The sequence below is a fragment of the Panicum hallii genome, chromosome 8, assembly GCF_002211085.1.
Source record: "Panicum hallii strain FIL2 chromosome 8, PHallii_v3.1, whole genome shotgun sequence".
Lineage (NCBI taxonomy): Eukaryota > Viridiplantae > Streptophyta > Magnoliopsida > Poales > Poaceae > Panicum > Panicum hallii.
In genome coordinates, this window is record NC_038049.1 from 38,502,964 (window position 1) to 38,563,911 (window position 60,948).

The 60,948-nt window shown below is 44.2% G+C and overlaps 6 protein-coding genes and 1 pseudogene across 8 annotated transcripts; 3 read left to right on the forward strand and 4 right to left on the reverse strand.

Annotated features, from left to right (window-relative positions):
* The first annotated feature begins 715 nt into the window (after window positions 1–715).
* On the forward strand, window positions 716–2,336 carry LOC112902922. Its single transcript, XM_025972117.1, has one exon. The coding sequence runs from the start codon at window positions 721–723 to the stop codon at window positions 2,035–2,037; it is 1,317 nt and encodes a 438-aa protein (XP_025827902.1). The 5' UTR covers window positions 716–720; the 3' UTR covers window positions 2,038–2,336.
* A 20,807-nt stretch (window positions 2,337–23,143) lies between these two features.
* On the reverse strand, window positions 23,144–25,431 carry LOC112903383 (jasmonic acid-amido synthetase JAR1-like). The gene is made up of 4 exons (XM_025972636.1): window positions 25,151–25,431; window positions 24,951–25,052; window positions 24,027–24,844; window positions 23,144–23,697 (listed from the first exon to the last, which is right to left on the reverse strand). The coding sequence occupies exons 1-4, from the start codon at window positions 25,429–25,431 to the stop codon at window positions 23,144–23,146; spliced, it is 1,755 nt and encodes a 584-aa protein (XP_025828421.1).
* Window positions 25,432–32,020: 6,589 nt separating this feature from the next.
* Window positions 32,021–33,364, reverse strand: LOC112903778 (annotated as a pseudogene).
* A 5,852-nt stretch (window positions 33,365–39,216) lies between these two features.
* LOC112903271 (UPF0481 protein At3g47200-like) lies at window positions 39,217–42,507 on the forward strand. Its single transcript, XM_025972506.1, has 2 exons — window positions 39,217–39,819; window positions 41,486–42,507. Exons 1-2 carry the CDS (start codon window positions 39,217–39,219, stop codon window positions 42,239–42,241), a joined length of 1,359 nt encoding a protein of 452 aa, XP_025828291.1. The 3' UTR covers window positions 42,242–42,507.
* A 4,174-nt stretch (window positions 42,508–46,681) lies between these two features.
* On the reverse strand, window positions 46,682–47,437 carry LOC112903779. The gene has a single exon (XM_025972986.1). The coding sequence runs from the start codon at window positions 47,435–47,437 to the stop codon at window positions 46,682–46,684; it is 756 nt and encodes a 251-aa protein (XP_025828771.1).
* A 1,752-nt stretch (window positions 47,438–49,189) lies between these two features.
* On the forward strand, window positions 49,190–51,298 carry LOC112903780 (UPF0481 protein At3g47200-like). Its single transcript, XM_025972987.1, has 2 exons — window positions 49,190–49,792; window positions 50,292–51,298. The coding sequence occupies exons 1-2, from the start codon at window positions 49,190–49,192 to the stop codon at window positions 51,048–51,050; spliced, it is 1,362 nt and encodes a 453-aa protein (XP_025828772.1). The 3' UTR covers window positions 51,051–51,298.
* Window positions 51,299–51,334: 36 nt separating this feature from the next.
* Window positions 51,335–56,365, reverse strand: LOC112903431 (heparan-alpha-glucosaminide N-acetyltransferase-like). 3 transcript variants are annotated; one of them, XM_025972700.1, is made up of 13 exons: window positions 56,066–56,365; window positions 54,376–54,513; window positions 54,174–54,255; window positions 53,972–54,048; window positions 53,702–53,814; window positions 53,470–53,581; window positions 53,236–53,352; window positions 52,932–53,020; window positions 52,786–52,855; window positions 52,535–52,613; window positions 52,179–52,241; window positions 51,683–51,826; window positions 51,335–51,577 (listed from the first exon to the last, which is right to left on the reverse strand). In XM_025972700.1, exons 1-13 carry the CDS (start codon window positions 56,270–56,272, stop codon window positions 51,351–51,353), a joined length of 1,518 nt encoding a protein of 505 aa, XP_025828485.1. In that variant the 5' UTR covers window positions 56,273–56,365; the 3' UTR covers window positions 51,335–51,350. The 3 variants fall into 3 exon arrangements, with proteins under 3 accessions (XP_025828485.1, XP_025828484.1, XP_025828486.1); XM_025972699.1 differs by having other exon boundaries at window positions 52,786–52,852; window positions 52,929–53,020; XM_025972701.1 differs by having other exon boundaries at window positions 52,150–52,241; window positions 52,786–52,852; window positions 52,929–53,020; window positions 56,066–56,361.
* Between the last annotated feature and the right edge of the window lie 4,583 nt (window positions 56,366–60,948).

Sequence of the window (60,948 nt, forward strand, 5' to 3'; positions counted from 1 at the left end):
TGAGGCTGCTAGCTGCATGTTATCTACCAACATATTGTAGAGACAGAAAAAAAAAACCTATCCACTGTAGCTTGACTGGTCCAACATGGGCTAAACAATTGCACGAGCTGAGGCAGCTCTACCAGTGAGAGTACCCCCACCCCACGCATGCACCATCTCTATGCATTTTAAGGAATCAAAGCGCAGCATTATCATGGCGAGCTGGATTTGTTTAGCAGGGCAAGATCTGCCGTCCGCTCCGACGAATCATGCGCTTCGGCTCCGGTTGGCTTTTGCTTGGCTAGCCACCATCGCACGCACGCACGCACGCACACGCCCTGCCAGGCCGGCCGACCTGATGGATCATGTGGAGTGGAGATCACAACGGCGCACCTGCTCTAAAAAATACAGCTAAATTCCACGATAAAACAAGCCCATGTGTCCAGAAGAGTCTCTCGGGAGCATCCGACCTCGCTGCATTGACGAGTATTTTACAGGCGCGTAGATCTATCTACCTGATCGAGCTGAGCAGGTACCAGCTTGCTAGTCTTTTGTATTTGTTTAAAGTTTTAAATATAGTGGACAAGCTATTCGAATTTGATAATCTCCTCACGGTCGGAAGTGCTGTGCCGTCACCGGACACCGCCAAATTCAGCAGCGTATTTTCAAATATAAAAGATGCTTTTCAAAGACAACTTGTGACACGGTCAAATTCAGCCCTCAGCTCCCTCGATTTGGTTGATGCGAGAAAATAAATACGAATCCAGTTTGATTAAATTTGGCATCCACACTGTGCGAGCGAGCACGGAGGCGTGGGTGGGGCCCACCACCGCCGCGGGCTTGTCGCGGCCGTTGCGGCAGGCGCGCGCCATCATTGCGGTGACCGCCCGATTAATCGGCGTGGTAATTTCCACGTGGCGTCGCCTCCTCCCGCTTTATATGCTCCAGAACCCACCCATTCTCGTCTTCACCGTCGTCGCTTCTTGCTCGTCTCCCCTCTCTCCATTGCTCTCCCTCTCCTGGAGAAGACTTGGCGGCATGGCCGTGCATGCGCAGTTCGGGGGCGGCCTCGCCGGGTGCCTGCCGCTCTGCGGCGGCGCCGGATTGGCCGAGGAGCAGATGCTGGCGCTCAGGGACTGCGGTGGTGCGCTCCTGCCAGCGGCCACCGCGGGCAACAAGGCGTACCGTTACAACTGCGCGGCCGGCGTTGTCTGCGGCGCGCAGAGCGAGCTGACCTGCAACGGCGGCGGGGTGGCGTTGCCGTCGCGGAAGCGCGGCAGGGAGGATGCGTTTCTTGAGCCGCACGTGTCCTCCTCCTCGGCCGCGCTGCTGCCGATCCCGGGGATGCACCAGGTGGCTGCGGCGCACCACTCGCCGGCGGCGATCGCGAGCCGGGTGGCGGAATCCGCGACGGCGTCGACGAGCGGGAGGCCGGCCGCCGGGGGCGCGGCGTCGGCGTCGGTGGCGGACGCGCTGGTGGCGGAGCTGTGCCGGCAGGGCGCGGAGGTGGACGCGCTGGTGCGCGCCGAGTGCGAGCGGCTGCGCGCGGGGCTGGAGCAGGCCCGGAAGCGCCAGCGCCAGGCGGTGGCACGCGCCGCCGCGGCGGGCGCGGTGCGGCTGCTGCGGGCGAAGGAGGCCGAGCTGGACGCCGCGCGGCGGCGCGCGGCCGAGCTCGAGGAGCGGCTGCGGCAGGCGGCCGCCGAGGGCCAGGCGTGGTGCGGCCTGGCGCGCAGCAACGAGGCCGTCGCCGCGGGGCTCCGCGCCGCGCTCGACGCGCTCCTCCTCCGCGGCGGCGACTCGTGCGACCCCGCCCCTGCCGCGGCGGCGGACGACGCGCAGTCTCACTGCGTCGTCGAGGCCGAGGACGCCGCCGCCGCGGCCGCATCGGCCCCCGCGGCGAGCGGGTGGGCGTGCAGGTCGTGCGGCGGCGGCGAGGCGTCGGTGCTGCTGCTGCCGTGCCGGCACCTGTGCCTGTGCAAGGCGTGCGAGCCCCGGGCGGAGGCCTGCCCCGTCTGCCTGGCGCCCAAGAGCGCGTCCATCCACGTCGCGGCCATCTGACCGCGCCGAGGCCGGCATCCACGGCTCCGGCGATCTCGCCAGCTAACTACATCATCAGTCTGAGTAACCTAGCCGGATTCAGTTAAACAGTGGTTACTACTAGTTAGGACAGTTCTATCCCGTTCGTTCTGCTATTTTGTACTAAAAGCTTGATGGTGACCGGCGGCATGCGGCTGCTGCTCTTTAGTTTCTCGATTAGTCCACGCTGCCGGCCGGTGCCGTTTCGACCCTTCTCGTTAGCTGAAAAATCCATTCTACTAATATATATTATGCCTGGAAAATATATAAACTTGGTTTTAGAGACTTGAGCAAAAAAGTTCTCATCATATTCGAGGCATTTTACAAGCTGAGCTATAATGGGTAGCTGAGCTATGATACGTGCTTCGCCCCATTGTTTTTCACTTTTTCTTGTTTCCTGGTTTTATTTGTTCTCTTCCGGAATGCTATCATAGCGCGGCCCCTTTGGATGGGGCCAGGCGCATGCGCGTAGCGCTGGCGGGCGGCTTGCATCGACGACGGCGACCAACCAATTATTGACGGTGGCCACCACCACCCCTGCCGCTTCGTCGCAAGAACACGTACGTACACAATGGGCTCATCGTCATGACGCGCTCGACCAGCGCCTGCCATGGACGACCCGGGAGACCTCGTCGTTAGGGTCTGTTTCCTCGCTCCGACTAAACTTTAGTCCCTATCATATTAAATATTTAATATTAATTAGAATCATTTAAATATAGATTAATTATAATACTAATTGTATAGATGGAGGCTAATTCAGAAGACAAATCCAATAAACCTAATTATTTTATTATTTTTGACAATGTTGTGCTACAGTAAATACGTACTACGTACTAATGATGAATTAATTAGATTTAATAAATTCATCTCGTGAATTAGCCTTTATTTATGCAATTGGTTTTATAATTAGTCTATACTTAATATACTTAATTGGTGTCGAATATCCGATGCCGGGGCTAAAATTTAGTCACCCGGATCCAAACTACCCTTATTTCCACCACTAGAGCGTGCTACAGCTTTATTTAGCGTCGTAATGTGTAGCTAGCTGATCCACAAAGCTAGGTTAGCTAGCATTCTGGATCCTATTGTTGTGGTCTCTCCGTTAGACCAGAGTTGCATGCTCCACTACAAAAAGGATCAGCTAGCTTTATAGCACTAGTCTTATTTGCTGGCTTCACGACAAGCAAGTGCTGTCCGAACCTAATCATCATCATATCGTCGTTGTCGTCGTCTCAGCCGGCCGGTCTTTACCTTATCAGCCCCTACGTACGTACTGCGCCTACCTAATCAAATCAAACTAGCCTAATGTGCATGGACTGGACACAAAACAAACAGAATGCCGTAGCTACCTTCGTGCTTCCCTTTTTGCTTGCTTTATTCGGCTGCATTCATCTGTAGTTCTGCGCGCACTTTCCTCCTTAGGGCGGCTCTGCTCGTGCTTGTCTTGGACGTGCCATGCCGCGTATGAGTATGACCCGATCGACCTGCGGCCCGGGAGACCCACGCCACTAGAACAGTCTCGGCTACTGTTGAGCTTAGAATTAATGAACATTTTAATCCTGAATCCAATAGTTAGAGGATGATGGGAGCTTTACTAACCAGAACTTAAAAATCACCTAAGTCACCTTTTAGTTTCGGTTGGTGACTCCAACCGGGACCAAAAGTTCTAGATATTTAATTCCAGGTGGTAACACCATACGGAACTAAATGATGGCCCTTTAGTTACGGGTGGTGGCTCCAACTCGGACTAAAAGTATCTTTAGTACCAGTTGGTGGCTGCAACCGGGACTAAAGGATACTTCACGGGTTAGTTTAAAAAGAAGTTATCCCATTCAAAATCACGTATGCTGTGTGGGTGGGATGGTAAAGAAGTTATGCGTGAGGCAACAAATCTCGGGTTCGAAGTCATGTAGAGTTTAGGATTGACTTGCGATGATTATGTTTTAACCCTGCAGACTTTTAGTGTGGATTGTTGGATCCGGAACTAAAAGCTCGATCTTTTATTCCCGAACTCGAACCGGGACTAAAGAAATTGTGCACCGGAATAAAGGGCCGCGGCGCCGGCACCACACCCTGGCCTGTCTTGTTCTTGCAATGCAATTTGCACGGCGGCGCCTACATCGTGCTGACCAACGAGGAGTATTTTTTTCTCTCTCTCTTGTTTTCCTTTTTTTTCTTTCCTTTCTTTCTTTCTACTACCCTGCTACTCACTCTGCACTCCTACGCCGGAGCAGTGTGGAATAAAAATGAATCGATCGGCGATTGGCCTAAACGGCCGGGCGACAGGGACGAGACAGGCCATGTGTTGCGCGTCCACGCATGTGTACGTACACGTAGAACTGCGGCCGGGATCGATCGATCGCGGTGCATGCATGTTCACGCGCGTACTGGCAGTACTGTGGCGTACGTGCGCACCGTACGTACTACACGCTACTCCTGGACCTGTGTGACGTAACGTACGGTACCACATGCATGCCCATCTATCGTACAGGATTCGACGTACGTACTGTACGTGCCCGGCCTGTAGGTACGGTACGTTACGTTCGTACGTACATCCCGTGAAGCACGTGTCCGTTTGCACGGTTGATGGCCTGGGACCAAAACTGATGAAAGGAACGGGTGCTCGTAGTTTAAGAGAGGGAGGGAATTAATTGGATAGATATAAAACTTTAATATATGAATATATGGTCTCCATCTAGTTTGCATAAAATTTAAACTAAGCAACCTATCTAGATGTGCAACTGGTTCATCTAATGTGAAACTCTAATCCTAAAATAAGTTTTGCAATATATAACCAACCCTAAATTGGAACTATTTTAAGAAAGTAAAGTAAAGGCACACAAATTGCAAATATGAAATGTGAAAACGTAAAGGAGGGGATAAGAGAAAGCAAACTCTTGATATGAGGATTTATCCCGTGATATTGGTAGGCACTAAGCCACCCCCTACTTCACGTTGTTGAAGCACTCACAAAGAGTATTGCTTCCCGATCACTAGATCTCTTCCGGGACTTCGTTTGACTTGCCACAAAGGCTCGACCACTAAGGTTCACGTCAAGTTCCCCGGTCACCCGGATGCCCTCTACACTACGGAGCTTCCCACGAAAGAGGGGTCTCCTCATCCTTTGTACAAAGCTGTCGTCGCCGCTCCACACAAAGTTGAAGGGATGAAAACTTGCCAGCGAGTCACAAAGACTCCAAAGAACCGGCACACCAAGATTACAGCGGTGGTTCACTCTAGAATCATGCACAAGGGAGCAACACCTTGCTCTCTCACTCTCTAGAGCTATCCTAGCAATAACACTCTCATACCATGTGCTAAAGCCTATGGATGTGATCAATATGCTCTTGGGCGGTTTGGAGAACTTCTGCAGAGTGTAATTGCTTCTCATGAACTCCAGCAGCCTCAAATAACCCGGGGTGAGGCGCTTATAAAGACCGACCCGGGGTGAGGCGCTTGTAAAGACCAAAGGGCAGCTCATAGCCGTGCATGCTTTTACCAAGAAACGTATAAAGCGTTGGTTAAATTGGTAATGGGTGTCGATTTAACCGGTCACACTGTGCTTGCCTGCTAGCCGTTGAACTCCAACTACATGCTGATATCATTGCACCGACAGATGTTGGTTTAACCGGTGCTGAAGACTTTGTCCCTTGAACGCATCTGTATATTGAAATGCTCTCAGGGTAATGAACTGACCAATCTACCGATGTCTCTGCATGTAGCGTCGGTTCAACCCGGCATATAGTGTCGGTTCAACCGGTGCTGAAAGAATTTCTGCCTAAAATTTTCTAGAGCTTCTGTGCATTTCACCAGACTAACTGAGAATTGCACCAGCGCCTACTGTCCATAGCGTCGGTTTAACCGGTGCTACTGGCTTTCTCTACACTTGGTCGTAGTTGCATTTTCCCAATGCACCGCTCAGTTCAAATATGATACCGTCGGTTTAATCTTAATACCTTGACAGCGATTTGAACACTTCATCCATAGAATCTAGAAATTCTCTCATAAAATTTATTAATCTTGTTGACTATTATTATACAATTACCAAAATTATAATTATAGTCTAATAGGATCTAGTTAGCTATGACTGAAAACTCCCCTGGTACGTACGTGCGGACGCGATCGATGTAAGCACGACGTGTCCGGCATGCACGCGGGCACGTACGCAACGCACGCGTCCGTCCCATTCGGCTCGCGCGTCCGCACACACGTACGAGCTGCGGTTGATGCGGCACGTAAGTACGGGCGTGATTGTTGTTGGATGGGCGAGCGGGGCCATCTATCGACGCCCTGGCCGGACAGGAACTGACCATCTCGCGGTGCCGTAGCCCGTACTACTAGCTGTACCTTGCGTGTGCTCAACTCCAAATGGCGCGTTACGTGCGTGCGTGCGTTGCCTACCTGCAGCTCGATCTCATCATGTCGTCCGACCCGGCACGTACGGGTAGAAGCGGGAAGAAGACGAGCGTGATGGATGATGCGTATGTCTTTATAGCTAGTCTAGCTGTCTAGGTGCATACGGCGGAGGTGCGTACTCCTCCGATCCGTCGTGCATGCGTACAAACTACGGGACGATGTACCGTCAAACCGCGGCCCCACGCGCGCAACCGACGACGACTCCAGAGTTTGTGCCGATTGATCAAGCACGTCGTCGTGCGTGCGTGCATGCATGCATGCCTTTGATTTTCTTGCGCCGGGCAACGATTAGTTTTCTGGTGGTCTGACGACGTACGCTCTTCGAACGGTTCAACTTCCAACAAACATCTGCGTGCGGCGTGCGTCCAAGCCAAGACAAGACACTACAGAGGGAGCGAGGGGGATCGATCGGTCAGGACTCGATCAAGGCGCGCCTTGAGGTGGCGTACAATGAAGCCCTAACTAACAGCTGAGCTAGCTATTCTGGCCGGCGCAAAACTAATCAAAGTTTTCAACAAAATATATGATAAGGTTAACTTTTGTGTATCTAGTAAGATGGGTGCACCTAGCATGGGGTTTCTTTTCCGCCGAGCCCCTCGCTCCCTCCGCTATGCTGGCTTGCTACACATATCTCACGTCAACAGCATGAGGTTGAACCCGATAGCATCTCAATTCGTTGAAGGCCTTGAGCCTTTTGGGTGCTATTCTTCCTTCAGATGCTGCACGGTGAGTTAGACATGCTCTGTTCCCTAATGCGCTCAATAAATAAATAGAACGACCCTTCCAACATGGTGGCCGATAGAAAAGGAGCAATACTACGGAATTATAAAAAAAAAACCGGAAAACAACAATTATCATGCATGTGCGGCACAAAGTTACTGTATAATGTCGCATTTGAGTCTATGGATGGACTACACGAGTTGTATATTCTTTTATGTATATTTGGCAAAGAAAGCATAACGAAAGCAAAATAGCATTATTTCAATACCGAAGATGTTAAAGGGTATGAAAATTCACAGTGACATCTACTATCATATGATACATGTACAAAGATATTAATACTTCTTATGTGACCTTCTTTATCCTTTTCGATCTTGTCTATAATTACGATGCACATGCCGCGCACACATGATGTATGTTGGTATAGTAATAATATTGTATTTATGTTCAACTAATGTATTCAAACAAAATGTATTCATATGAAATATAACTCTATTTTGGTTAGGACATAAGCATCAATAGGAATCTTGTCTCACAATCTAAACATAAAACCAATGGCTGTAAATGAACAATGTTTTCTAACAAATTAGTCGACTACAGGTGCCGTCCTTTTCTAGAGTTCTATTTATTGGCATCTCATTTGTGCACAAGTGGAGCATCCCTCCTCAAGGGAAAAGATCAGGACATGGATCTTTTTACACCAAAGTGTTCTGTGAGAGAGAATTGATAGGAAAGGGTAACTGCTCGATGGAACACCACCTTGACCAATGCTTAGTCAACTAGTTAATTCGAAATTGATACTTATTTAGATTATTGGATCAGCACATGAGGCCGACGGAACATGGCCGGATGTAACATTAGCTTGCATGGGCATTTTCGTCAATTCACTCATCTTCTCTCTTCTATTCATAGCATTAATTTAATGACTAGGTGTCCAGGAACAAAAAGGCATATTTGAATGATGTTCAATACAATTGTTTTGTGCTCTAAGGTAGAAATTTGAGTTGTGGCTATAATGTGATAGGTTGCTTGGTGCTTTGAACTTTGTATGATAACTCTGTTTTGCTCGGTAATAGATGTAACTATTTTGTGTTTCCATCTCTTGTCTACCTTTATATGCTTTTCTTTACCTATTTTGAGAGCATATAATGTTTTCACCAAAAATTTTAGTTTGGTCCAACAATATCACCGACGGGTGGATTCAAAGCGTGTGCAATAAGAATCGAACAACAACACTATATTGTAACCTAAATAGATTTGAATATAATGAGAATGTGAAAACACAACAAAATCCGTATCGAAGAAAACCCATCGTAGAAATAAAAATCAGCACGACCTGTATGGGACCTTGTATGGGACCTTCAACCGTAGGAACACACGGACATATTTGCTAGTTTAATAAAAGTAGAGAAAACTCATTTCTAAAAAGATTTAGCAGGACATATTGTAGTCCTGTCCTACTCTAACGGTGGACCTAAGGCCCAACGACTTCGGGAAACCACCCGGGTTCGATGGCAAAAGGCCGCCATGGAGATACTTGCATCAACAATGTTCGACAACACTAATTGAATAGTTGTAGGGTACTTCATCCAAGCTGGTAAAATTGTTGGGTCCACCAATGCTGGTACATTCATGCTTGCTTCCGCTGATCCAAACTCTTATCATCCGTGGGCCTCCCATAGCAAGCGACATGGAGCAGAATACAGAGAAATCCATGTCTGCACACGTCGCGAGTAGTCAACAGTTCCATTGAAAGCAAACTGCTGAAGGCAATGCCAACGCACATGGATCCGTACCACATCATTGTTTTGTGATCCATTGTTTCTTTAGCCTTTTCCATTTTTTTACATAGGTGCAATTTCTGGTTACCTAGTTGACAAGGATTGTCTCTAGTCATTCATTCATAGATCCCACATCACTTCACCTCCTACTGGCCAATGTGGGCCACACGGACGGGGAGAGAGAGAGAGAGAGAGAGAGAGAGAGAGAGAGAGAGAGAGAGAGTTATATGAGTATACTGTTGCATTCTGGATTGACACATCTCTAATTATTGACTAAACCGAAGTTGATGAGTACAATAAAAAAAGTGGAGTCGTACCACTCGGCAGATAAAGAAGAAACACGGGAAACCTAGCTCGACGCCCTAGCTTTGCACTATCCCATTGATTGGTGATCCTCTAACCTAATCTCTACCAACACAATGTTTGCAACACACAACTTTACCGTCCACTATAAAACTCTCTAGCTTCGCCTGCATTCACTACCGGAGAGCCACGCTTTGCCGAGTGTCCAGGACACTCGGCAAAGCCTGAAAAACACTCGGCAAAGAGCACCCGGTAAAGAATTTGTCGGCAAAGAGCTCTTTGCCGAGTGCCTTATTTCGGACACTCGGCAAAGGTCTTGCCGAGTGCCTTTTCCGCACTCGGCAAAGGCCCGTTTAAAAAATAAAAAAAACAGCCGCCGCTGCTCGCTGTCGCGCCGCCGGCGGGAGGGAGGGCCGCGCCGCCGCGACCAGGGGAGGGCCGCCGCCGCCGCGCCCAGGGGAGGCAGGGCCGCGCCACGCCGCCGCCGCGCCCAGGGAAGGGCCGCGCCGCCAGGCCCGCTCGTCGTCGCCATCGACCGCGCCCAGGGGAGGGCCGCGCCGCCAGGGGAGCTCGTCGTCGCCGTTGATGAGAGAGAGAGAGAGAGGAGGGAAGAGGGAGGAGGACGAGAGGATGTGTGGGCCGGGAGTGGGATAAGTAAAGGAGATTTTTTCGGTCCCTCCCGCAGTTGGTTCCAAAATTTCACCCGCTCCTGCCTTTTCTTTGCCGAGCGTTTTTTTGTGGCACTCGGCAAAGACATTCTTTGCCGAGTGCTTTTTTTTGGCACTCGGCAAAATAGATTTATTTTTTTCTGTTATAATCCTATATTATTTGGAACTACATATGCAATTTGGACTCATTACTCGAAGTGTTCGCTATATTTAGTAAATTTATTTCATTTAATTGAATTTCTAAGGATAATTGAAATTTAAACTGCAAGTCATTCAAAGAATGGAAACAATTGAATGGAAAAATGGTATTCATGTTATTGAGCACACGTTGACACCGTATCCACGAACACACCAGAAAATTCAAACATCTTGTTCACAAAACTTGAACACAAACTTTGCGGTCCAGTTGTTTTTAAATTGTATAAAAAATAAATATGGTTAGAAAATCATGAAACTTGTCGAGATGTCATGACATCATATGGGGAGGCTGTGATAAAAATTTGACAAGGTTTCGTGAAATTTGTAACATACGATGCTTACAAATGAAATATGTCCAAATAAGTTTCATGATTTCATATGAAGGCGGATTAGGTGTTAAGCATGTTCCTGACAAATTTTCATGAAATATTTTTAAATTTTTATCATAGTCTTTCCATATGGTATTATGACATCTCGGCAAATTTCAAAATTTTCTAACCACATTTGCTTTTTATACAATTAAAAAACAATTGGAGCACAGGTTCGTCGTCATGCTTTGTGATCAGGATGTTTGAAATTTTCTAGTCCTCTCGTGGATAAGGTGTCAAAGTAGGCTCAATAACAAGAATATCATTTTTCCATTCATTTTTTTTCCATTCTTCCCATGACTTGCAGTTCATATTTCAATTATCGCAAGAAATTCAATCAAATGAAATTAATTGACTAAATACAGGAAACAGTTCGAGTAATGAGCCAAATTTACATATGTAGTTAAAGATAATGTAACATCACAATAGAAAAAGTTTGAGAGTAAAAAAGAAAAAAAAATAAATATATTTTGCCGAGTGCCAAAGAAAAGCACTCGGCAAATAAACACCTTTGCCGAGTGTCCCAAAAAGAACACTCGGCAAATGTTTTGTTTGCCTAGTGTTTTTCTTTGCCGAGTGCCCGACACTCGGCAAAGAGTCTCTTTGCCGAGTGTTTTGTTTTGCCGAGTGTTACACTCGGCAAAGAGGCTCTTTGCCGAGTGCTCGAAATAGTGCACTCGGCAAAGACTTTTACACTCGGCAAAGCATGGCTCTCCGGTAGTGATTCGCTATCCCACTGATTCCGTATACGTAAGGGTCTCGTGCATACATATATCATCAGCTAATATGATAAGGTAATGAACACATGTATTAGTTACATTCTTTTTCCCTCTTTTCTGTTGTGTTCCTTTAAGTTCTATTAAACCAAGTATTCTCTTTTTCCCCTTTTCAGTTTTTTTTCCTTCTATTATGTTGTCTCTTGAGAATTTTTCCTTTGATAAATGTTTCATTAAAATTGTGCTAAAAAATTTTCTCAGGAAAGTGAACTTATGTGTAAAAGTTGTGTGAGAAGTTTTCCTTGGTAATATTATCATGTAAGTCATGCTAAAGCAATATTCTCTAATAAGTTTTCTTCAAAAAGTTATACATGTAAGTTGTACGTATCGTGAAAAGTTATGCTAAAAATTATTCTCTGAGTAGTTGGTTGGAAGAAGTTATGTGTAAAAAGTTTTATTTATCATGAAAGTTGTGCTGAAAAAGTATTCATTGAGATTTTGTTTGGAAAAAAATAGATGCAAAAGTTATGTGCATAGATTATAAATTTCCAAAACTACGCAGTTGCGAAGGAGGAAACTTTCCTAAAAAGTAAACTGGCGTGCGCAGATTAGAAGGCCCCCATAGCTATCTCTGGTTACTTTTATGGTCACGAGCATGCTGTTCAAGTAGGTGGATAGTCAGCTCCTATATAATACTTAACAAATAATATTTTCTTCTATATAATGTGCACTCAGGTCATTATATGGCAATGGCAGCAATGATGAAAATGTGGATTAGGAGATTCCGTGAACTCACGCTTTTACTGCTGATACCTGGCTACATGGACCATTCGATTCAATTAGTACAACAATATGAAGATGACCATGGTTTAAAGTTATTATAGTACTTCTTACTTATAGTATACAAAATAAAGGGTACTTTAATAGAAATTCGTTACCTTTACTAAAAAAGCAGCAGTTTAGTGCTTGGCACAGAAAATGTTAATCCCAATGAAACCTATCTTCAGAAATAAATATCTTTACCAGATTAATAATTCTGATTATTCCATCAAGCGGGTTGTATATTACGAGGAAACCAAGATATACTTGGTCAGCGTTTGCATGAAGGAGGAAAAAATGGTACGGTCCATGTCAATGGTGTCCTGTCTTTATTTCTTCTACGTATCTTTTACCATTAGTTTTGGGCCTAAAAATTCCATGGTTGTGCTATGATAAACCTCTACTTGGATACACGCAGCTATTTATTTCTAGAATAGTTATTCTGACAAAAGGAACTATACAATTATAGATACTTGATTAAATTTTAGTGTCTTCTTAATCAACATGTTTTCTTAATAAGAACCCTTCCGGGGAGCATGATGATAGTCTTCTAAAAAGGAAAAAAAATCAGATTAGTTGCATTATATGTCTAACTTGGAAAAGAGGTAAAACTTTGACAAATTCGAATTTGTCTTCACCAATCCAATATTATAAAACATACTGCTCACAGATTACTGAATCTTTTTATGCTATTGTGTATTTAGCTATCTGAGAAAATAAAATAATAATTAATCACGGTGTATACATTTGTAATTGGACTGGTCCACCATAAGCAAATAATTGCACGAGGTAGCCCTCCACTCTACATAAATATATTAGTCGACCTTTTCAAGGAAACATCAAGGTAGCATCATGTCATTGCTGGATTTGTTTAATAAGTCTAGATTTAGGGTTGGCAAGGCCCCATAATATGCACATGTCCTACAAAAGTTGAGTCCAACTTGTGCCTCCAAAAGCAAGCTAGATGGAACATCTGCGGTGGAGACTACAATTTCTTACTAATATAACTGAATACTATAAATAAACCCATACGTTCAGAAGAGTCTTGCAAGGGCATCTTATCCTGTTGTTATTTATTTGATTCTGCAAGCTGAATTATAAAAATATTACAGATAGATAGGTTATAGACCTATTTGATGCAATTGAGTCCTAATATATAGTTTATTTACTGATCATTAGTCAAGAGGCACCAGCTATTAGTTCAGTAAACTGTACTGCTTTGTAATGAAGATGTCTAGATAATCTAGATTATTGGGAGATGGTCACATGGAAGGTTGTAGATGTCTGGTACTCTAGTCCTTGCCTTCATCTTGTATTGATTGACTAGAAAGTTCCACAACCTCAGGACCTAGAAAGTAGACCTAGCTACTGGTCCGCCCATGAAAGCATTTTCCTAGAAGGAAGAGGCAATGCGCTAGTCTCGCCATTCCTTGTTTTCACCTCCATTTGTTGCTACAAAGAAATGTCTCATTATCGTTATTCCTGCATTTTTTTTTGCAATCTCTCATACCTTCGAAATTTGTTCTAAAAGAGCCGTTGAAGTTTCGAAAGTAAGCTGCCAGAGTCATTAACTGTTGTTTTCTCAATTATTTAATCCATATGGATGATGGGATCTCGATCTGCATAATCAAATGCATCGACGAATATGTATGTGCATGGCCATAAATTAATCATGGCCTGCAGGTGAGGTCAGTCACCTCTCTTCTTGTTGTCAGCGAACATCATCATTTGGTAGTCCATGCTCCATAATTTAGGTTGTTGTCACTCAAACATTAGTGCCAACAACTAATCCAACCAATTGCAAAATATGATATTTTCTAGAACTAAGAAAAAAATATATGCGAGTTTCTGCTGGTATGCAAATGCACTCAATTGGAAATTTTAATGGATAATGTGCAATTCAGGTTCATAGATGCATCAGCAATGATGACACCGTGGGTGTTTGGATAGTACCTATAGGAATGAACGCTTTGCTATCTGGTTAGTACATGAATGAACTAATTCACATGTTTCACGGTTGTCACCGCCAAATATTTTTTTCATATGATCATAATGTGTGGGGAGCTTTCCAGTCAAACTAAATGACAAGTATTTTAATCAGAAATATATGATGAGTTGTTAAGTGTTTACAAAGGTATTTCAACAGAGCAGCTTTCTGAATTTTTCGTTTATTGGTGGTTGAACTGGAGGAATTCATTGTATTTCAGGCAGTAGAAAAACTAACCCAGTGGCATTTTTAGATCCTTCGATCTGACTAGTTAACTCAATATATGGATTGTGTATGATGTGGAGATTTGGTTGACCTACTTTTGTGCAAAAAAGGCAAAACGGTCTATTTCCTATGGCAATGATGTGCCTCCCTTATCTTTTGATGAGTTTGTGGATTCCAAACATCTTTCCCATCTGCGTTTGGTCCTAACAATAGCATGATTGTGTCTAGCATATGATGAGACTTAGATCTTAGATTCGATATATTGTTGCTCAATTCATAAATATTACACGCTATATATATAGATGTAGCATGACTGGTCCACCATGGCATAAATAATTACATGTGATAGCTCCGGATTTAAGGAAACATCAGCGTCTGGTTGCTGCATTTCTTTAGCAAGATAAGATTTATCGGTTGCTCTGACAAATCATTTTGGTTTGGTTGGTTGGCTAGCCACATGCACATGGCCTGCCAATATTCAATCCAGCCTGTGCCACCTAGGCTGATAGATCATCTGGAGAGGAGACCACGATGCACTTACTACCTAACTAAAAAAATCACTACCGGAAAAAAGATCTTTACCAAGTATCAAATATTTTGCCGAGTGTTTTTTTCGGGCACTCGGCAAAGAGCCTCTTTGCCGAGTGTCGAAAACGACACTCAGCAAAGAGGCTCTTTGTCGAGTGCCTTTTTTAGACACTCGGCAAAGAAACTCTTTGCCGAGTGCCTTTTTTCGACACTCGGCAAAGAGTCCTTTTGCCGAGTGTTTTTTAAACACTAGGTAAAGATAACTTTCAAATCATATTTTGAAGTAGTAAATTAATTCAAATAAAAATATTTTCAACTACAAAGTTGTATAACTCATCAAGATGCACAATTTTTATTTTAGTTATTTCTTCATTTGATAAAATAAATATAAATTTGTTCACAAAATATATATATCTCTCTCGTAGTTTATGAAACTACAAGAGAGATATATAAGATTTGTGAACAATATTAGAATTATCATGTCAGCTAAAAAAATGATAAAACCACCAAAATAAACTTTGTAGATCTTGAGAAGTTATAAGATTTTACAGTTGGCAACATTTTGATTTGAAGTTATCTTGTCAACAAAAACTACATCTGAATTTAGAAAATTTAAAATTCGAATTTTGCAAATGACCTCGAATGGAAAAAACCACCAAAATTAAAGTTGTATATCTCAAAAAGTTATGAAAGTTTATAGTTGACAACTTTTTAATTTGAAATCACTGTGTCATATTAAAATACGTTTGAATTTTTCAAATTTGAAATTCAAATTTTGTAAACGATCTCGGATGAAGAAACTACCAAAATAAAAGTTGTAGATCTTGAAAAGTTATGCCACTTTGTACTTAACAACCTTTTCATTTGAATTTATTTACTATCTCAAACAAACAATTTACATTCGGTTAATTATAATATGTGGAGAATAAAAACGTAATGTTGACACATTTGATCCAATGGTGCAGTGGTAGAGGGAGTTGTTTGTGTGCAGGAGCTCGTGAGTTCGAAACTTATCATCGACAACAGTAGTTGGCTGTGCATGCCTCCCCCAATAATTTTTTTCCTATTTCTTTTTTTGGATTTTTTCTGATTTACATTTTGCCGAGTGCTTCTCTTTACCGAGTGCCCGACAAAAAGCACTTGGCAAAGATCTCTTTGCCGATAGATTTTTTGCCAACGTTCTTTGCCGAATGCAACACTCGGCAAAGTTTTTGCCGAGTGCCCCAGGCACTCGGCAAAGAAGGTAAATCCGGTAGTGAATGTTATAAGTAAATCCAAATATGTTCATAAGAGTCTCTTTTCAAGAGCATCTAACCTGTTGTTTACTTGTTGATTGAATGAGCTGAATTATAGCATAGATTATACATGTGTAGATCTATCTGATTGAGTTGAGCACGTCTTTTACTTATTCATTATATATATTAGGGAAGCTATGGGAATGAGATAATAATCTCATTGTTGGTACTGCTAGCTGTAATTATGCACCTGCAGTTCGTCGCTATATTTTGTAACTTAAAGATGCTCTGGAAACATTGTGATAAGGCCAAATTCAACTCTTGACGAGCTAGACGTAATGCCTGACAAATAATGTCACTGCAGTAAGAAACTCAGTTCACTTCCCACCACAAAACAACTAGCATATGCATATGCAATTACAAAAGAAAAAGAAATAGTAAAAATAAACAATAGGGTACCGTAGTGAGTGAAAAACATGCCAGACGATTCAGAATCAAAGCTGTAGTCTATTAAATTAGTTGATCTAGACGAAACAAGTAGAGCTTAAACGGCCTCAGCCCAGCTAGCTTCCCGTGCAAACAAGCCCTAGTAGGAGACAAGAAAGCCCAGCTAGCTTTGCCATGTTCCCCACTCGGCCTACAAAGCCCATTGTGTTCCTATGGCCCAAAAGAACAGGCACAGAAAACAAAGAAATAATCGGTTCCTCTTTCGCCGCCCGCGGGGGGTGGGGGTGGGGTGGTGGTGGGTTTGTTGCTGCGACGCCAAAGCAAGCCTTTGTTCACGGTTGTTCAGTACGGGTGATGGATTCATTAGCTGGAACGTTGACTTGTGCGAGCCCTAGTTGATATCTCTGCCTTCCGGCGTCCTTCTACAGCTGTTTCATTCTGTACCATCAGTTGTTAATGCACTTCATGCAAATGAAATGTTCAGCTAGGAAGAAATTAACCAAAGAAGCATAGCTAAATAAACTCGAACTCCTTGGAAAAAAGTTTATTTTTTGAGTTTTGGCTTATCTATAGCTCCTCAGACCTTCGATCATCCTCAATGATGTGCAGCTCCTAATTTCACCAATTTGAAAGCCCATTAGCTCATTTGTTATGCAAGACAAAGCCTGTACACGTTATATGCTTAAATTTGGGCTATTTGCAATATTTTGGAGTTCAAAGGGCCATTCTAAAAAGCTGCCATTATATGGTTCATCCCTAACTTGGGAATGGACGGAGTCAATGGCGGAATCGGAGAGAAAATTAAAAGAGGCCATACAAATATATGGAATAGTTAATTTTATCTTTAAACTTTTGGCCGAAGCTCAACTTCATCCCTAAGCTTCCAAAATGACCATTTCAGTTCTTAAACTTCTCCATCCGGTTCAATCTAGTTCTTCATCCTATATGGGATGCTTCGTCACATATAGTCAAATATGGTTCATAGAAAACTTAATATTTCTATAAATTTAATCATTATAAAAGTTTCACCTTGATAAAACTAAAATGATGTACAATTTTTAATGTTGTAAATAGCGAGCTATGAAGTTTAGCAGCAGCCTTATCTAAAAGCTATAGAAAACTATAGCGGGCTATAGTAAAAACTAAATCATTTAGTGGAATGATAAAATAATCAATAATCATATATAAAATTATAAGCATTATTGGTCTAACACCAAAAAATAAACTCTAACATGTTTCTTAACTGCCCAACGGTGCCCATGCTATGTTGTCTAGGGTCCACACTACGTTCATTTAGTTATATCAATTTTTTTTGACTGCGTCTTTGAGCGAATGACACCTCCGAAATCTATTAGCAACTTGATATTTAGCGCTGCTAAATCTCACAAAAGCCACTTTAGTGGACATTTAGCACTGCTAATCTTGTAAAGCCCCTTTAGCGGACGTAGCGGACAAATATTGCCTAGTGTAGCGGTAGTCTTCTAAAAAGCTAATAGCGGGTTATGGCGAGGCTATTTCTAACATTGACAATTTTTAAGGGAGATGCGCTAGCACAGAAACGGTTTCTGCTGGTGGCTAAATTGGCTTTGTGGTGGCAAGCTGAGTGTCCGCTAGGAACTCTCTGCCAGCACAAATACCGATTTCTGCTTGCGGTTCCTGATAGATCGATCTGTGTTGGCGGGGCACATCTATCCTGGTGGCCGCTGAAACGGTAGCACAAGTACCTTAATGCCCGCAAGCAGAATCATTATTGTCCGCGCCAGGTTTGAATTCTCAATTGTTTCTGCAAGTTTTCAAATTTAAATTTTCCACCAACTTTCAAATTTAAATTTCACGCCAATTTTGAAAAATATATTTCGGCCTTTGCAAATACATTGTTGTATTTATTTTATTATTTAGATAATTAATTAATTAATATTATATAATAATACATACATATATATAGAAAATTAATATTATATATTTGATGATATAATTAATTATTACACAACTGATATGATGCATTCATGTTTCGCATTATAATGTAGCATGAACATATATACAATATGGTCTGTTCATCTAGCAGTATCCCAGTTGCGAAGTTGACGATATTTGTCTTCAGCCAACTCATTTTTATCGTTACAGTACAATCCTCTCTTATGACAGATCTTGCGATAGATGAATATGCATATGTCAGCGCAAAAGTCATCAACATCATCTTAGGTTAAGGATGCGTTGGCTCTTCGAATCTCCGGCAACTGCAAAAAAATTAAATAAGAATAGAATGATTAGTAGTAATTAGATTACATAGGTATAAATATGGAAATTGAAGGATCTGAATATAAATATGGGTATAATAACGTACATCTTCGGGATTCGTTCGGTAGAGCCCGTTGTTCTTGAGGAATTCGCACATATAGTATCCACAAATCACAGTCCCTGTAGGTTGTTTGTGATACTGCATAAAATAAAATGCAAGTGTTGCCGTGTGTAATAAATTAACTATTAGTAATATAGTGATATAACGTACGGAAATAGGCACTAACCCATTTGTGATGTATTATTTTCAAATAATCAGATCCTCCTTGCAGATGTGGGCCTCTGTTAAGCTTGCTAAACCGGTAAACGTTGTTCAAAACAAGTATAAAAATTTAATTTAAGAACTTTCATATTTATTTTCTGTAAATAAGTGTAAAAAGAAATTATGTCGTTTACTTGTGTAGGATTTCGGTGAACTCCGCATATTTCTCATGTGGGTAGTCGGCTGAGTCCAAGACCACCGCAAGGCCCCGCTTCGGTTAGATGATGATTAAGATCCATCGGTCGCTACAAAACATGAACGTATATGATTCAATACTGTATTTACTTAGGGAGTATAGTTCGTACAGGTCGCAAAAGAAACTTACTGAAAACCATAGGGACACATAATGTAATTTTTATCCTTCTGTTTCCTAATGACCCGTGATACTCAAAAAGCTCTACGTTTTTAGTACATCCATGACCTATCCATCTCTAACTTTTTACTTATATACAACAATAAAAAATAATTTACCCATTTGTATATTCAACAGTTTTCATAATTAACAATTTACCACTATAAGTAATCAACATTTTATAAATATATACCAATTTATATAATTAAAATTTCCTATAAACAAATATTAATATCTTGCAATGCTTCATCAAATTATTTAGCTACAACAAACTAGATCATATTCCTCTCTCCCTTTCTCTCCACCCCTCTCTCATCTACTATGGACGAAAATCCTCTCCATTCCCCAACAAAATTTAGTTAAAAAGCTGTAAATTGAGGCTAGATAATAAGGTGGGCACTAGCCACTTCTCCTTTGAAGATGAATCAACACTAAATTGAGCTACATTTACATGAAAATAGGGACAACTACCATGGGAGCTCTCATTAAAGAAACCCGACCATAATTTAGTTTTGCTCATGTTCATCGTGAGAAGCTTACAAAATAACGGTGAGTGGTATAAACTTATCTAATAGGGTCCACTCCTCCAAGAAAATCAAGAAGAAAATCTCCCCTCTTGTATTTCTTCTTTTTCCACCTCGCCACGAGCTCTTCTCTGGCAAGAATGGAAGGCGGGCTGGAGGAGGAAAATGGCGCGAACGGCTATATACTATAGCATTTGTGCTGGCGGTTGCTTAAGTCGCCCGCCAGTGGAAATGATGCCTATTAGTGCTGGCGATTGCTTAAGTCGCCCGCCAGCACAGATGCATCAGTGCTGGCGGCCTGTAAGCTGCCAGCCACCTGCCCAATTGTGCTGGCGGTGGCCAAAACCAACCGCCAGCGATGTAAAATGGGACGCGCCAGCATGAACCGTTTCTGTACTAGTGACGACCCCAAACATATTTGTTATACACGTATAAAAGTTTCTTTTTGTGAAAAAAATTCATGTAGACACAAGTTAAAGTTTTATTGCGCCATCTTTAAGTATGTGTGAACCAATATATGTTGCTGCTAAAAAATAGAAATACTTAGATGTTGATATGGTATACCAATATGGGAAGACACGTAGAATTATGAGCTGCATGAAAAAAGCTGGAAGTTTAGGGATGAAGTTGACCCTTAATTAAAAGTTTGAGAATGAAATCATCTCTCCGCTAAAGAAACATGTCTTTCCTTTTGTTTTGCAATAATTTTCTACAAAAATTTGATCTAATTTTAACAACAAATTATGTGCTATCCACTGGACAAAATGTTCTGTTCTTGTTCTTGGGCAGAGTTAGGGTTAGGGAGAGAAAAGGAGAGGCTTAGATCCACCAAATCCATGCAATGTAAAGTGAAATCCATGGAAGATTTGGAGCCTCCCCATCCTTATTGGCTCCCACGCCTCTCGTATTGCTTCTTCATATAGTGGATTGCTCGCGGCCGCCTATGATTTTTCTCCGCAAAGGTTTTCCACGTCAATTTTGGTGTCTACTCTTGATTTGATATTTCTCTTGCCATATCTGCTGATTAAGTCGCCGTCTTGCATGATATTGACCCATGTGTGAAGTGGTTGCTTGTATGGATGAGTTGGTATGAGAGGCATATGTGTGTTCTCTGATATGTTGATATGACATGATGGGGATTGGTGTCCTAGTGAGCTAGCTGCTGCAACTATTTTGTTATTGAATCATGGGACAGCTTGTGGTTTGATGGTTTGAAGTATATATGCTGTTTTTATTCATGCACACATGGTGTTTAGTGAAATGCTTGTGAAAGATAGTTTGCTAATTGTTGACACCGATTTTTCGCATGTGTCTGGCAGACGCTAAAGCAGGATTGGCTGACGGGATGTCGCAGCCGATGGAGAAAGATTGGTGCTGATGGTCTATGTCAGCAAGATATCATGTAGAGTCCGAGTCTTACGGGTTGTTTTATTATAAGAGGGTTATTTCTTTTTAGTCGAGTTATATGATGTCGTGATCGACTAGGACTTATTAGTTTAGACTATAAATATTGGCCTACGGGCTTGTAATTAAAGATACATCCAATCAAATACAATAATTACTTCTTCTTTGTCGGCAACTTTGCCAAACCCTATTTCATAGCTTTTTCTTCAACAAGTTCTTCTAGTCGGCAGGGCTGCATCGCTTTGATCGCTGACTTGATAGTAAGTTCCGCATTTTACTGAGTAAATTAGGTATTTGATTGACGGCGCATTGTTTATTTCTCGATCTATTTATTCACCAGTTATCAATATTATGTTTTCTTCGTGAGATTAATTTATTTAGTCTTGTTTAGTTCAGCTTTTATCACGGTTATCCAGCTTAAATTTTAGTTATCTATCGGTTTTTGCTGCACTTTTGTTGTTTCAATATATTTCGCCAAGCACAGTACATCAGATTTAGTTCTAGGTGTTGTTTTCGAGGCGTTATTAAGTAAAATTAATACTGCTTTTATAATTGAATCTGCTGACCCTACCGATTATTTTTTTATTCATATTGGATTTTTAGCTAGTATCCTCCATGGAACGATTTGGAACACCAGTCGACACGTTCCAGAATTTGATGTTGCCTTATTTCGTATCAATTTCAGGTGGAATTGACTGACACGCCTTGCACCTACCGAAGCTAATCGGAGCCTGCGCCGGAGGAAAGCAAATCTTTCATGTCCTCGTGTGGGGTCATGCAGGAAGCCGATTGCCGGTTTTTTGCGTCAACACTAATTTATTTATTCCACTGCTCCATTGTCTTCACATCCTCGCTTTGCCGGGCATGATCTCGAAGGATTCCAACAACGACTGTCCAAGCTTTGCTGCAAAGAAAAAAAAAACACATAGTGCAAGCCGATCCCAACAAGCAAAGCCTGGCCACCCAAGTAAGGGCAACTTCACATGCCACCGTGGCTGGAACTTCAACCAAGCTGGGCTATAGGCGAAATTGAAACAAGTCAAATGGTGTCATCATGTCAATGGTAGATCCATCTTGAGGCACCCGTGTAGGGTTCACAGCGAAAACCACGCATAAATGAATTAGTAGGAACTGCAGGTGCAGTTAAACAGAACCTTTGCATTCTATCACCTTGTCTTGGTGAACTCAATCTATTCCACGTTTGTGTAGGAGATGATATGCCTCAAGACATTACATTTTTTGCTAGGTGGAAATAGATTACAAGATGTTTCCGCTGCGAATACATGGACCGCTATGATTATGGCAAGAGATCACTAAAACATATTGTTTTCTTTATCTGGAAACTAAAACAGAACAGGATGTCAGCGATCACCGGAGTAACGACGTGGTGCACGTTGCCGGGAATCTCAGGAAGTCGCACACACAAGGAAAAAAAAACTCACGCTAGAGAGAGTAGAACTCAGAGAAACGATCTTGTTTTTTCTTTCTTTTTTGCAAGGAAACGATCTTATTTTTGTGCTGTAATAACTAGTTTTTTTTCCATTGGACTCGATTGACTTTAAAAAAACTAGATTACATAAACTGAAATGGCCACGATGGGCCGACATTTGCGCCACACCCTCCATGGGACGAGTGCCATCCCAAACGTCGGAGAATGTGGCGCGGATGACGCGCTCCCGTGCAGACCAGTGCACGTCAGAGCTCAACATGCGCACAGCCTGAAGACGCGGCCATGCGCCTAACTGAAACAGGAAACGACATGCACTAGAATTATTTTCAACAAAGGAAAGAAAAGTTAACATGGAATGGAACTGCTAGCAGCATTTCGTTTTTATCATCAGAGCCCATAGGCGGTACTGAAGTAACTTTTGGTGGTGTTCCTACTTAGTATCTGCAGGACCTTGTTGATGTTCAATGGGTTGATGAATCGAGGCGTCTTGAACTGACTCGCCGCACCACCAAGGCTCAGGAAGTGATCTAGTATCTCCTTGAAGGTTCCCTTCTTCAGGATCCGTAGCTCAAGGGGGCCAATGGTCCTGATCTTCCTGGAACCCACGTAGCCCCCATCAACGAAGGCAAGGTCCAAGCAATTTGCACAGCTTTGTAAGACAGCCTCGCCCGCATCAGATTCAGAGCTCAGCTCCCAGAAGATGACATAGCGACCAGGATCACTTGACTTCTCCACGGAGCTAGTGAAATCCACAATCTCCAACTTCTCCGCTTCCAAGAATTTTCCTGCCTCCTCAACAGCCAGCTGGAGGTCCTTCTCAGTGTTTTTGTCGATGTTGATGCTCAGGACTAGGCTTCTGCGGCAGATGAATTGGAGCTCAGGTGTTGAGCTGTGGAAGCTCACTACCTCCACGACATCTCTTAGCCTGTAGCGGTACAGACCTATAACAACATCGCCAAAAAGGAACTGTAATGATATTCAGAGATGAGACATATTTCTCCAGCAACTTAACATAAGCAAACTTCTAGATGCAAGTCATTGAACCTAAGCAAACTTATCATCAGGTTATACTTCTGAAATACTGTAAGAAAACCATCAGGCATCATCAGATTCTACTTCTGGAAAACTGTTAGGTAACATACCTGAACCAGGTGACAGTGGTAGAAACTAGAAATAGAAAATATAATTTCAACAGAATGCTGTATTTAGCTACATGTAACCCAATATGAATCTCAATGCAGAATATTATGGTAACAGAGAAGGAATGTACCTGCAAAGGTAGTCATTACAACTTCATAAATTTTGCCAGTCTTTACTTCAGTCAGGCCAACTGGATCTGATTCTATGTAATGAGTGGAGGCATTGTTCTCCATCTCCTCCGCTTTTGGGTTCTCCAAAGGAATGAGCTCAAAATAACCAGTCTGAGGGAGCCCAGCATATGTCTCCTGTTCAGGTGGCAGTGTGGGGTTTATATTGGCGCCAACCCATCCTTCAGATGCACCATAGTCCGCACTTATCAGTGGCAAGTGCCCTGCATAAGGCCTTAATTTCTTTAGATATGGCTCCATGGATCCTGTCATGATGCCAGAGACATACTTTGCATTTGGCCAGAGTGTAGGGATCACGCCATACCAGTTGCTCAAGCCCATACACTTCTTCTGGATCGAGTCAGCAAGTTCAGGGTTGGGCTTAAGGATCTTTGTAATGGCGTCACGGATCGATGGCACTGTAACTTCATCTGAGAGAGCACCATCCCTTATATCAGCACATAAATCCTCCCAAACCTCCTCAAATGTCTGAAATGCACGGACTAAGCTGTGGGGAAATGGTGCAAACACCTGATGGATCTCGTCAGAGTATATTAACCCACAGAGCACGTGGCAATACAAGGACTGTTTGAAGTCAGGGCCAAAAACAACTTCATCAGGACTGCAGCACTGAGACCTGATGTCCTGCATCCCTTCCTTGTAGCGTGGCCTTCGGTACAAGTTTGTTGTTGCAGTTGTAGCAAGGATGCCACCTTTTGTTACCACTTGCTTGCTACTATAGATAAACTGTAAGGCTTTTCCTTTGCCCACGGGATATTCACTGTAAAAAGAACAAAATGTTGTTCCAAAATTCTAGGATGCATATCTACAAACTAAGCAACATTTTAATTAGTAAGCAATTTATAAATCTATTTGAAGCTGCTCACCGGTTCCTAAATGCATAAGAAGTCCGGTTTATTTCAAGTGTGTTCTCGAGCAATTCATCATTAAATGGCAAGAACTTGGGCTTTCCCTGTGTTGTACCAGAATTGGAGCCAAAGACAGAAAACATATAAGGTTACAAACATGGACCTTGATAGACCAATATATACAAGAAGAGATCACATTTTTCAAACAACAAAAATACCTGAGAGATAGGGAGGTGATGGGCTTCCTAGTGAGCAGTGGGGAGCCATCTCCATCAGCAATCCTTTGGATATATGGCTCAAGATCACTGCGAACGCACAGGGGGATGCAGGATTTGTAGCTCTGTACATCCGTCCTCCCATTGAGCCCAAAGTGGTTCAGATATTCAGCATCAGCATTCAACTCAAGGATCCTCTTCAGTGTATCCTGCTGGACTCGTCTAGCATCACGTGTTAACTTCTCAAACTCGTTGATGGTCTCTTCACAATTAAAGATCGGCATTTGTACACGCAGAACCTTGGGTTATGTCCATAAAGGAATCAAGAAAACGTAGAAAGAAGAGTCACACAAATTGTACATGAAGAAAACAAACAAAATTTCAGCTACTTAAATGGATAGAGCTGAACCATTGCTATTGCAAATTTAAACAAAGTACTTTAAAGTTAAGATAGAATGCAGGCAAAAGATACCGCAGTTTGTAACAACTAAACAAGCTGGAACCAAACCTGCAACGCATTCGGTAAGTCTATCGAAACTGCATGCCCGGCAGTGTCTATGTCGGCAGCTCTATACGCTCCTATGAAACCTATCTATCATGTATGCTAAGCAAATGCTATCATACACAATATAGTAGTGCATGTCCAATATTTTTTGTAAAATAAAATAGTATGCTACAAATAAATGACCGTTGAAATTGATTTTCTGGGCTCGAAAGCAAGCTAAAAGATATTCTCACTCTAAGAATCTAAAGGGCATATATGATCCTCTTTTTAGTTTTTGTGAAAAATAACATTTCATCTTCTTGTTCATGGATTGCCACACTAACCATTAACTTCTACTCATACATCAAGGTTCATAGAGTATGTTCTCATTGTATATGGATACATTTTTTACTGAAATACTCGAACTTTAAAGAAAGGATATCCTATAAGTCTTTAAATACTTTGCCAGAAGGATATCCTATGGAAAGTATCAAGGCTTAACTCTTCCAAAGACAAAAATGCAAGTAAATCACTCACCGCTGATTCAGGCAACCGAAAGAGTTTGCATCGTTAACTGGATGACTATAGAAGGAGTTGCTGGGCTTCCTTGAAGGGCAAAGCGAGGAGAAGGTTTAATGGTGAAATAACTCTGAGGATCAACTAACCATTGGGAGAGGAGTAATGTTGAGACGAATTGGTTGCAAGAAGCGCTTGCTCCTTCCTGCCATTTTATAGACTGCATCTGAGGGGCTGCGCCGAAACGGCCACTGATTTGTTTATTTAATTTCTCTTCTTTTTCACTATCTTCTTGTGTGCCATATCTGCATTTTGGCTTGAGCATGCATGTACATTGCCAAGTGGAAGGGGACACCATATCTTTAGTGCCGCCCATAGTTTCTCCTGTCGCTATGTCTGTTAAATGTGAGGAGATACGATGGAGATATTTCTCACCGTATCTACATTAGTTGTTGTTGATTTTAAATTACTAGTGATTTCAACATATAGTGACCTGTTTACACCCAATTTTTCTTTCTTCAATATATTATGACTTAGCTTGTCTGCACGAGATAATGCTGCCCATATTTTCCTGTGGGTGCTATATCTATTATGCCTGCGGGTTAGGATGGAGATGATATCATCGTATCTCATGAGTTGTTACTGATTTCTTTGGTTGTAATAATTATTAGTGATCTCTACATGTTTGTAGTGATATGTTGTCATTTCTTCAAGATATGATGAATCACTGTGTCTCCATGAGCCAATGTTTCCCAAATTTTCTTGTGGGCCCTATGTCTATAAATGTGGGCGATACCATAGATATGATTACATGAGCTAAATGTGGGCGATACCATGGAGATGATACATGAGCTAAACGTGGGCGATACCATGGAGATCATACATGCAGTTGTTGATTTTCTTATCTTTTGTCAAAATAAAATAATATTTATAAGTGATCGATCTCCACATTTCTACATTGACTAGTTTAGGGCGTGTTAGTTCATCCTTACTTCAGCGCCGTACGAACTGTCTTGGCCCGCCCAAGGTACTCTTTCGGGCTAACCGAGACATCTTCGCATGGTAAGATACGACTTGTCTTAGCCCACCCAAAGAGTTCCTTTGGGCTAACCGAGTCATCCTTGCTCAACGACTACTTCTTTAATAACGTACGCCAGGATTGCATTGTCACTTTCTTTAGGCCAACCGAGACATCTTTGCATGATACTTAAGATTTGTCTTGGCCTGCTCAAGAAATTCATCACCCCACGTGAAGGATCTCGTCATCAATCCCTTAGGGCCAACCGTGATGTTTTCACAAGTCAACATGTGAATTCTTATGGTCCGCCCAAGGATACGACTGAAGCTACCAGCAAGATTTATTTCTCCCTCATTGGCTTCTAGTCACCTTCACATTCTTCCAGTACAACTCCGTTTACTGGTTCACGACTGGTATACGTGCAAGTTTACTGAAGAGGCCTCGCTCCCAGAGTTCCAGTAAGACTCCATTTTACTAGTTCTTGACTAGTACTACGCGTAGTTTACTGAAGGGGTCTTGCTCCCAGACACCCAGTAAGACTCTGTTTTACTGGTTCTCGACTAGTACTACGCGTAGTTTCCTAAAGGGGCCTCGCTCCCAGACTTCTAGTAAGACTCTGTTTTACTAGTTCTCGACTAGTACTACGTGTAATTTACTGAAGGGGCCTCGTTCCCAGACTTTCAGTAAGATTCCGTTTTACTAGTTCTCGACTAGTACTACACGTAGTTTACTAAAGCGGCCTCGCTCCCTGGCTTCCAGTAAGACTCCGTTTTACTAGTTCTCGACTAGTACTACGCGTAGTTTACTGAAGGGACCTCGCTCCCAGACTTCGAGTAATACTCCATTTTACTAGTTCTCGACTAGTACTACGCGTAGTTTAATGAAGGAGCCTCGCTCCCATACTTCTAGGAACGCTCTGATTACTAGTTACTGACTAGTATCTTATGTTACTAAAGCGGTTTTAATCTCATATTTCCAGTAACGTTCATACTACTAAGTCTCCGACTAGTACTCTATATTACTGAAGGGGCCTCGCTCCAATACTTTCAGTATTTCTTCATGTACTAGTTTTTAACTAGTTATGCATGGAGTTTACTGTAAGGGCATTGCTCCCAACACGGTTTCATATCTATTAGTTACAACATACTGTTATGTTTATCTTGCAGGGGACCTGATTTGGACCACTGGGTGAGTCGAATTCAACTCTGATCAGTTGGCTTGATCAACAATTACCAACGACTACTCCGATTTCGTGAGAACGCTCGCCTACACTGACTACAACAACCACTCGTCGGATTCAACTCCGACATGTTGGGTTCATCAACAACCGTCGGCGATTACTGGTCTTCATGAAGATCACACGGCGATATGCTGGCGACTACTTCGACTACTCGTTTTGCCTACAGGTTAGTCAGAATCGACTATGCTTGGGGACACGCTAGCGGCTACATCGACTACTTGTCTCGAGTACAAAACTTGTTGGAATCGACTCCGACTAAGCTTCATTGACTGTTCAAGATCCATAGATAATTGGCCAATATCTAGACTTGGGGGCTGGCGCCACCGACTACTGGGCATATTTTATGCGACCCATCTAGCTCCGAGGTTCGGGGGCTGGATACGACACGGCTCTTAGCAACAAAGATTGCATGCTACAATTCTTTGGATCCTTTATTCCAAAACCTGGGGATTTGGATTCAAGACTTAGGAGCTGCGGGACACTGTGTCATCAGCGATTTATTTTTCAAATCTGCTAGAAGATAAGGATAGAAGATTCAAGATTGAATTGATTCTCAGCCTGATTCTACGAGTCAATCTAAGGCTCGGGAGTTACTCCATATGGAATGCGAGTTTAATCACACCCTATATAAAAGAATACAACTACTCGGGACATGAGCACTTCACAGCCTCGATGCAGCTAAAGAAGTACTCGGAGGACATCTTCAAGATGAAGTTTGGGAGAACTCGAAGACACCTTCAGAAGTACTTGGACACCTGCAGTACTCGGCTACGAAGTGCTCGGGGGCTTGTCATACCCGAGTACACGGAACTGTACACATGGCATACTTTTCCTAGGATAAGAGATGGGACATGACCCACGCCCTACATCTGTTATAACTACTCGTAGTCTAATAGAACTGCTCCTACAGTAGTAAAACTAGTCGGATACAGTAGGGAACTACCAGAAAACCACTCGGGTAGGACTCTAGGGCATGTATTCGACTAGGACTTCCATATAAACCTGTCCCCCCAGTCTATGTCCCCCCAGTCTATATAAGGGCGGACAGGACCCCCTCCAAAGGGGAATCACCCAGGAGATCACCCGATCACCATCAAAGGCAATGCAAACCACACAGGATGTAAGGTATTACGCTCTCGACGGCCTGAACCTATCTAAACCTTGTGTTCCTTGCACCTTCGAGTTCCTAATCTCGGCGACACTCTACCTACAAACTCACCACCTTAGGGGTATCCCTCGGTGGGCGTGGCGGTAAAACACCTACACTATGGCCATGATGATATGTTGTTGTTAAATGTTAGCTTTCATTAGATGTTTCTAGAAGGATACAAATTTAGATATGTTTGTTCTAGAACTAATTTACTTGCAAAATTTCTAGCGAATCAATTATGCTCATGTGAGCTATCAACTTTCCTTTGTTAATTAAAGATAAATATGATATGCTTGATGTTTACAAATTTTCATGATACAACTTACAATGACGATGCTTGTCTTAATTAAATATAACAAACTTAGCTAGTTTCTTATTTGTAGAAGGAAGTTATTACCTTAATTTAGATGTGCTAAGATGTGATGTTGCTAGCTAGCAGCTACCTGTTAATTCTTAAATTGTCTAAATTTAGCTATACTAATGTTATTAACTTGTATGGGCATGCTCCATTCTCTAGTACTCTATGTTGATAACAATTATAAACTAACTCCCATGGTTGATGCTTCATATTATGATGAGTTAACTTATTGCTAGATTATATGATAACTAATAATAGCTATGTAATTCTTGTGTGCCTAATCTCCCTCTTTTATTTGCTTACTTTATGATCTTGAATCATGTTAGCCTTTACCTCTCATGACTCATTGCATATCATAAGCATATGCATTCATAGCATCATTTCTAATTCATGCATTTGTCTACTTTCTTAGGGAATGACGTTCCAGAGTGTCGCGGTTGCAGAGTACCAAGGCCGGCACCTATGTATCTCAAACCTTACTTTTGAATCCTCAATTTGCTATTATAAAATATTGCTTGTGCATGGGCTTAACCCTACCTTGTTCATGTGATATGTGTAGAACGCACTTGTCATGTTTTCTCGTTCTAGCTCTAGAATAATCTATACTAGGTAAAGTATGTATGTTTAGACTTCTCGAATTAATTTGCTTAGCAATGCTTAGCTTACGGTACAAGTCGAGAGATGGCAAGATCACCATCACTCGCGAGTTGTAGGGTGTTTGTCTAAATATATACTTGAGTAGATGAAAAGAATTAAAACATGAGTAAGGTATGAATGTTGGATTGAGACTTGAGCAAGTGAGATAGGGCCATGTTGGGAGTGGAATCCAAGTGGCATAGGCTTGCTTGAGTTGGTTAAGGTCCGACGCGTCATTGCTTTGATACTTGAGCATTTTTTCGTACAAACCACATTCTTAAAAATCGTAATGGTAAGCTAAGTACTATACATGCACCCTTCACTGAGTGGATTCGGTACGATTTGTGATGGGTGTAGTCAGCGGTTCCGTTGTACCTGTCCATCCCGGCCGTTCATTCAGCGTCGGGGATGGGTATACGAATGGTTGGCACATGAATCATTGCTTACGGACCGATGGGTTGTATGGCCTATCATCTCGTGTTGTGTAGGAAAAGTTGTAGACCCCTGCAGGGTTTTAATCTATTGCAATAGCCATGCTCCTGATTAAAGAGCACGCTCTTGTACTTTGACTTTAACATAGAGTTTCATGAAGGACTTATGGAAGATTGAGCTCGTGATTACATAATCATTTTACTTATACGATTGTATTGGTGCTTGATATAGGAATGTAGATGCCATATCTTTTGCTTATTCACTTGATAAATTATGCTCGTATTTTTCTATAGATTAATGTTCAAAATTGACTAGCCTCATGCATCCACCAAATGTATAGTATTACGGATAAGTCCTGCAAGTACGAAATGTATAAGTTGCTTTGCAGGTTTTCTTCTAGGGAGTGACGACCATGTTCGTCCTACCGGAGCCGGCAATATGGATGTATGGTGGAAGTTACTCAAAACTAATGCAAGTGGTGTCTTATAGGCAATGACATCATTAGTGCTAATTAATACTCTATACTTTTCCATTGCGTTTTAGCTCTCAGTCTGATAAAGATATGATAGGATATCCACCTAGACCGAGGATACATCTTAATTGGGAGAGAGCATTTTTAATTGGTGAAAACCTTCATGATTATATGTTATAGTTTCAATTTATGAATTTTTTGTAAGATGATCAAGACTTGCAATTAAAAGTTTAAAATTTTGCTCTCATATGTATCCTTATGATGGTTGCTATGTTGTACAAACGGTATGCAAGTTGTTCCTGGGCGATGCTCAAGGCGCATACCGGGGACTACCGGGATTATTTCATTTAAGCTGGGTTGGTCAATGGATGATAACCTGGTTTAGTCGAGATAGTTTTGGCGGTTCCTCACATAAACTGTCCTAGAAAATTAAATAAACCTCGTACAAATTTTTCTCCATCATGGAAGGATGAATCCTTACCATTGTATTTCAATCAACTGGTCAGAAAAGCGACGGACAGATACTCTATAGTTTCTTTATTTTTGAGAGTATTACAGACCGATGGTTCAAACGACCGGGACAGTGTCCTGGACGCATGACTCCGGTGCAAAGGAAAGCTTGTTCTCCTTTAGGTCATACACGAACCGCGTATCCACCTGCTGCAACGCGCCGATGACGGTCCGGCTTCCCGGCACCATGGCGAGGCACGCAACCTGCCCTGCTCGTTTGTCATCCACCATCAAGAACAGCTGCTTTGGCGAGACCACGAGCGTCGCTTCCTCTTCCTCCCCGGCGAAGTGAAGCGACAGGGACTGGAGGCGCCCCTTGATCGCCTCCGTCGCCCGGACGCAGAGGCCGTAGCCGGCCCGATCGACCCGCGCCGCGCCATGGCGCTCGACGCGAGGTCCGACCACACGGCCTCCTCGACGACGCGGTACGCCTCCCGGGCCATGATCGTCAGCGGCGTGCCGAGGTCGATGATGCATCCGCCTTGCCCGCCGTCCTTCCGGTGGGCGAACATCTCCGGGCGGACCCCGCCGAGCCTGCGCCCGCCGAGGCTGACGCCGACGAGGCTCACGTGGTACGCCGACTCGTGCGCGCCGTCGTCACGCCCCGGCAGGATCCTGGCGGTCTGGTAGTGCGGGTGGCTCAGGATGTCGGCGTCGGCTCCGAACCGGAGGAAGCCCTGGCGGTCCGCTTCCCGGAAGAGGCAGTAGGAGGCGCGCGTCAGCCCGTGCGCCGCCGCCTGCGTCGCGATTGCCCTGTAGGCGAGGATGCCGGCGTACGTGTTAATGTTGTGGAAGTGCCAGGTCTCGTGGGCGCAGCCGAAGAAGAACCTCGGGAAGACACGGCCGTCTTCCCTGGTGTACTGGTCGACGGAGACAAGGCCTTTGACCGACAAGCCACTCGGACCAGTGAGGTGGAATTGACACCGATGTATGGCGGGGTCGGGGACGAACGGCGCCCCGCAGACTCTGGCATCGACATGCCGGAAGGTTGGGGAGAGCTCCCCGTCGAATAGGGGGCTGTACTGCGTGGCCACCGGATGACACGGTCGGCACTGGATCCATGTGATCGGGGCCGTGCCGTGAACCTCGAGGAGGAGCTTCCCGTCTTCCAATGCCGGTGCCGAAATGGACTTCCGACGCGTGTGGAGCGCCGGTCTCCGGGCCAATGCTGGTGATGTTGTCCGCCGGGGCGACGAGGCTGTGCTGCAAGTACAGAAAGCCGTCGTTGCCGCGACGAACGGTGTGGCCAGGGCCCTGCTTGGCGAACAGTGGGAGGCTAAAAGCGGCGGCCGAGCTGTTGGAGGACGCTCTTATGTGGTCAGCAATGGCGAGAGGGAGGTGGTGCGCGAATAGTGCAGTGAAGAAAGCAAGAGCGGTCATGAGCTTAAGCTTCATCTCCATGGCGACGATGATATCGTAAAATGGTAGATGCTGGCAAGATGACAGGGTTATAGAAGGTAGTCTTGGCGATACATGTTATGGTTCGGATGCCTGCACCATGCAAACTAAAGCTGCATGCTGGCAAGAGATATGGTCCGGTTTCTATCTTGGAGATAAATTTGTGAGCGTCCAAACAATATATCCCAGGTAGCTAGATATTTCAATACCAGTGTCCCGGCCGTATATTCTTACACACATGAATATCTCAATATCACGATCAATTCTCTCAAAATAAACGTGTGTCTCATATCAGAAGGAGCTAGTGTTTTTGTATCCTTTAACACACATGTCCACAAACATGTGGAGTAACCAAATGACAATATCCTCTCAAAATTTATGTCTCTCATATCGTGAGCACCATTTTTGATATCTCAAGACTTGGTTCGATATCACATTGCACTCGAATGAATACTTGAGCATCCTATCACTGCTAATGAAAAACTGAAGAAATCCTATTATTTTGTTCATATATAATCTCAAATCCAAAACGTTGGAAACTATTTTGCAAACGGCAATGATGAACACCCCTTATTATTGTAAAAAATAGAGAATGTAAAGCCACCAAAAAAGGGCAAATGTTGAGAGTAATGAAGTCCAGCACCACGAACCTATTTAATCGGTGGAAAATATTTGAACATGTGACATGTAAATAACAAAATCGAATTTAACATATCCTTCCATCAATATGAAGGGTTAATCTAACAACATCAAAAAAAATTGTGCTAACAAGAATACAACGATCGGTTGATAAGAATAGTCTATGCGTAAACAAACATGATGCGCATTTTAGTAGTTGATGTAGAAACATGCTTCAGAATAATGAGTTTTGCTAATTATCTATCATCATATTTTATTGAGAAAATCTGTCGAATTTTAGGCTGTTAGATCATGCATCAATCTGATGTCCTCTCTCACCGGCACGCTGTGTTAATGGGTGTGAATTCATGCTCTGAAACCTATAACTGTGAGAACTTTTTGAAATCCATGGTGTTTCTCTCCCGTTTGCATTGGAACACCGGCATTATCTCCTTTGACCTCTTTCGTTCCTCAAGCGACACAGGTCCAAGGCGTTTGTGCTCGCCGCCGGCCTTGTTGCCCGGCTCCTTTCGTGGGCACATTCGTCTTCCTGGCCAGCCGCTGACGCAGTCATTTTGCTGCGGCCCCTCTCCCCGTGTGGCTGTTAAATCCTAGGTTTGTCTTGTGCTTATTTTATTTGTAGTGCGGTTTGATTTTTGTATTTATGTAGGGTACGATGTTCGTGTTCCTCGTGATTGTTCACGCTGTTCGTTCTCTCGTGCTCCGGACGCGGTCGTTGTCTCTCTGTGGCCTTGTGGGTGTTGATGTGTTGTTGTGCTGAGGAATGAGGTGTTGGATTTGGAGACGGTGCTCTACAGCTTATATCCTGGTTGTTGTGCTGTGTAATTGTTGACTTCTTCTAGTTGATGATATTCTGTTTGATTATTTGTATTGATGTGATTTGTGACTGTATCTAATTTATATTTGTGCATATATCTAACATTTATGGATGTTATAGTATTTTTAGTGATGTAAATTTTGTCCCCATGAACTCAAATTATGTATCTCTGCTATATGTTCATGCTTTTTAATTATAAAAATGTGATAACAAAAGGGATAATGGATCAGGATCTTTGATTACAATTTGGCACCAAAGTTCTTATCATGTTTTTGGATACTAATGTAACCGTTAAGAGCGTATAAATAAACCTAACAGAATTGTCCTATTAAAATATGTCTAATTTTTCTGCTTACGTGTTAGCTTCACATTTGTCAAAAATTTGATAGATTTTGATAGCATAAACCTGTCGATAGATAGCTAAACAGTCCCTTTAATCATATCCTTTAACATGATCAACTATCTATTGATGGAAAGCAAGCATTTTACAAAAGGAGTCCATGATATGAAAATGCACTCATCAGTCATTCATCAGTCATTAATCAATCCATGATTGTCCAAATTGGAATATCCTGTTGTTGGTTGAAAGAAACGCACATGCTAATTAATAAGTAATACACTAACACTATGAGTCTACAACACATGTGGTTTTCTGTGATGTCACTGAAACTAGTTTTTTCGTTACAATTTCTACTTGGTTTTAGCAACGAACACCATGTTTTCGTCACTAAGTTATACTGCCTCCAACAAAATATCATAAACCGAAATGGTCTAATATAATGACATTTTGATCAACTATCGTGAGATATTCGTCAAGAAAGGTCATATGTGTTGTAGTGTAATTACAAAATATTAGATATGTTATCATTGTTAAATAAAATAGATCATCTCCTTTTTTTCCTCTACTAATATTAGTGATTAGCAAACTAAAGAGCTTATTATAATTTCAAAGCAAAAATTACCTAGTTGCATTTATAGAGAATCTGTTTGCATTGATCCCATGCACTCTGACCTTCCTGGCTAATCATTTTAGCACAATTTGAAGGCCTTTATGTATGTTGGTAAGCAGAGAGCAATTAGTGCCTTGGACTGTTAGGGTGCTACTTCATTTGGCCCCTCACCTCTCGAGGCTCAGAGCCTATAGAGGCCACGGATAGAACCAGAGGCGGAGGATCCTTAGCGGGCCTTCTCCAGGGACACTATAATCCGAGGGGGCTTGTAAATTTGGCTAGGCTAGGCCCCCATCTAGGTGGTGGACCAAGGCCACCAACTCACAGGATGCGTAGCAATGCTCTTCCTACAGTTTCCAGGGGCTGACTATGCATCATGATCGGCACTATGCGTCATATCCTCTCAGGATGATACAATATTTCGACTGGATATCTAGAGTACACAACTTTGTACACAGCAAAAGGGTTAGGAGCACATAGATAGAAATCCCGTGATTTTAATACACGCTTGAGCCACTAATTTAGAACCCATCACAGCCCTCATGGTTGGCAAAATACTAGAAGAACAACAACAAAGTTATGTGGAAAAACTTTGCAAGAAAAAAACTATGACCGCATGAAGGCTACCATTTATATAGAGAGTTTATAAGCATAGATATTACAAGAACAACATAAATATTGAAAAAAAGAACAATAGGGTACTCCTATATGAATGATTAGCATGCAAGACTGAGGATTGAAAATTGAATAAATATATCGCGAGATAATGCTATCTATAGAGTAAAAGTTGAATACACTATCTGCATTAGATCAACACCAAGTAGTTAAAGCTTGAATTGCTGCTTAGCCCAGTTTGCCAATTCAAACAAATCGAAGTAGGGAAAAGATCTCTAATACTCCATCCAGTGAAAAATGCAGGTCACTTCTGACTGCTTCCAATTATAGTTTGAATTGCTTTATCAGTATCGTTCATAATTTATATAAATTGGAACCTAGAAATATTATTTTGCACCTAGGGTGTAGCTATACTAAGCCAAATTGTGGAAACTAACCAAGATATGCTGAACAACTACTAAAATTGCGATCATTATTAAAGAGCATTACTAAACATTGTGTTCTGCCTTCAATAATTCCGGTTGGGTGTGAATGCTAGTATTCAACATCTTGGGTTCACGCAAGAACAAAGTACATGTATAATATGATTATTACATTGGATTAAAAAATATATTCTTTCTCTTGAAATTCAAGCTTAAATACCATAACTTTAACAGACTCACAAATATATCTCAGTAGAAAATAGCGATCTACATTTTTAATACCCTTTCAAATTGTCCAAAACATTTACTTGTAACAGATGGCAGTAATTTCTGGCCTTGTCACGTTCCATCCAGCCCACAAAGCCTAGTGATACGCAATTGTCCAAATACAGTGGTCGAAAAAGAACTAACACAACGAAATACGTTAGAGCCTGTCACATGTTCAGGTTGTATATCATCTTTTGCATGGTACTCCCCTCCAACAGCTATCACCTTCTAAAGATCTCTCAACAAAAAGAAGAAAATTTGGTCTTTTGGGGGATTTACCATAGGAGATTACAAATCTGGTACCAAATTGACCACAAATTCAAAAATTAACGGATTTTGCCCAAATTAATCTGAGAAGTTTGATCAAAATTATTTGAACAAACCCAATTTGAAAGGTTTGACATTTTTACTGTGACCAAGACGTGAACCGGGTTTAATTCATGGATGTTCATGTTTCAATGGATGACAGATCATGTAGGCTGTAGCACATGATACACGTGCAACCGGAGCTTCCTTTCTTGATTCCTCCCGCTCAATGCATGATGGAAAACAGTACAGAGCAATGATCGAGATACCTTCCCTGCCCTCTACTCTATCCCCTTAGCACCAAACTTTCTCCTACATGCTCACACCATTCTCAACAATGGCCAGCAGGCTGCAGGTACCTTTTACATATTCCTCGCTTCCTCAGCGTCCCGCCAGCGAAAACGAAACCCCAACCAGCAATGCGCCTCCATCCACCTTCTCGCGTAGCATATACCTTGCATCACGCTCACTATATCCGTACTAAGCATCAAGATCACTTTTCACAATTAAAGCCTGCAAATGTGGTAATATTATGCCTCTTCGGAATTCTCTGAGCATCTTCAGCTGTTCATTCACCCTTTAACTTGGTCTCTGCACTTTGCAGACGGTCAGAGTAGATTTACTCACACTGTTTGATAATGTCACAAAGTGAAGCATTTCAACTATTATTGTGCTGTGCCACGGCTATGATGTAATTTCAAATGAAGTATTAGAGCATCTCCAGCAATAGCTCCTACTTCAGTCTTTACTTTTTTAAGTAGATGCTTCTCCTACTTTCTAGAGCTGTAACTTTGATGCTCATCAACTCCAACAACAGCCTCTATATCTCAGCCCTTACTCTTTTATGACAATTGGGACCCACCTGTTAGGATCTTTTTTAATCTTTGTTTTCTCCCGAGCATCTTTCTTTTGCAAAAAAAAACTGCATCTCTCTGGTCTCTCTTCCTGACGCATCTCTCCCTCCCCGAGACATCTATGCCTCAGTGTTTCTCTCTCCCCCCAACGCATCTCTCCTCCTCTCTCTACCTCATGTCTCTCTCCGACCGGTGGCTCCATGTCTGCGAGGCTCCATGGTGGAGTTAGGGCGACGCTCGTGGGAGACCAGCGTCGCTCCATAGCTGAGCTCGAGCGACCTGCGGAGTTTGGGAAAAGAGAAACACATGGATCCAGGCAGCCGGGCCACTCAGTTGGTCGAGTAATCGAGTGAGCGGCGGCGGAATCCATCAGGGGCAGCGTGTAGCGTGGAGCACGAGCTCGGATGGATTCCATGCACGCGGGGTGAAAACGGCCACAACCGTCGAGTTGGGGCCTCCCTTCCCACCCGAGGAAATCTAAGGGCCTCCCTACTCTAGGGACCGAAGTAGGGATCCTGCTGAAGTTTATTCTTTTGATACGGGTCCCTACTTTTGGAGTAAGGGGCCTAAATAGAGACCCTGCTGAAGTTGCTCTTAGACAATTGGACCAAGTTTCTTCAGAGCCCCATGGAGTACTCATCCACAGACGCAGGTGGTAACGAATAATGGCTCTAATACTCTCTTCACATTCCAACCTGATCCTTTTATATTTCTAGCTAGAGTACGGTCCTTTTAGAGCCGGCACTTAAATTACATAGGCTAAAATTTAAAGTTCTTTGCTACCGCTACGCATATGACCATGGCCACTTTTCCTGGCACCTAGCACGCGCGCCGTGGCACGCAACGCAAGTAACCCATATGTCTATCTTTCACATACACATAGTAACATAGCTACATATATATATAACGAGGCTAGAGTTCTAGACTAGATTAATTGCTATCTTCCATTCGTGAAGCTTTATCTAGATCAGTAGCTATCGGGTCCATGGCGGCAGCCGGTGGCGGGAGCAGCAGAAGGGCGTGGGTGGTGGATGTGGAGAGGACGCTGGACGAGGCTGACGCGTCGGTGGAGGTGTCGCGGTGGCAGCGCCACTGCATCTACCGCGTGCCGGCGTGCATCAAGGACCTCAAACCCAAGGCGTACCGGCCGCAGGTGGTGTCGCTGGGCCCGTTCCACCACGGCGACCCCGAGCTGCTCCCCATGGAGGAGCACAAGCGCCGGGCGCTGCGGCACCTGCTGCGCCGGGCCAAGAAATCGCTGGAGGAGTTCGTGGCCGCCGCGGAGGAGGTCGCCGATCAGATGGAGAGCGCGTACATGGACCTGGGCGACCGGTGGCGCGGCGAGGAGGGGAGGGAGCGGTTCCTGGAGATGATGATCGTCGACGGGTGCTTCTTGCTCGAGGTGATGAGGGCCGCCGGCCTCGACGGGAAGAACACCGGCGACTACGCGCCCAACGACCCCATCTTCAGCCACCATGGTGTGCTCTACATGGTGCCCTACATCCGCCGCGACATGCTCATGCTCGAGAACCAGCTGCCGTTGCTCCTGCTGCAGAAGCTCGTCGCCGTAGAGACTGCCAAGCCTCCGGTAATTTATTGCTGCCATTTCTACTCGGCATTTTCTATGCCTGGTGAATGAGCACATAGAGTTATACTATTATACTCCTGTCCAAAGTTGGTTGTCATTTTAAGTTGCATTCATTCTTTTGTTGATTGTTGTGGTATCTTCACCAATATTTTTTTATAAAAAAATGGCATGTCTGTTTTTTCTTCGAAAATAGTCATGAAATCTTATAACTTTGCTATATTTCTCATAAGTTTTATGACGCTAAGTTGTGGTCAAGGTAATGTCTTGTTGACCACAACACCGTTTAAAAGGACACTCTTCTGTAACATGAAAAGGCGATAGTTTAAATTTACATTGTTATTAGCAGTGTTTAGTTTATGCTTCCCTTTATCCAGGCAAGCCAAAGCAAAAGCAAAGCTAGACAGATCTTTTCTTTACATCACATCACACCCTCTCGAGATAAACATTATTCTTTTGTTTAGATTTTAAACTCTCAAATAAATTTTGGACGTAATAGTTTCAGACAAAACAGTTACATTTTCTTCAGGAATGGGCAAAATTTTACGTGTTTGGAATATATAATGACCTTATAAAGGCACAGAGGCATGTCACCTTTGTGGACATATTATGGTTCAGCTATAAGTAAAAGTACGAATAAATGGACAAGTAAGCATAGCTCAGTTGGTTAAATTTCTCGTAGGATGATGAGACCTATCTAACTAGGTTCAAGTCCTAGCTAGAATTAGCTCGTGTGCTCGTTTTTTTCTAAATTTATTTTAGAATAAATGATAGTATTATTTTGATGGTAGACAACGTGCTTATGAACATCGAGATACATATAGTGTCATTATCAATATCAAAATTGCCAGTCCAGTCGCTTGAATAGTCGGAGCTGTCCCCAACCGTCTCTCCGGCCGGTTTTTTCTTATTTTCCTAGCCCATATAGTTTTTCTAGCCCAAGTGATGCATGTGGCCTCCTAAGCCACCTTGCTTCACCACCTCGAGTTTATATTTCTTTTAAACTGTATATCTGTTTTGGAATCTTTTTTCATTCTTAAGAATTAGCGTAACAAAATAAGAACTAATATGAATAGTTTCTATTTAAAAAATATCCAATATGTTTTTTATGAAGTGGGAATATTTTTTCTTGAAGCCTAGAATATTTTTTTCATGAAGTTAGAACATTTTTCAGAAACCTAGAATAGTTTATAAAATTTTTTAAGAAAATATCATCAAAATATACTAGAGTGCAGTCTTACATACGTTTAGAGTAAGAAATAAAAAAGTGCAGTTCTAATTTAATTTGGATGCTCAAATCAGAAAACCACTGTTTTTTATTCTAAAAGATCACATGGTTCAAAGAAACGTCAACTCCACATGTTCTTGCTTGGCGCCCTTAAAAATAGAATGGAAACCAGGGAAGCAGTGTGCTCTACGTTGGTGACATATCCCGTTGTAGTCGCACTTGTGATGAGTAGTGGCCCTATATTTATAGGAGTGAATTGAATCTGGATGCATGTATGTAAATGGGTGCGTCTACACTGGATTTTTGGGGAAGAAAATCAATTTGCGTTTGATTCAATTTTTAGTGTCAAAATTGTAACCAAATTCGTAGCATCTGAACTAAGTCTAACCCATCAAATACAATACTTCCATTCCATGTGCGTGGATGACGGGTGCCACGCAGAACGACGACGTGATCAACAGGATGGTGCTGAGGTTCATGTCCCCGATGTCGCGGCTGCCGCCGGCTGGCAGCAATCTTGGTCTCCACCCGCTGGACGTTCGCCGCCGGAGCATGCTCTACGGCCCCTACCAGGACTCGCCGCGGTCGCGGGACATCGTGCCGGAAACGGACATCATCCGGTCGGCGCTGGAGCTGTACGAGGCCGGGATCCGGTTCAGGAACAGCAAGACGGACAGCCTCCACAGCATCCGGTTCCGGCACGGCGTGCTCACCATGCCGGCGGTGTCGGTGGACGACTCCACGGAGTACATGTTCCTGAACATGATGGCGTTCGAGCGGCTGCACGTCGGCGCCGGCAATGACGTCACGGCGTACATCTTCTTCATGGACAACATCATCGACTCGGCCAAGGACGTGGCGCTGCTGAGCACCAGCGGCATCATCCAGAACGCCGTCGGCAGCGACAAGGCGGTGGCGCAGCTGTTCAACAGCATCTCCAAGGACGTCGTGCTCGAGCCGGACAGCGAGCTCGACGCCGTGCACCGGGAGGTGAACGCCTACTGCCGGAAGCCGTGGAACCTGTGGCGCGCCAACCTGATCCACACCTACTTCCGGAGCCCATGGGCGTTCATGTCCCTCGCCGCCGCCGTGTTCCTCCTCGTCATGACCGTCATGCAGACCGTCTACACCGTGCTGCCGTACTACCAGCAGGACCAAGCCAACAGCAGCTCTCCGGTGGCACCGGCTCCGATGTGATCTTGCAGCGCAGCTTCTGCGTTCAGCTACATATGCAAGCGTGCCGGCACCATGTACATCGGAGACCTATTTGGCATTGTTTTTCAGTTTTGCTTTGGTTTTTAAGCTGCTCTGCGTTGCCAAAAAGAATAATGTGTTGGATTTATTTGTTTCTTGGGGTTTTGTTTGAATTGGTCAACTGAATATTTCAAGTTTTGGAAAATGGTGTTGGTATTGTACATAACTGAACTTGTTTTTGATTCAACAAAAATATATACACTGCTACAGAGCACTCCTTTCTACCGGCTAATCACCATATTGAAAAAATTAGAAATTTCGAACAGAAGACATCACCATTGGATCATAACACGAACAGCGATAAGATCCTGAGTGTTTTATATATAAATGTTCATGACTATCTATGTCGATTGGTGATGTACACATGCAGGCATATATCTGTGCCAGGCTCGTAACGCAGACAGGGATACCTCCGCGACTATTCCTTCTGGCTTGTATGATTTAAACCTGCAAAAATTCTTAGTATGCCTACCGGTTCGTCAAAACTTTCATTCAACTGTATCCCTGCCTAACTGTTCCACATTGTAATTTTAAATACAGATTGTTTAGAAACTTCATTACTCTATATGGATTTTGGTGCTGCAAACTTTATACAAACAAATCATATTTTGACTATATCTACAACTTCCTGGTTGAATTTCTTCATTTGAAGTTGTTGAGACCCAAGTAGTCAGTAGAGCACTACCATGGACGCCCTTGCAAATCCAATGTTGCTTCCATGGAGAGGAGCTCACGGATCCACCTGCCGTGCTTCCTAGATAAGAGGTCACAGGTATAGCCACTATAGAAGAGGAAGAATGACCACACACTCTATTGATGAGTTTGATGTACATATATAACCGGTACAAGGGCTGCAAGCCTAGGCTCTCAGCCCACGATCTAACTGACTAATACATGCACATGCTAAGCTAAATACAAGGAGAACAGGTCAATTCAGATACTAACACCCCCCTTAGTTTGTACGTCATGCCTTGGATGAACACACAAACTAGACCGGAAAGAATTGAACACTTGTGTAGACAAACCTTTTGTCATGATATCGGCAAACTGCTGATCCGTGGGAACGTGAAGTATCCGGAGCTGACCAAGAGTAACCTTTTCACGAACAAAATGTATATCTAACTCAATGTGCTTGGTTCTTTTGTGATGAACTGGATTGCTTGCCATGTAAACTGCTGAAACATTATCGCAATATACTATAGTAGCTTTGTCGTTGTGAATGCCGAGCTCAAAAGCAGCTGTTGTAACCAGACACACTTTGCAACTGCATTTGCCACACCACGATATTCTGCTTCTGCACTTGATCTTGAGATTGTAGGTTGCTGTTTTGATTACTAGGAGACAGGTGAATCACCAAGATAAACACAAAACCCTAAAGTTGATCGTCTTGTGTCAGGGCAACCGACCCAATCAGCGTAAGAGTATGCTTGGATGTCAAGTGTTGCTGAATGATGCAGGTGAAGACCGAAGTGGGTAGTGCCACGAACATACCGTAATGTGCGCTTCAGAAGTAGCAGATGGGAGGTTCTCGGATCATGCATATGCAAGCATATCTGCTGGACGGAGTGAGCAAGGTCTGGCCATGTCATAGTCAGGTACTGAAGTCCACCTGCTAAGCTTATGTACTCCCCGGGATCAGGAACTGGTGCAGTATCATTTGAAGCAAGCTTTGCAGTGGCGTCGATCGGTGTAGAGGCTGGTTTGCATTGTGACATGTTGGCACGTTCCAGGAGCTCTTCTGCATATTTTTTTGGGAAAGGAAGAAGCCAGCCATCGTGTTACCTGGATGCCAAGGAAATAGTGAACTGGTCCTAGATCCTTGATGGCAAGCGAGGCACCAAGACAAGCAACAATGCCGTGCAGGAGGGCATCAGATGAGGCCGTCAAGATGATATCGTCGACGTAGAGCAGAAGAAAGGCCATCTCGGTGCTGTGGTGCAGAGTGAAGAGCGAAACATCAGAGCGTGTTGGCTGAAATCCAAGAGAGCGAGCAACCTTGGTGAACAGGTGAAACGATGCCCGAGGCGCTTGTTTGAGGCCATACAACAACTTCGATAGCTTGTAGACGTAGTCAGGGTGGATAGAGTCGACAAAACCAGCAGGTTGCAGCGAGAACACCTGTTCATCAAGGATGCCGTGCAAGAACGCGTTCTTGACATCAAGTTGGTGAACCGGCCACGAGCGCAAGGCGGCGACGGTGAGGACGGTGCGGATGGATGCAGGTTTGACGACCGGGCTAAATGTCTCAGTGAAGTCGATGCCCGGTCGTTGGGTGAAGCCGCGAACCACCCATCTTGCCTTGTACCGCTCCAAGGTGCCATCAGCGCATGTCTTGTGCCGGAACACCCATTTGCCGGTGATGATGTTACGTTTCGGCGGTCGAGGAACGAGCTCCCATGTGCGATTGGCCATCAGGGAGTCAATCTCCTCCTGCATGGCCGCCTTCCAGTTTGGATCTCGAAGGGCTGCGTGCACGGAGGAGGGGATCGGGGAGACACTGGTGCTGGTGGTGACATTGGCGTAGCGTGGGTTCGGTCGAAACACGCCAGCGTAGGAACGAGTCACCAACCGATGCGTTGGTGCGGTGGCAGATGTCGGCGCAAGTGTCGGAGTCATAGCAGATGGCACTGGTGCTGCTGGTAGGGGACTCGGCGCAGATTGTTGCGGAGGACTCGGTGGAGTTTGTTGAGGAGGCACGGGAGGTGCTGGTGAACCGGGCACGTCGAGGTGCGTGGCGACGGGTGGCACACCAGGTTGTTGTTCCTGCACAAAAGGGAACTCGTTTGGAAGACGACATATCTAGAGGTGATGACACGGCGAGATGATAGGTCGTAGCATCGGTTTCCTTTGTGATCAGGAGGATAACCAAGGAAGACACATCGTGTGGAACGTGGAGCAAGCTTGTGAGGGGCTGTAGCTGTCATGTTTGGATAGCAGAGGCATCCAAAAACGCAGAGATGAGTGTACTCCGGAGGGACACCGTAGAGAGATTGAAAGGGGGAGATGAGAGAAGTAGTTTTGCAAGGGCGGCGATTGAGAAGATACGCAGCCGTGGCAAGTGCTTCAGCCCAGAACCTGTATGGCATGGAAGCCTGAAGAAGCAATGTGTGCGTGCAATCGTTTAGCGTTGACAGGATCCATTCAGCCTTTCCATTCTATTGCAATGTATAGGGGCAAGAAAGTCTGAAAAGAATCCCGTGAGCAGAAAAAAAAGATTGCAGCGCATGATTGTCAAATTCTCGCCCGTTGTCAGATTGAAAACAGTGCATGGGGTGGCTGAACTGGTTATGGATATAAGCACAAAAGGATGTGATGATAGGAGCAACCTTTGATTTCTAGCGCAGTGGATAAACCCAGACAAAGTGAGTATAATCATCAAGTATAGCTAAATAAAATTGGAAGCCAGAAACACCGGGAACGGGAGAGGTCCATACATCACAATGTAGCAGCTGAAAAGGAGCACTGGTGACTGTATTTGATAAACTGAAAGGCAGCCGAGTGTGTTTGCCCAAGCGACAAGCATTACAGGGATTCGAACTATCTTTATTACAAGTGAAATCAAACAAAGAAAGAACTTGAGACAAAGCTTTAGTTCCTGGATGGCCTAAACGCTGATGCCAGCGTGAGGCAGTGGTACGGTGGCGAGTAAGGTGCGAGCAGCTGAGGCAGTGAGAGGGTAGAGATCCCCATCACTGTTACATCGGAGAATCTCCACCTTGGTGTGCAGATCCTTAATGGAGAAGCCGCGAGGATCAAATTCCACAGAAACAAGATTATCACGGGTTAGTTGGCGAACGGATAAAAGATTTTCAACAAGTTTCGGTGCAACCAGTATATTATGGAGATGTAAAGGACGAGATGAAGTAGCAATGGTTGAAGAGCCGGTGCAAGAAACGGGAATAGAAGATCTGTTGCCAACTAGAATGCGTGAGGAGGAAGTGGAAGGGGAGAGAGATGTTAGATTACCGTGGTTGGACATATGCGTCGATGCACCCGTGTACATCAGCCAGTTGGGTGCGTTAGGAGATCCCTGCAACGACATGTTGTTGAGGGGCTGACCAAAGCCGCTTGATCCCAGAAGGGAGCCTGCGGCTGTGGCATTGCAGAGGGAGTGTCGTAGTAGGCCTGAGCAGATGGAACGCCGGGATAAGGGCCGAGCATGCCGGTGCCAGGCGGCGGCTGTGGAGTGTGTTGCGCCACGGGCCAGGCCTGGAACATGCCAGCCGATGGGTTTGCCGATGGCGCCTGGAACGGGAGCTGCTGCGGAGGGCCGCTCTAGCGAGGACCGGTGGACGGAGAGCCGCCACCCTTCTTCTTAAACTTTGGCTTCTTGCCTGATCCGCCAGTAGATGATGGAGGGGTGGATGGGCTGCCCGAGGTCACCTACGTGGTGAGGCTAAGAGGGGCCGACGGCGCGACGTCGGGCGTCGAACCACCAGCGGCCTGCTGGCTGGCGAAGGAGGCGGCAGCTTGGGCCATCTTGGCAGCATTGTCAAGACGATGTTCCTCAAGAAGAAGATGGGATCGAACCTTGAGGAACGAAGGCAGCTTGTTGACGGTGAGGCCGGGGATGACATGTTGCAGGCGAGGGTTTAGGCCGCGCAGAAGAGTGATGACGAGATCCGGATCAGAAACTGGCGACTCGAGATCATGTAGTTGATCGGCGAGCAGCTTCACTTTGGTGCAGTAGGCCATCACGGGCAGGTCGCCTTGGTAGATGTTCCTGAACTCGGCGCCAAGGTACACGGAACGCATGACCTTGTTGTCGCGGAAGAGGCCGCGGATGGAACGCCACAGGGAGTAGGCCATGTCCATCACGGTTTGGACGGTGCGAAGCAGATCGGTGGTGCAGTAGAGCCAAGAAATGATGGAGTAGTCGTTCCGCACCCAATCAGATGTGCCTTGGACGTTGGTGGAGTTGATGTGGTCGAGGAGGCCAAACTTGGCGAAGACGGCGAGGAAGCAGAGGCGCCACTGACCGTAGTTGCCAGCGTCGAACTCAAGAACCATGGGAACATGGGTCTTGATGTTGATCACCTGAATTTGAGATGCAGGAGCCGGAATGGTGATGAGTGGAGGGATGTCATGCTCAGGAGAGGCCGGAGGAGAAGCCAATTTAGAGGAAGAAGAAGAGCTCATGGTGATCGAGTGGAGAGGCAGCGGAAGAAACGGATCGCGAGCTACACTGATACCATATAGAAGAGGAAGAATGACCACACACTCTATTGATGAGTTTGATGTACATATATAACCGGTACAAGAGCTGCAAGCCCGGGCTCTCAACCCACAATCTAAATACATGCACATGCTAAGCTAAATACAAGGAGAACAGGTCAATTCAGTTACTAACAGCCACGACGATGGACGAGCCCATGGATCTGTTTTGCCGTGACTCATGGATCCACTCGCCACCCACCTACAAGTTCATGGAAGGAGGATCCATAACTCTAGATGACAACGCTTTTGTGGATGAAGGATAATAAATAGATCAAAAATAGTATTTCAAAGCTACTTGTTATAACAAATCTAATGGTATATATCGCTATTATATGCTACCAATTTATATTGTTCGGTATATGTTAGTTGTCATAAATGATGGGAATCTAGATAAACTAAAATTATATGTCATGTACCTCCAATCATAGGGAGCTGGTATGATGCAACATGAACCAATTTGGATTTGCTTCACTGCAAAAGCAATATAGTGTGAATTGAAACCTTCCTGAAAACACAAAATTTGTGACTCTCGGAAATTTTGACCAAAACTTCTGAACTTTGCCCAAAAAGGCAGATCAGATCCTGCTTGACCCGTTTGAGTTTCCTACGGGGACCAACAACCAGGTTTTGCTTCGGAACTTTTTTCTGTGGACAGCAGACCATGTCTCACGTGATTTACTTGCAACTGGAGCTTCCTTTCTTGATTCCTCCCTCTCGTGCATGATGGAAAACTATAGAGAGCAAATGAGCAAGATACCTCCCCTGGCCTGTAGTCTATCCGATCCCCTTACCACCAAACTTTCTCCTACGTGCATGCACCACTGCCAATGCAACAACAGCCAGCAGGGAAGCCTTTTACATATTCCTCGCTTCCTCGGTGTTGTTCCAGCCAGCTAACCACTCAGATTACACATTACATTACGTCACAGTGGCATCTTGATTATTCTTGATCTCTTAACTACGTAAAACATATACCTAAACTGTGGTAATGTAATATGCCTCTTTGATCATCTCTCAGCTGTAAAAGCATGCTGTGCTTTTAGCGGTAGTCGACGTTCCCGTCGACAGTGAGACGCCTGTGGTGACTTCATCAATCTCGAGGATGTGCCGGCTCAGTCTTCAAAGATGCTCATAGGATTAGAGTTTGCGTACGTGTGCTCATAGGGATGAGCGTGCGTGCGTTGTGACTATCTAAATTGTACCGTGGAATCTAAAAAAAAATGCTGCTCGCAGTGACCATGCATGATAGCTCCCTGAAAATGACCATATTCTTCACCCTTTTACTAGATCATTGCATATATGTATTTACTTATTAGGCTCTGTTTAACATAGATCGCTTTACATTGCAAATTAAAAAATCTCGGTTAACCCAGACACCAGAATTCCATAAGGAGCCTTAGATTAAGTTTAGAGCTCAGTGAGTAGCCATGGATTCACATGACAGGCCTCTTTATCGTGCACATAGCACGCAAGCGGTGGCATGCAACGCAAGCTATGCCTATGTGGCTGTTTGCAACGCCGGTATCTTGGACACATGCATCGCTATATAAATTTAGAGGGTTCTAGTCTAGATTAGTGTCTAACCTCCCTTCATAAAAGTCTAGATGAGTAGCAAAATCTCTAGCTATAGCAGCCGAATCCCAAGTTAACATAGGCAGATTCCTTGCCGGATCCATGGCTGCGGCCGGCGACGGCAGGAGGGTATGGGTGGTGGACGTGGAGAGGAAGCTCGGCGAGGCCGACGCGTCGGTGGAGGTGTCGCGGTGGCAGCGCCACTGCATCTACCGCGTGCCGGCGTGCATCAAGGACCTCAAGCCCAAGGCGTACCGGCCGCAGGTGGTGTCGCTGGGGCCCTTCCACCACGGCGACCCCGAGCTGCTCCCCATGGAGGAGCACAAGCGCCGGGCGCTGCGGCACCTGCTGCGGCGGGCCAAGAAGCCGCTGGAGGAGTTCGTGGCCGCCGTCGAGGAGGTCGCCGAGCAGCTGGCGAGCGCGTACCTGGACCTCGGCGCCGAGTGGCGCGACGGCGATGGGAGGGAGCGGTTCCTGGAGATGATGATCGTGGACGGGTGCTTCCTGCTGGAGGTGATGAGGGCCACCAACCTCGACGGGATCGGGAAGAACACCGGGGACTACGCGCCCAACGACCCCATCTTCAGCCACCATGGCGTCCTCTACATGGTGCCCTACATCCGCCGCGACATGCTCATGCTCGAGAACCAGCTGCCGCTGCTACTGCTCGAGAGGCTCGTCGCCGTCGAGACGGCCAAGCCTCCGGTAAATTACTGCGTTCTCTGATAAAAAATTTTCTACACCGAATGGTAAAGCATGGAGTCATCATGCAGTCGGAAGACACAAAAAATATTATTTTTTGAGCAGTGTTGTCTTTATGCTTCGCTTTATCAATGCATCGAAGCCAAATAAAGCAAAAGCGAAGCTAGATGTAGCACCTTCGATCTTGACTTCTCTTCTTTTCACATGGTATCACATTTGCTTTGAAGGAGATCACTTCGTTCTTTTCTGAACCGTAGAAATATTCTATGAACCTTACAACAGTTTCACACAGAACAGTTCAATTTCTTCTGGGATTGGGAAAAATTCACATGTTTCAGTCTTTCAGAAGAGTAACTTATTGAGGCACTTCTGCAATATTGGTTCTTTTTGCTGCCGGTGGTTCAGCTTCTTCACGTGAAAAAGTTTTCAAGTGCTGCTTTATGGTCGCTCAGTTACAACTGAACTGGAACTAACCATAGAACCCTTTTGCATGTGTGCGAAGAATGGAGACGCCATCAACAGGATGGTGCTGAGGTTCCTGTCCCTGTCCTCGCCTCGGCTGCCGCCGTCCGGTGGCAGCCTGGGTCTCCACGCGCTCGACGTGCACCGCCGGAACATGCTCTACGGCCACTACCAGGCGCCCCACTGGACTTCGCGCGACGTGCCGGAGGCGGACATCATCCGGTCGGCGGTGGAGCTGTACGAGGCCGGGATCCGGTTCAAGAAGAGCCACTCGGAGAGCCTCCACGACATCCGCTTCCGGCACGGCGTGCTGAGCATGCCGGCGGTGACCGTGGACGACTCCACCGAGTACATGTTCCTGAACATGATGGCGTTCGAGCGGCTGCACGTCGGCGCCGGCAACGACGTCACGGCCTACGTCTTCTTCATGGACAACATCATCGACTCCGCCAAGGACGTGGCGCTGCTGAGCTCCAGGGGAATCATCCAGAACGCAGTCGGCAGCGACAAGGCGGTAGCGAAGCTGTTCAACAGCATCTCCAAGGACGTGGTGCTCGAGCCGGACAGCAAGCTCGACGCCGTGCACCGGGAGGTGAACGCCTACTGCCGGAAGCCGTGGAACATGTGGCGCGCCAACCTCATCCACACCTACTTCCGGAGCCCCTGGGCGTTCCTCTCCCTCGCCGCCGCCATCTTCCTCCTCGTCATGACCATCATGCAGACCGTCTACACCGTGCTGCAATTCTACCATCCGAACAATGGCAGTGACGGCTCGTCGGCGGCGCCTGCTCCGATGTGAACATTGCCATGCTGCTTTTGCATTCATCTGCTTGTTTGCATGCTGGCACCATGTACATTGATAATCTGTTTGGGTTTGGTTTTGCTTTGATTTTCTTGAGGTATATGGTGCGTTGATTGTTGCGGATTTTATTTCTTGAGTTTTTTTTGGGTCTTTTTGTGTGCCCTGTGTTGTTGTTTGAATGAAGGATTGGGATATCGGATATTGGAAATAATATTTTGGAGAAAGCAGACCCTCAAATCTAGTAGGATAAATGAAATATGAAAAGAATAAAGCAACTAATATAGTGAACATGATTGACTATTTCATATTGCCAATTGACATTTCATGTGTATGAGCCCATTCTAGTCTTAGCATGGGGCCCTCAAATCTTAGACATCTCCTGCTACAGGCGTGTTGCAGCATGTGGGTAGCACTGACTGTTCCCAAAACTGGTGATGTATGCTCTGTAATTGTTATCCCAAAATCATAAACGTCAACAACAAGAAGGAATGCGGTCGTCAGCCTCCTATTCCGATAAATTTCAACTGTTCAAACCAAATAGCACCAATATTTAATAAGTTAAAACATTAGTACTTCATGATTTGGAATATGGTAGGAAGAAACAAACAGGACATGGCCATATGTCTTACAAGGTTGTTTTGTGGCTCCCTCCAATAGAAGCCGTGTAACAGGATTGGGGCGATGTTGCATGCCACTAGAACAAAAATCATGAGGGCTTGCTTTCCCACCCACTCCATAGGGAAAAGCGGCTTCTTGTAACCATAAACATCCACCTGAAAATACATATGATGTCGATGGCATCACGAATCCATGTAGCACACACTTTCATCATAACTTGCACGAACTAAAGATTTTTTTTCGATTATGTTAATGGAACAGGGACAATCTATTTGAAAACCTTTGGGTTCGTCTCGTACATACACGAACGCAAGGGGGGAAATAGTATTTTGAAAAGTTGTTGATATACTTGGTCTTCATGCTAGTTTGGTTTAATTATTTGCTAACATTTGCTGGCATTCAGGTATCTATCACAATACTTCATCAAATGGATGGCAGAGCTCATGTGCTTCTTTACTAAAAGGAAAATTTCACCAACCAGCAAATAGATTCCTGCGAAGAAGAGACCTGCGGTGCCCGTGGTGACGCAGGTGTAGCTCAGACTATACAACGACTTGTTCAAGCGCAGGCCTGCATTTTAATGCAAATGTAGTTGATAGTCATACTACAAAATTAATAAAAGTGTTATTATTCTACACCTAGGACATAATAAGTACACCACATTGAAATACTGAACGAAATTTTGGTGAGCGTTCTGTAGTGAAATTATTCAGGTTCAGCGGTTTAATTTTCCAAACCTTTTCAGTAGTACAAGTTAGGTGTAGAATATTATTGTTGTACCCCTAGGGTGTAGATGGCACTAACATACAGCACAATTGTTATTATCACAACAAAATGTTTAGTTAACATATCAATTCATTTACCAAACAAGTCAAGCGAGAAGCCAAGAATCAGCAAGCTTAGAGATGGAATCGAACACCGCACTATTCTCTCGCCATGCTCCTGTAGTAACAAAATTTTGGGAGGAAATCAAGAACTGAAAGATTAGTTACATATGCACAACACTGACAACAGAATTACATACTTATCAACGAATAGCACAAACTCCAAACGAAAGAACAAAAGATGTTGATAAATCAACTCAAGAAAAAAAATGTAGCCACTGGATTGGTACCTTGAAGTGCACAATGATATGCCCAATTTGGAGGCCAATCAAGCAGGTCACAATTGCCATCAGGGAACTACACATCATAAAGACATATAGATTAGAACTAAAGCAAGTCATTAGAAATTAAGCTAGTGTAAGCCACTGATTACTTGAGGAGGCCTTCAGGATCAAAGGGAGCTTCACACCATGTGGGAGCGTTTGACGGAAGCGGGCCATTTCGCGGGGAGTTGATGCTGCATTGCTATAGTTACGCCCAAAAAAAATAGACACATAAGAATGTTAGTTCATCAATAGTAGCCGTAATATCCTTCAAGTATAACTAACGCGCTAATATTTGAATGTGTACGTAGTTTAGAAATGTCAGGTTGAAATTGCAGGATCTAAGCTATGTACTCAAATATGCATAAAAGTCATCTTCTAGGCCGCATTTCATCAACTGCATTTTTTTTTGCATACCGCTGTCTTGAGGTAAACGGGGCGTGTATAGAGATGTTGGATTCCAAGCACATGACGGTCAATCATGCCCACGGCATTGCAGCCTGGTCCTGTATCACCCCTGACTCCACATTTCACCTGGATGCAGCAAAACCTCACAAAAAGATTAAGTAACAACATCCTGGAACAAACACATAATTTCCATAAATAAAAGGACGCAAAACATATTTTTTTTCATTTTTATTAATTTATTACCATAAAGTGGTTCAAAGTGGTGTCTTGAGATGTGACCTCATATTCCCAGTCCGGCACATACATGCCATACAAAAGCGCCGTGTAGGTGACCGTGAGAAACAAACCCACAAACCTGTGCAAAATAAGGAAAAGAATACACGGTGACGCAATGCAAAAATAGTGACTACATTATCTAACCGACTAACTGCTACTTTACTATTTGAATTGTCTGTCAAAGTTGTAGCATGCTTACAGCTGATGACGATATCTTTTGATCAACGTAAAGCCACCGGCTCCGATGTCACTTGCACCACCTCGTGGCCATATTTCACAAAGTGCCACCGTTAAGTACGCTATTGCAATTCTCTACAGCAAGTGGACAACTTTAATCAGCAGACTCGGACGTTTGCTGGATGCAGCTTTCCTTCATAATATGACCATTTCGAAAATAAAAAAGATTGCATGCAATGCCGATTTCGTAGAATAGTGTGGATAGGAAATAGACAGAGCTGTGTGGTGATACCTGAAGTACACCCATGAACCGTATCTTGCGAATATCAACTCCATAAGTAAGATCGTGGATGCTGTGAAAGAAGCCACCTTTCAAGAGAAAACATCGAGTCATTGTTACTTTCAGTGTTTTCGCTGCAGTGAAGATCTACATATTGAGCATCATCCGTATTAATAATCTAAGTATGGGATACCAGCAACCACCAGTATCATACCTTGCAATACTAGGCCTAGAAGGAAGAGCTTTGAAGCCCGGATCACAGCCTTCTTGGTTGCCAGCGCTCTGTCTGGCACTCTCTGCAAAAATTGATTTGGCTATATCTTTTATAATCTTTTCAACATACTAGAAAAAAAAATACAAACTCTTTGTTGACTGTTAAGTACTATAATGTTTGCATTGGATTTTTTTTGAACTACCTTGTATGCAAAGGCCAAGGAGACTCCAACGATGAAGAGGAAGAAGGGGAATACAAAATCTGCAAGCGTCACGCCGTCCCACGGTGAGTGGCTGATGGCAGGGACAAGGCCACCAACATCGTCCACGACGATCATAAGCTGTCATTTTTGCATGGTAACCATATATTAAGCGAGTTTTATTCAGCAATGAAATATATAATACATATTAAGGTTCAAAGAATAAATATCTGAATCTTCTATCTACTAGGAAAACATTTAATTTGAAATACCAAATATTGCAACACTCATATAAAGATAAACTAATTCCTACATAATTCCCATACTCTCAATCACTCATGGTGTTTGCACATGGTCTATCCTCCGGAGGCCTATCTCCCAGGTTTTGGTTGCAGCGGCATCTCAGTGCTTGACACAAGTGGTCAAGGAGTTTTCTACCAGGGCATATGAGTGGCGGTCTAATCTTAGTCTTTGGATTGATAGTTATTACTGTGCCTGTTCTTTTTCTTTATTATGCATGTAAGGTTGTGTACCACCCAGACAGAGGCTGGGAGGATTTCAAGTTCTATTGTATCTTGATGTAACGTTCTTGAAATTAATAAAAAAATCCCTTTTTAGAAAAAACATAATTCTTACAATATGCTATAATAATAAGTACATGCGGAGGAAGAAAACCCTTTCATCATATATACCAAATATGTCTAATGCTTTAGAATTCGGTAATTTTGAAAGAACTGCGTGAAAAATCAAATTCATTATTCGAATCATTTGTTCAGGTACTGCTTGAAAGAAAGATGACCTTGATTGGAAATAACTAAATTCCATATAAGTTAAAATCCCCCTCAATCCCTCGCAATTCCCATGGAGAGGGGATTACGGAACGAGACAAAATGAAATTTTCTGATTACTCCAGGTCAGTGGTCAAGGAACACCAGCTACAGCTTCTGAGGCATGCATACTCAGTCCATCTTGTTCTTTTGTTTACGTGTGTGGATGTCTTAGCTTCTCTTTCCGTAAAGGATGAAAGGATCCTTGTGTCACATCACGCGTTGCTGATCAGTCAACACGGATGCTACTACTTGGTTCACTCACGACAGGATGGAGCAGTGGCATGAGGTCGTGAGGAGTCGCCCAACGCAACAAAAGACCAAAAAAACACCGGACGACGACACGCTGCCATTTATTTCGTGCACACATTGACGACAACGACAAGGCCCAAAAAGACACAAGTCACTCTTTTTTTTTCTCGCATAAACGACACAACTTACTCACCAGTCACCCTCTCTGTTTCTAGCTATATATTTCTTGTGTGTGTGATGGAGAAGCCGCGGCACCCGGCGGTCACCCACCACGGCAGGTTCCTTATCGGTAGCGGCTTCTCTCTCGGCACTACCGGCCGGCAGGCCGCCGCGCAAGCATATTCCTCTCTCGGATAGTCTCCTCGACCCGCCAACACCCATCCATCCATGGCGATCGACTAGCTAGTAGTAGCTACTGGTAGCCCAGTGTTCATGTGGGCACCCGCGTCATCATTATCCATGGAGCGAGAGACAGAGACCTCTTTGCTTCAGCTCGCGCAGGTGCTTAACCATCCATGGCGGCCATCAAAGGACACACACATGCGCGTTCTCGCATTTCTATATGGACGAGTAGCGAGGAACGTAGCTAGAGGGGAGGCTAAGCTCTTACTGACCACGACGGTGATGCCCCTGAAGATGTCGAGCGAGGCGAGACGTTGTCCCCTCGGCCTCGACGTCGTCGAGAGGGCCGGAGCCGGAGCCGGAACGCTGGCCCAGCCGCCAGCCTCGATGTCGCGGTGGCCCTCGCCGCCCTCATTTGCTCCCGAAGCCGAGCGGCCGTCGGCGCCAGCGGGGAAGTCGACGCTCTTCGCCGGTGCCATGGACGCCTGATCTAGCGCCGTACGTCGATTGCGGCTGCAGGTTCCCGTGGCGAGCAGGTACTCAACCCTGTGGCCTGTGCCGCGTATTTATACGGTGCCGGCCGGTAGTGGCACGGCCCTGGCGGCTCACCTGCAGCCTGCAGGGAAACGGAGCGCGGCTTTGCTGTCGCCGTCGACGAATCCGTCACGCGCACGGTCATCACTACCAGCTGATCCGATCCGTCGAGTTCTGGCCGTTCCACATTGAGCAAGGGCAGCTGAGTCGACCGACCCTGGTGTGGGTCACACTTGCTAAATCTGGTGAAGGATTTATAAATGGCTTTGCAAGTGCGGCACTATTATTGTAGCACACGCCAAAAAAAAAAGCAGAAATTTACACTACAATTATAATGCCTCACTTCACCTAGAAGCATATAATAAATCAATGCAAGAACAGAGCACTGTAAAACATATGTGAAGTAGCTAGAGTCCATCTCAAATATAAGAAAAACACAGAAAACACAATTAGACAACTCAAATTTGGATCGCAGGAAAAATAACTAAATGTTTATGGATCCATAATACTTAGTTTGTCTATGAAGGTTCATGGACAATGGTATGGTTAAGGATGTTGTCGTGTTGGACCGAAATAGCTGTCAAAAGGCACCGAAAACATTAAAACTCATAAGTCATAACTCCAATGGCCCAAAACTTAATATTCCACAATCAGTCATGTTTCTTCAAGCTCCTCTTATTGCATTAAAAGATTTTCGGCACCCATAGCAATGCACGGACAAAATCCTAGTTAAAAAAAGTTTAAACAGTCTGTTGAGACAAAAATTTTGTTATGGATAGTAAAATGGACTTTTGTATTAATTGTACACACCTACATTTTTAGACACCTCTCACCCATTCCAACGAAGCATGCTCCGTCCTTGCTACAGCATGCTACGTGTGGTAGTAACCCAAAATCTAGCTTAAAGATGTTGAAAAGGCACCACTACCACAGAAAAAGTTTTTAGGGGCGGATAAAACAGCATTTGTAGAGGCGGGTGCGGTACCCGCCCCTATTTCTCACAGCTAAAAATAGCTATTTATAGGGACGAGTATCTTACCCGCACCTGAAAACCGATTTCTAAGGGCGGGTCATACCCTAACCCGCCCCTAGAAATGGTGTTTCCAGGGGCAGGTTAGGACATTATCCGCCCTTGTAAATTGATTTCCAGGGCGGGTTAGGGCATGACCCGCCCCTGGAAATCGGTTTCCCGCCTAAAATTTCACTTATTTGAATTTAAATTTTCCAAATTTGTTTCCTGCTACCTTTTAAAATTTTGTTTCCCACCAATTTTGATCTATCAAGTAAGTGTGCAATCGAATATCATAGTGATCGACATGAAATGTGTTTCATGAATATAAATAATTGCGTTGGGCGCGCTTGGCGTTCTTCAACCGCCGGATCCTTCGGTGCTCCTCATTCTTGTCCTGGGGGGCGTCTGCCATGGGCTCGTTGGCAGATACGTCCATGAGTTGTTCGTCATCATACTCGGGACCCAGCTCGTCATCATCCGCGTTGCGAAGCGAGGCCATGTAGATTTGACGATTCGGCGAGTTGTTAGCCATATGGCTGTACTCAAGTAGCTCTGTGCTACTGTCTCCCTCTTCCGCGATGGGAGAGACAGGCTTGCCCTCCTGGAAGGGCAGTTCCTGCGTGAAGGCCACAAGGCAGGAATCATAGTCGAGTAGTTCGGAGGGCTCTAAGCCCTTCCAATACGCGAAACGGCCTTGCTGCATAGATGTTATGGTTAAACCCAGATAGTTTCCCAAAAATGATTCTGGGTAGCCATCGGGTTGCGAGTGGTTTTCAAGAGCGAGGCCCCCCGACGGGCAGTGGCTCCCTCATCTCAGAGTCCTCCTTGGCTCTGGCTTGAAGGTGTAGTACTAAATGACGAGTACTCTTCGTTGGAGTCCAAGTAGTTGTCGAAAACGGGGCCCCACGGCAAGTGGTGGCTCCCACGTTCTTGAGCTTGAGCAGCAGATCTAAGTCCTTCTCAGTCGGAGAGGGACTTAGATTATGTGGTCCCCTCAGATCGGTTTGAGTCCGATCCGACTAGTTCTGGTGCATCACGAGTGGAAGTCACATCAAAAATGGACATCTTTTTTATCTACAGGACCAGATTGGGGTGTAGCAACTCGTCGAGGTTGTTGATGAACTCATCGAGCTCGCTGCTTCGAGTTGATGTGGAGGCCTCAGGCTTCTTGGAGTCGACTAGGTGGCTGTTGAAGCCACCCAAGCCGTTGGTGATGCAGATCCAGGATTCCAAGATGAAAGTTGTGCTCTTGTCGAGCACGGCGCTGGTGAAGTTGAAGGACGCTATCGAATTCTCCGATGGATGCTCGATGAACACCCCCACCTAGCGTGCCAGCTGTTGGTGTTTTATCGCCACGCCCACCGAGGATATCCCCGAGGTGATGAGTTTGTAGATAGGGTGTCGCCAAGATTAGGAATTTGAAGGTATAAGGAACACAAAGTTTTGACAGGTTCAGGTCACCAAGAGCGTAACACCCTACGTCCTGTGTGGTTTGTATTGCCTTAGGTGGTGATCGGGTGATCTCCTATTTGGAGAGGGTCCCTGTTCGCCCTTATGTATAGTCTATGGGAATAGGGTTACATGGAAGTCCTAGTCGGATACAAGCCTAGGAGTCCTACCTAAGTACTTTTCGGTTGTTTCCTATCATCTCCGACTGGTTTTACTAATATGAGTAGTCTTACTACGCTACGAGCAGTTACAATAGATGTAGGACGTGGGCCATGTCCCATCCCTTATCCTAGGAAATGTACGCTATGTGCACAGTCCCGTGGGCCCGGATCTGACAGCAGGGACACATATCATCAGCGACTTATTTTTTAAATCTTATGAAAGATAAGGGTAGAAGATTCAAGACTAATTTGACCATCAGCTTGATTCTTCGAGTCAACCTAAGCCTCGGGGGCTACTCCATATAGAATGCGAGTTCAATCACACCCCGTATAAAAGAATACTTGACAACTACTCGAGGCATGAGCACCTCATAGCCTCGATGCAGCAAAGGAAGTACTCGGAAGACACCTTCAACATGGAGTTCAGGGGAACTCGAAGGCGCCTTCAGAAGTACTCGGAAGCCTGCAGTACTCGACTACGAAGAGCTTGGGGGCTTGTCAGACATAGGCCCACGGGACTGTGCACATGGCGTACATCTTACAGGATAAGGGGTGAGACATGGCCCATGCCCTACACAAATTGTAACTACTCGTAACGTAGTAGAACTACTCGTACCGTAGTACAACTAGTCAAAACAGAAGGAAACTACCTAAAAAGTACTCGGGTAGGACTCCTGAGCTCGTATCCAGTGAGGATTTCCATGTAACCCTATCCCCCAAACTATATAAGGCCGAGCAGGGACCCTCTTCAAACAGGATCACACAAGATCACCCAATCAACACCTAAGGCAATACAAAACCACACATACGACGTAGGGTATTATGCTCTCGGCGGCTCGAACCAGTCTAAACTTTATGTTCCTTGCATTTTTGAGTTCGTGATCTCGGCAACACTCTACCTACAAACTCACCACCTCGAGGGTATCCCTCAGTGGGCGTGGCGGTAAACACCGACATGCTTTGTACATCCAAGTCATATCCATCTCTGAACATCAGCAAATACTTTAAATGGATTAAAACAAGCTCTTCAATAATTTTAAAAATACATACCTAGCTTTATATACGTGTAGATATGGTTATGCGTAGATATAGAAAAAACTCAAATCTTCTTCTATCTTCTCAAAGAATCTAGAAAAATTGGTTACTTAGAAATGAGGCTAAAATATAAAGATTAGGTCCAAATGATTATATAATATGTTGTCCTACTAAAATAACATAACTTCATCCAAAAGTTTGAGGCAAATAGAGCCCAAAATGACCATAAATATATACTTTTATATATACGTAGATATTCAAAAATTTTAATTTAACATGTAAAAACAAAAAATAAAAACCAACCTATTATTGAAATACTAAATTTTGATTAAAAAAGCTATCATGCATATGTGTAAATATAGAAAAGATAAAGCTTCTTCTCTCTCCTACATAGATCTATGAATTTGTTTACTTAGGAATGAGGCTAAAATATAAAGATTGGACTCAAATGATTACATAATCTTATTCTCCTATTGAAATAACCTAAATTCATCTAAAATTTTGAGGTAAATGGAGCCTCAAATGGTAAATCCACACCATTTAGATCTAGATCTAGATCTAGCTAGAGGTAAGAGAGCTCCATATAAGCCTTAAAATTATCCAAAAAGCTTAGAAAACATATTGGACTAGCATCAACTTACCTCCTAGAGCCCTCAACTCGAAGGAAATCAAGTTTAAAACCTTCCCCCTTTTGCCTTTTCTTGGATTTTCGGACACCACCTCCCGCGAGCAAACACTATGCTGGAGGAGGAAGAATGGTGGCACCCAAATTTTTATGGGCAGTTTTAGAGACGGATGATGGCGTCACCCGCCCCTAAAGATGCATTTCCAAGGGCGGGTGACGCCATCACCCGGCCCTGAAAATGAGCCACAATTTTATAGGCGTGTGATGGCGCCACCCGCCCCTCGAAATTCCATCTTTAGAGGCGGGTGGCGCCATCACCCGCCCATTAAAAATGAGCTC

What these genes read in the sequence shown, in the direction of transcription:
- LOC112903780 (XM_025972987.1), top strand. Translation starts at nt 49,190, where the DNA reads ATGGCTGCGGCCGGCGACGGCAGGAGGGTATGGGTGGTGGACGTGGAG. An exon ending in TCGAGACGGCCAAGCCTCCG is followed by an intron (nt 49,793 to 50,291) that starts GTAAATTACTGC and finishes ATGTGTGCGAAG; the next exon opens with AATGGAGACGCCATCAACAG.
- LOC112903271 (XM_025972506.1), top strand. Translation starts at nt 39,217, where the DNA reads ATGGCGGCAGCCGGTGGCGGGAGCAGCAGAAGGGCGTGGGTGGTGGAT. An exon ending in TAGAGACTGCCAAGCCTCCG is followed by an intron (nt 39,820 to 41,485) that starts GTAATTTATTGC and finishes GGTGCCACGCAG; the next exon opens with AACGACGACGTGATCAACAG.
- LOC112903779 (XM_025972986.1), bottom strand. Translation starts at nt 47,437, where the DNA reads ATGAGCTCTTCTTCTTCCTCTAAATTGGCTTCTCCTCCGGCCTCTCCT.
- LOC112902922 (XM_025972117.1), top strand. Translation starts at nt 721, where the DNA reads ATGCGAGAAAATAAATACGAATCCAGTTTGATTAAATTTGGCATCCAC.
- LOC112903431 (XM_025972700.1), bottom strand. Translation starts at nt 56,272, where the DNA reads ATGGCACCGGCGAAGAGCGTCGACTTCCCCGCTGGCGCCGACGGCCGC. An exon ending in CTTCTCGCTTGACTTGTTTG is followed by an intron (nt 52,242 to 52,534) that starts GTAAATGAATTG and finishes ATTAAAATGCAG; the next exon opens with GCCTGCGCTTGAACAAGTCG. An exon ending in CGTCACCACGGGCACCGCAG is followed by an intron (nt 51,827 to 52,178) that starts GTCTCTTCTTCG and finishes ATGTATTTTCAG; the next exon opens with GTGGATGTTTATGGTTACAA.
- LOC112903383 (XM_025972636.1), bottom strand. Translation starts at nt 25,431, where the DNA reads ATGCCGATCTTTAATTGTGAAGAGACCATCAACGAGTTTGAGAAGTTA. An exon ending in TCTTATGCATTTAGGAACCG is followed by an intron (nt 24,845 to 24,950) that starts GTGAGCAGCTTC and finishes TTCTTTTTACAG; the next exon opens with TGAATATCCCGTGGGCAAAG. An exon ending in TGTAATGACTACCTTTGCAG is followed by an intron (nt 23,698 to 24,026) that starts GTACATTCCTTC and finishes ATGTTGTTATAG; the next exon opens with GTCTGTACCGCTACAGGCTA.